General features: G+C 33.4%; 2 protein-coding genes across 2 annotated transcripts; one reads left to right on the forward strand and one right to left on the reverse strand.

Moving 5' to 3' along the window:
• Positions 1 to 1809: 1809 nt before the first annotated feature.
• On the reverse strand, positions 1810 to 26854 carry LOTGIDRAFT_121665 (hypothetical protein; the record flags this gene model as incomplete). Its single annotated transcript, XM_009059106.1, has 3 exons — positions 1810 to 2477; positions 11653 to 11917; positions 26546 to 26854. The coding sequence occupies 3 exons, from the start codon at positions 26852 to 26854 to the stop codon at positions 1810 to 1812; spliced, it is 1242 nt and encodes a 413-aa protein (XP_009057354.1).
• A 38052-nt stretch (positions 26855 to 64906) lies between these two features.
• On the forward strand, positions 64907 to 66425 carry LOTGIDRAFT_163057 (hypothetical protein; the record flags this gene model as incomplete). Its single annotated transcript, XM_009059107.1, has 3 exons — positions 64907 to 65045; positions 65101 to 66012; positions 66091 to 66425. 3 exons carry the CDS (start codon positions 64907 to 64909, stop codon positions 66423 to 66425), a joined length of 1386 nt encoding a protein of 461 aa, XP_009057355.1.
• Between the last annotated feature and the right edge of the window lie 5664 nt (positions 66426 to 72089).

The raw sequence follows: 72089 nt of genomic DNA on the forward strand, positions 1-72089 counted from the left end.
ATATTTTGCTCAGCATTTTTTTTTAGTGTGCTGACAATGGAAGAAATTCAAATTACAACATTTCTTAATAAAACAACAAGGAGCATGAAGCAATGCTTTACTTTAATGAAAACAAAGCAAGATAAAACCATTTCGTATCAAAACACTACATATACTCTGCAGCTATAGTAACAAATATTCAACATAAAAATTGTTTATACTCCATATAAAAAGAATGAAAACCATGGGATTTCAAATTTTATGTTCCCATCTCTTCATAAAACAACGCCATATTCATAAAAATAACCATCATTGAAATCGTTCCAGAACGTTACATTGATACAAACTTAAAGCTATCATGAATCTATATGTCAGTTTTAGATTGAAAATATTAGTATTGATATCGTCAATACTAGACTTTGTATTGATATCATATAGTGCTCATACCTTTGAAGACATATACAATTTTCTTCTTCATGTTAGCTTTAATTCGAATTATTATTTAATTCAATAGAATTTATTATGTTTCTTTACTTGTCGAATTAAAAAGTTATACGCACTTTTCCCCAAAGAGTCTTGTATTATAAGCAATATAGCTGAAAAATACTTTCACGATTTGAAGGAATTCTTCTTAAATGTAAATGCCATGGTCGGTCAAGTAATATTTTGCTAATGGCATATATTGTCTATGAGCCAGAAAAATGATATTTCAAGTCAAATCCCTATTGCTTTTCTGACTTCTTAAAATATATTATCGAAGTCCTTGCTATTGATGAACAATATAATAGCTATCATTACCAAAATAATTCACAAACATTCAAATATTACATGAATATTTAAAAGTAAAAAAAGTAAAACAAATTCGTTTCGTTTTAAATACCACGGTTATGTTTTTGAAAATATTAAAACGAAAAGAATAAATCATTCTGGGGCTATTTTGATAAGACACTTAAAGCAACTATTCTTCTTAAAAACGTATGTACATTGCATTGCTTTGATATTGAGTAAACGACTCTGCAGACGTACATATATAATGCATGGTTTTGTGCATGCGAATTTTGGATTTCTCGACATTTAGCACATATTCTTTAAGTTTTATTTGGAAAATTATCGTAACTTAATATGGCAAGAAAGAATATCATTAACAAACAAAGAATATGAGACATTAAGAAAAAGAGATAGACTTTAAAAATCAACGTCATGACCACGTCATGTATCTTGCAAAATTGGCGGGAAATTCAAATATTGTACAAATATGAAGCCATTTTCTAATAGCCTAGCAACTATATATACAAACTGAATAAATAAACATGAACAAATATCACAAACATTTTACATTTAAAACACAGTCTTTTTTCCATTTCTCCTTTCCAATTTCATTTTGATTGTTTAATAATTTCACTATTCGGTTCGGAATTCTATGATCTATTATGTTCGTTTCGAACACGTAAATCGTAAACGTTTTATAAGTTGCATTCGCTTTAATTTCATTTCATTTGGCATCCATCATCATTGAACAGTTTATTATGTAAGTCAACATTATGAAATAGAATCACACAATTCGAAATTCGAATTCAACAATCGAAATTGAAGTACATCTAACTTAATATAAAATAAACCACATAAATGCCTTTTCTCACATTCGAGAAATTTAGTTTTCATTCATGGCCTTTGGTTAGTACATTAAAGCTTTAACATGAGGTACGAAGTAAGGGGACATAACCCTCTTGTCCTAGGATTAGCCTACTTTTAACAGACGATACTGACTAGCTTTTTGCTTGAAACATTTTAAAGCTTGCTTAAAGCTCGAGGTTTTTTTCTCTCTGTTCTTCATGCAATATATAACGTTTTCTCATTTAGAAATGTAGAACCAATATTATACAACATTTTTGCGTACCAATGAACACCATTTTGAGGTGCATTTTCCTGTTGCGTCGAGTGTAGGAACCAAGGTACATATTGAGATAAATAATGTAGTCCTCTCATTGGTGCGAAAACAGCATGGGCTAAATTAGCGTCGGACACGACAGCATAACACGAAACTACAACTCCGTCAACGACAATATTACCGTTCACAGTTAATGGCGCGTAAACACCTTGTAATGTTTTTTCACTAATTGTCACAACCCTAGTGGGACTTATGGCCCCCTTTTCCGATGACGTTATTAACACGTGATCACCTTCCATAATGTCATCAGCATACACTACGTCATACGACTCGAAATTTGAACTGTTCGTACCTGACGCGTATATCAAATGCTTAGACGTTAACGTAATATCTGTGTCGTCTTCTGTATGAAGGGTGAGATATTTCTCAAACTCCAAGTCATTTCTGTCTATGAACGCTATAACAGGACTATATTCCAATTGTCCAGCACTATTTATACTCAACACTTTATCTCCGACTGTCAATTGGCCCATGGTTTTCCAGCCATGTAAAGTTTGTACACTTCCGGTTGGCGGGAAACATCCTCCAATTTTTATGGCAACAGACGAATCTGAAAATAAAAAAAAAATAAGTGATAAAAAATAATGTGCACCATTTTTGCTCATCCGATTTGAATGGACTAATGGTGGCTTTATAAAACAAAGGCTCGATAGTTATTTAATTGGAATCGTTTGATAAAAAATGGTTTCAACCGAAAACTAGGAGTTGACTAAGTTCTCGAAAAAGTTTTATGTTAAGTTTACAACACACTGTCTTGTATAATATATTATGATATGATTTTATGGTATTTTTACTAGGTCTTTATGAAGTCTGTTAGATCATAAACACTGTTCAGCTATTTATTGATATCCTGGGGATTTATCAGGTGAGGCACATGATAACACACTTCAGAAATTTCACACGTTTAACAGTGGTTAATATGTCTAGGGGGTGTAAGAGTCTGTGTGTGCATGGTTGTAAATCCAATTAAATTCTTCTTTCGTACTTAGAAGAGAATGGTCGAGGTGTGGTGTCCGGTGCGGGATTGGCGATTAAGTTAAAAAAAAAAGTGCAAATCCATAGCCATTACTGTATAGGCCAAATTCATGAGATACAATCAGATCAATTTATGCCTGATCAAACAAATCAACCAAGATACAAGAAACATATTTGTTACATTTATCCAAAAAACCATAAAATTTCCTATAAATGTTGAATTCTATGTGTCAAGTAACAATTTCAAAGTCAAAACTCGACCTGTGGCCAGAAAGTCTTCATAAATCGAGCAGCTGGCATAGCGGATGAGATATGAGATTGAGGGTATGTTACTACACATGGATGGAAAATTAACAATAGGAAAATTAAATCGGACACATTGATCGTGATTGATGACAATTTCGAGTAGCAAGTCCAAGTAGGACGAAGTAAGGGTCCGGATACAATTCGGACACGATTCGTTTATTGTACCATATCGAGCAGTTCAAAACGTACACCGTACATCTTCCATGAAAGACTGCCATGTTCAATATGTATTTCTCAATTTCTTTATTTAGGGGAGGTGGATGTTGTGACAATCTAATAAATTTCATCCAGTTTTGGAAGCTGTATTAAATATTTTCCAGCAGAACTATGTATGGGGCTTGATCTGTAGTTTAAATGCTCCAACCTTCGAAGACATTTTTTGGAACAATAATATGGGTATACAGAAGTATTTAACACGCCCATGACATCGTCAAAATGTATACAGTATTTCACTAAGAATTTCTCACGTTTCATCTTCCAGTCACCGCACTCGTGACTTTCAAAAACTTAACGGGTTCACACAAAATGTGGCTGGTAAAACACCGGTACTAATTACCCGAAACGAAAGTCAACTAAAGTATAGGCGATGTTGTCTACATCATTATTGACTGTCGAAAAGGTTTTCGTGACATATGCATGAAGATGAATTGAGCTTGAATTGACCGATTCAACTAGACCAGAGGTCAGGTCAAACAAAATGGCGGAATTTGGAAAAGATCAGAGTCGTCTGCTCAGGTAGAATGTAACTGGTAACTAATAGAGATTAACCCGAGCTCCTGGCACCCCCTCACTATGTTTGATTTGCTTTTTAAGAGCTCAAAGGTCGAGTTAACAGGTAGAAAGCTTTGGGTGAACATCGGATTATATCTTGGTGTTGAAATGCACCGAAATACGTTAAAGCGTCTTCAGTATATACGTTTCACATTTAAAGAACACGCTTTCTCGTTTTGGAGTTCTGCACCGTCTGACCTACTAAAGTAGGACTCATGGTGACAAATTTGTACCTCCTTCTTGTCAATTAGATTTTGAAGAGAACTTGAAGGTGACGACACATTCTCGTGATTTCAAGTTATTTAAATAAATCTGTGTGTCGTTTGGTGCGGGTTGCAGAGCTCCGATCATGTACACATTTTAAGATGTAACCGCACTGCCTGTGTCAGAGCTTTCATAGATGGCAATGTGTTATGCCTGTTTACTTCGTTTTATCAAGGGGATTTCGCTTCCAAATGAAGCACTTGGCATAGCAAGAACCACTATTGATTTCCAACCCTTCGAATCATGCTATTCCCAAAACTACAGAAATTACTATAGAAAATGGTGATTGGTTGCCAATCACAGCCGAGGCACTTCCACCTATAGAAAAGACATCTATAGAAGTATAGGAAAAGAATTTCCTAGTTTGAGATATTTTTGAAGGAATTGTGCAATTGTCGTACATTTCTAATACTTCTGAAGACTATTTACATATATTAAAGACTCACCAAACCCCAAATCCCCAAAATGGCACATAATGGCACACTGTCCCTTTAACAACGTTCCAAAAATCTAAACAATGTTGAAATTTGACAATGAAGTTTTATGTAAACAAAAAGAAGTTAAGTGCCCCTCCTAAACACTTCACGGACCTAAAGTTTTTCGAGGCAAAAACTCAAATAAACAGGGCAAAGACTAAAGTTGGGAATTGTTGATTGACCAAACAAACTAACACTTAACAAGTTAGTAGAAATATCATGTTGATTCAAGACACAATTGACAATTTCTCTCGCTCTCATTAAAATCTGTCGAGGTTTTCACCCAAAAACTAGCCTTCCAAGCGTTATCTTTGATTTTTTATCTTTTGTCATTCAGTGAGGTAGTCACACAATATTTTGTCCTTGATTCGGAGGGAGTCACGGTGAGATAGACTCTTGTTCGCTAACCTGAAGGCACAGGGTTCAATCCCGGCGTAAGTCGAGATAATACCTTCGGATTTTTCAACACGGTTTCCCCTGTCAGTTAAAGGGGTTGGCATGGAAAAAGCGTCTCGTCGTTCAGATGGGACAATAAACCGAGGTCCCGTGTGCTTCAGACTGCGGACGTTAAAGATCCATCGACAGTTGAAAATCGAAAAAGAGCAGGCTAATGCCGCTGTCCTGGCAAAATTTCCCCCCTGCATGGCGTTGACCGTCTCCATTAGCCCACATGGTGCAGAAAGGTAGCTACATTCATTTCATTTTTCTTGATCTATGTAAAAACAGATATTGGATATTATGCCCCTGTATGTCTTTTTGGTGTCTTTAATTGTAATTCTATCAAAAAAAATTAAAAATGTTTCTGGGGTTCATTTTCAGATTTGACGATTAGATCTTTACGCCAGCCAATTCATAATGTTACAGACCCACATGTCATGGTTTATTTTCTCGCATATACGAACGATATTACAATTTTTTTTTATAATTGGGTAGTGGTTTTTCAATAACATTACTATCAAGATTGGCCCGCACGGACATTTCTAGTCTTCCAGGCAATAAAGTGTATAAAAAGTTTCATCAAAACTTGATAAATGGATTTCTGAAAATTGTGATGTTTAAATTATCATGTGTTTTACGTGGAACTGCATACTAATAGTATGCTATTCAGACTAAACAATAGTTTTTTTTCTTTGAGCAAGCCATAAAACACATTCCAGCATTTGTACAACGCTATTGATCAATGTGGTTGTTACAAATCACGGAATGTGAGGACAATAAACCGAATATATAATTTTCTACAAATATGGCTGTTTCAAAGGCCTAAGACGTTTTTGACAAAAGTTTAAAAGTAAACCAGACATTGAAATATTGTTTAATCCAATCACAAAGGTTACAGTTGATTTAACAATGGCGGAATAGCTAGGATACATTCAAATTGGTAGTACAATGGAGTGACCCGGTCCGTTATTTTCATCGTTACCTAACTCTGTTAACATGTTTTCTAAACACAAAACGACACACAAATACCAATATTTCTTTCAATGTTTGAGATAAACTTTTTGTTATGTAATTTCTTTCCTGTGTAGAAAAGGCGATAATTGCAGACGAGAGCAAATAATTACCCGCCAATTTGAACGTGAACGTTGGCAGTTGGGGTCAGACGTGTCAAAGTTGTATTATCTTGACTGAAAAGGAAATGACGTGCATTATGATATGAAAGGCCAGTGATTATCACCTCTAATTGAATTAAATATAATAATTCACTAAAAGTTTCTATCTTATTATAGTGGATATTGATATGATGATTAAGGGCGATAAGAAGGCGCTAATTGATATTATATTAAATTCTATCAGATATCTTCCAAAAGAAAGACAGAGCGACCTTTAATAGAGATTAATGCTAAAGAAATATTGTTAGTTTTGTATTTTTCCATATAAGCTCTCTTAGTTGATAACCCTTAAACAATACAATACCTAAAGCTAGTGTTAAATGCCTAAAGTGAATTTCACTAATAATTTAGCAAGAAGTGATCCTTTCCGACCTAAATGTGTGCTTTGTGATAACGCCGAATGAACAAAATTTCGCTTTAAAAAAAAGGAAAATCCTCATGAAAGTTTTTACCGTATTAGGACGTTATGGTGAACATAACGGTTGTTCTGCAATTTGTGAGCTCTTAAGAATTTCATAGATTCTGTATAATGATGGATTATATATATTATTATATTGTGGCGTTGTCGTTTCTTTCTAGTATTTATCGGTCTAATCAAGAAACCATGATTTTCAGTTGTTGGTCTTTTAATCGATGAGAATTTTGTATCAAAAATATGCATAAACCGTTTCTCAATTTATTTTTCTACTGAAAGTGTCGTGTGATATTTTTGTGAAAGAATGGAACACAGAACAGTTTCGAAACAATTTTGAAAAATTGAACGCGGAGATAATATCACTTTTTTATGGTCCAACGTGGAAATAGAATCGCCGTGATTTGTAGAAATAACTGTCATAAAAGGGGCAATATTCAAATTTATTTCAGTGTCCTTTGAACAATAAATTGTGTTAATTGAAATCCAATATTTTAGGTGAAACGTGTTAAGTCTATTTCATAAAAAAAGAACATATTTTTAATGAAATCATTTCTGAAGATAAATTAAAAATTAAAATAAAAACTATTCTTGAAATAGAGGTGCTAAGTGGAACTATGTAAATTATATAGATATCTATGATAATTAAGCGTCTATTAGTACTAGTATAATAACTGTCTAGGAACTAATTATATTAAAGGCTTAATGTCTTGGAATATATTTGGATGTTTCTTTTCAAAAAACACATATGGTATAATATATCATTGTATCAGGTTTAATATGGTTTACTATTCTATAGAAGCACTGGCCTGGGTCATAAGTACAGACGGTATAAAAGTCAATTAAATGTAAACAGAAGTTATCGAAATTAATACTCCTGGAGATATTTACAAATAATTCAAATATCCACTGCAATTGCTTCAGTGAGTTCATGAAAGGGGATCTATTCTGCCATGGACAAGAATACATGTATATATCAATTACTTCAACAGTTATTCGTCTTCATTAGCCCTATGGATGCAGAAAAGTAGGACGTTTACTTACAGGAATGAAACGGATTTCTTCACGAAATTGTTTTGGGTGACAATTTGGCATCAGTCAGTTTACCGGTGTCGCGACCAGTCAGTTTACCGATGTCGCGGTCAGTCAGTTTACCGATGTCGCGATCAGTCAGTTTACCGATGTCGCGGTCAGTCAGTTTACTCGTGACGAGGCCAGTCAGTCTACTCGTGACGCAGCAAGTCTGTTTACCGATGCTGACATTTGGTATTGCAATGACATAGGCGCATAATATATTTTTTTAAAGATTTAAAGAGGGTTCTAGTTATATGCGTAAAATGGGAACCGTTGATACCGGACTCTAAATCTACAATACTCGATACAAATATAATAGACTAAAAAACTATTTTAACAAAATTTTGACTAATTTTGATCATAAGGAAATATTGGCAAACTTTGTTGGTTGAAACTCTGACTATTACCAGAAACAATACCTTTATTACAAATATTAATATATCTTGTATTTCCTCTACAATGGGTTGTTTTATTGTCACATGGCGTGATGTGAAATACAATATTGATTCTTCCTGAAAATGGTTCCAATATAATCGATTGGCATTATTCCTTTGAGAAAAATATGATTCTGTACTTAGGATCTATTGGATTCTTCTTGGTTAAAACTATATTCAGTATACATATCAGTGTATTGTTCTTATCCACACAAATACTTGCATGGGGCAATCTGTCCCAGAAATGGAAATTCAGCCGATTGGCTTGAAGAAGCAAATTCTTTTCGTATCATGGGTGCTGCGAGCTAGTAAGGGTGTAGATGGGAACACCATCCCCTTCGCGATACGACATCACATTAACGAACTTAATAAGTCATTAGGCTATCAATATCGCATTCAGGTACTCTTTGGTGGGTACTGCTAGCGATACAAGCCCCCTTCCCCACCACGTTCAAGGACACGAAATATTCAGAGACTGGCATAAAGCGAAACTCTGGTAGGCTGCTATTTTCGAAATTTGGTACTCGTGGATTCATGCATTTGATCTGTTCCCTCTTTTTCAAAAACACGACATCACGTTCAGAGATACCATCACATTAATAGCGTTACTGTGATATTATTTTCGCAGCAGGAACTTGTAAGTTCGTTATTCGGATTAAGTTTACCTAAGATGCGGTTTGGGGGGGGGTTTCCCGGTATTGATACAAAGATTAGATTAAGGTGTGTAGACTAATTAGTTTTATCTCCAACTTTTATTTCATATTATTTACCTTTATCTTATTCTGTTTTACTAATAAAAGATTCAAATTTCTGTCAACTTTGATGTTTCAATCAAACTTAAATACTGCACGACATTCGCGTGCTTTTGTTCTATATTTAGACCATCATAAACGCCAAATTATGGCATTTTCTCACTCACGAAAAAATTGTATCGCAAGTAGCGTGGGTATGATTTCCAGTCAATGAGTCTGACTTGAACTATTTGTGACCACATTACATTCCGAGCTTACATTTAAACGATCCATGATTACGATGATTGGAAAATGAAGCCGAACTGATAATCAACAAAGTGTTCGGTAAGTAAGAACGTCGGAATTTGAATCAAGTTAGCAATGGAACGGCGTGTCATATCCGTCTTTTAGTTTGCTGATTGAGCTTATGAGCATATCGTCATGCAGTGGGCAAAGAGGCAGTGTCCCCTCCCCCAAAATGTGGCCCCTGCTCGCCCCCTCACGCAACTGCAAGGTGGACATTTTTGTGGATTTTAACCAGGCACATGGTATCTAATTTATTACTCATCACCACCTGAATGGAACCCAAGGCTCATGAAACAAGAAAATAGATCAAAATCTCAATAGTTGATAAGCATCTGATTTTTCAAAATCATGCAAAAAGGTAGCATCAAATGACACTATGGACCAACATTCTCGATAATCCAAGCCGACTTGTTATTTCAAATCAAAGATGCATATTCATTCAAATTTAAGTATTTACTGTTATACGACCGGTTTACAATGTAAAACAGTACAAATCACGGTGAGTTTCTACACGAGCATAATCAAATAAATGTGAAATAGATGACATTTGGTTGGGTATTTAACACAAGCATGTTACAGCATTAGAATTGTTATGTACACCCGTCATTATGGCGACAATTTTAATTACACGCCATATTTTACATTATTCTACATTTTCTTCGTGTTTGTTAGTCGTAACATTTTTTCAAAACATTTCTAGGCAAGTTTCACTACATATGTCGAATGGGACAAATACCGCAGTTGTATTGTGTTGGACACGAGAAACTCATATACACTGTCTTTTGGTAAAGTTGTATATCCGTTCGACCAATCATACCTTAGTTTCAGAAACAGGAATTTGTAGCTTACATAATCAGTAATAGTGTTCATAGCTCATCGTCGAAATTTGAGCCTTCAAATCCATGTGTATCCATAATTATTCACGTTTGAAGGTTGAGCCAAATATAGAAAAGAGTTTGGGGTATATTTGAAGGGATTATGCGATTTTCGTGCGTTTTAGTATCTCTTAAGAAAGCACAATAAAGACCCAAATCGATCCCCGAAAATGCCGACTGTTCCCCTTTAATATGAACTGAAAAGCAGAGTCTTCGTTGTGTCCTTTAGTACATGTATTGTAAAATGCCAACGGTTTTATGGTACACAAAAACTATCTTAGGGCCGAACGTTACTTGCTTTTAGAAAATAAATTGATCAATGAACTCCATGGAGATCTAGCTAGAATCCGTTTGAATCCCGTTGAAGCAGTAAATGCACAAGTTTCATCGACTGGTTACGTTAGCAATAAGACGAAAATAGTATTTCCAGCGCATAAACATTCTGATATGAATATGAACATTCTGATGAGTTCATTTTTATGAAAATTAAAGGTTATAAAATTGTGATATTTTGTATAATATTCATTGTTTATTGGAATGGAAACCTCAGAATGACGGCGTGAGAAATCAATGGGCGGACGTCGGTAGGCGTAGAGCAGAACACCTTCTAAATCAGTCAAATAAGAAGATTTAATAGAGCAATGTTTACCGAGGACGAGAGGCGACGTGGGTCGAATTCAATAGAAATATAAAATATATTCTTTATTCTTCTTTTACTGTTTATATTTAACAGATATCGGATCTTAAACAAACTCAAGTCGACAGTACGAAATAAACACACCCCATCAAATATCTTTTGAATAATTCTTATTAGTCAAGTTGGGGTTTGAAATCTGATCTAGTCTGTCAATATACTAATTGTAGCGGAGGTCACCAGCCTGACCCGTACAGAAACTATCATAATGGCCGCCTAATCCCATGTTTAATAACATCCATTATCATCCAATCACCAAACAGTTTCTTATTCACTGCCGACAGTGGTGCTATCACGCGCTAAAGCGACATCTAACGAGTAGAGTTAGTGTTAAAGACACACCTGTGTCAAGCAGGTAAAATAGCGTCACATTTCCAGCACCGTTTGAACTTCACAGTTCTTACCTAAAACCACTCAGCATTCTGAACATTTTTGTCGCACAGGCTATAAATAGATCCACCTTTACAAAGATCAGACTCAGGAAGGTGCACTGAAGATCTTTGGCGATCGGAAGCTTGGTTACCAAACTACTATGAGAGTGGAGGAGATTGCTTCAAATTCACAAGGCTAAGTTAAATGGAATTTGATCATATTTTCTGTTAAGTAAAAGAACCGATCCAGTCTCAATTCACCTTAAAAACCACATAGTACGGGATCATTGGGTATATTTTAAGTTATGACCCAACAGAAATTCTACAAGAGTAAAATCTGTTACTGCACCATGGGGAAATTTGAAAAGACCAAAATTTATTAATCTAAAAGGGTAGATTTGTATTAAAATAAAATGTAGCTCTTACCTGATTTAACAGAACAATGGATATGACCACGTGATTCATAATACACCCAATCAAACCCAGCCTCGACAGCCAGCCTAGCTAACATACCATACTTGGATCTATCTCGATCCGAAGTTGTAATATCTACAGCTCTTCCTTCATAATGTAAGGAATCTTTAGCATGTGAGTTGGGCGAATCGTCCCAGGCTTCTGTAACACGTAATCGTACATCTTTCCAGTTATTCATCACGCTGACAGCCAGTGAGTTCAGTTTATCTTGACACCTCTGGAATATAGAACAATATTTTGTTTTAATTCTCGTTAGACAAAAAGGAAAGAAGAAGAACTATTAAATAATGAACAAAAAAAAAGTAACACCAATCACGGATAACAATTTTGAGATTTCTTGCAACTGATTAGTGGTAATGATCAATCTTGGCCCATGAGTGCCCAATGAGCAAAAGGACTTGTGCAAGGGCACAAGACGTGAGACCAGCATCTTTCGACCAGAAGCCCATAGGAGTATCATGGTCGAAATAGGTAAAATTCGGTCGTATTAATGTTATCAATTTAGCTAATAACGTTTGGTTGAAAAAAAAAGTCAAATTTATTAGTTCGACATCTTTTAAAGGGATTGTTAAGAGGTTTTCTAAATTTTTTATGTGTATCGGGGACACTGATAGTATCAATTTGCACCATTCCAATTGTCACTCCGACGTCTGTGGTTTTTGCAATTCCACTGAAACTAACGCGTTTTATTACGTCATGAGCAGCTACTATTATCTATGCAGTTACCATCTATCGAAGTAAAAAAATGCGTTAGTTAGATGCTATCAGTGTCCCCGATACACAAAAAAAGTTTAGAAAACCTCTTTACAATCCCTTTAAGATGACAAAGTGTATAAGTAGTCTTGATTCGGGTTGAGGCCAGAGGAAAATTAGAAGCTACTACATCTCTACCACTAGTTTCCCCTTCCCCCCTTATATTTTTACTCAAAAGAATCCAGATTCTTCATATAAAAACAACGCCATTGATATTCGTAGAGTACAACAGACAAGGACAGGTTTGATTCTAGAAAAGATGATCTAAATCCTGTAAACCACAGTCTAACCACAAGGTTACGTTGATCTGCTAAACGAGGCTGAAATAATAGGTCTAGACAGAATTATAACGCTTAATTTGATTGGTTCACTGATCTTTTTAACACGTTTTATGATTGGGTCAATGATCTTATGTAATAATTTGTGAATAAGAGGTCTGATTACGACAACCGAAAATCAATGAATTATTACACGAGTTGCCTTTCCTTGCTTTTTATTTGATTTACTGTCCGATTAGACTTGTTAACTTGATCAAGAAGATTTCATTCTTACAGTTTGTCTCGTCTCGATTGTTTTTAAATTCCTTCTTTCACTATCAATCATTAGAGTATACAGTGGTCTGGTTGCTGGAAATCCTAGGCCGCCGTGACCACAGAAACTCAATCCCAGTTCTCTATCAGATTTATGATCAACATCAAGCCAGTGGGCTTTTGTTTTTTAAATTAGTGAAGCATTTGCATACACCTTGTTTTCTATGTCTTTCTGTGCCCCAGACTTGGGCACGCTAAAGATCCCCAACAATATTTTTAGACTTCTGTCGGGAAAACAATGCCCCATATTTCAAAATACATCGTATTGCCAGCCATTAGTTGTCTCATAAAGCAAATCTGTTAGGGTACCCCATTTCCTGATATTTCGAAATATGTCATCAGAATCAACGTTGAGTCACATTGATAATGTCATCTTGGTAGTAGATAGACCCACGTCACAATTTGATACCACTTTCTTGTAGATTGGACAAACTTGGGCGCGGCATGATTGACACACTGTTTTGAGAACCAAGATTTCTAAAAGAAAGACTCTCAAGATCTCTCAGAGCTGAATAGGAATCGATAGTAGATGGAATCATTGGTGTTGATATAATGTTGAAATCCTATTACTAGTGTTAATATAAGACTGACCCAGGGTTATGATCTGTAACTACCGCGCTCTATCTTATAATTTGTTAGTGATATTAAAAATGTCTCGCCAGTATCATACTAAAACAAACACTTCATCGTATAATCATTATTCAATATCTCTTCTCTCTACAGTCTTTATAGCAGTTTTATTTAGACATCAATTCTCTTTAAATACGATGACTCAACTTATGGACTTTTAAAGGCACGTTACCTGCAATCCTTTTCAATATACAAAGATTGCCAAGTCACTGGTGGGTATAAAATCCCAACTGATCAACTAAAAGGTCAACCGGGAGTAAAATATTGCGCTATTACTTTTTTGTCGGTGCGGTTGGTTGGTATCTTTACCCACTCTCAAGTCACTGTCAAGCACTAGTAATTTTATAAAGCTGCTTTCTGGGGTAATGATTTTGTAAAAGTACAAATGAGCAGGTTGTTCGAAAGGTTTGCGAAAACAAATCAGGTCGTGTGACATTGGTTGAAGGGTCTTTGAGAAAACCAGAAAAAACCGTACCCATACTAGGATATCCTGTTATATTCTCAAGACTTTGTCTACAACTACTGGTAACAGCGGACATTTGATGGATTCGTCTATGAAAGTTTCGCTTTCTTCTCCAGAGTTAACACTTTTTCTGGAATTTCAGATGCAATCATTTTTGTAGACTGACATAAACTGGTGAAAGCGTTTCGTTAAAAATCAAATAATTACCAATGATGATTCGAGATTTCCTCTTTGAAAACAGTGAAAATGGAGAAACACTCGTATAGTTACATCTACGAGACAAAAAGATGTCGGGTAAATAAATCTTCCATTGCCTTTGGACACATATTTCACAAGGGGTAACAACTGCATCTATGACAAAACTGACGATAAAAAAAACCGTAGTCAGATAAAGATAGCTCTCTTCACTCTAATGTGCATATAATTTGAAAATATAACAAGCTGCATCAATTCCACTACCAAGAGGCGGATTAACCTATAAGGCAAACTAGGCAGTTGCCTTTCGGCCCATGGAAAATTTGGCCGATGACAAATTTTTAACAGTAAAAATTATCAAACAGTTAAGAAATTTCCTCAGGCCCATCGAAAATTGTTCAACTAGGAGCGTGATGTGTGAGAATCGACTAAATTGTTTGAGCCTAATGGTGATGAATGCCGATATCGTACATACGACTGATTCTGATGAGCTGATTGATCTGTTCCTGAAAAAAAAAATCGCAAACTTCCTGCCATAAAAATGTAATCACACCATGCACCCAACCTAAAATGAGAAATTAGGCCCTCTACCGTCCGTTTGCCTAGAGCCCAACAAGTCCAAAATCCGCCACTGCCATTACCAAGTTGAAAATTTGTGAGTAATTTGAAACAGAGTGGCGAGTAACTTTAAGAGAGTAACGTGAGTTCTATTTGGTATGTCAACAAGGAGTACGAGGGGTTATAGCAGTGTTACACTGGTCAGCGATATTATATAGCCCTGGATCTATAATACTCTACTTTCCCCAGTCAATATCATAACTTGATTAAACACACTTTAATCATAGGCTTGTCTTAGATACAAACTCTGGTTTAAGACGTCTATATAAATTTTACTAGGAATAAAAGTATCTGTATCAGAGATACTGATGCACTAACTTCGAAAATGTTTTTTTTCGGATTGCACATTTGTCTATGCTGCAGACCCGAAGAGAGGCTTGACTGCTGGAGGGGCAAGCAAGTAAGACGATTATCAATGTCAAGGCTCAAATGTGCATTGAATATTTGCACCACATTTTTGCAAGTACTGTGACGGGATGACATTTCTTTCCAGAACGATTTAAAAATCGTGGCAGTGCTTGTTAGATCATCCAGAGCAAAGAAAAGACTTTTTCCGCCAGTTAGTTCCGTTAGTGCCTCGAAATAATATACATTATAATAATATACATTATTAAAGGCTTCTCACAATTACTCAAGCATCAAGAGAATAATAAAGAACTAATATTCTTCAAGCCAGATACCTTCACTTTCTAGAATCGGTGGAATGTTGTTATATTTACCTCTATTCATTACGTGTTCATTATTATTTATCTGGGCAGGTAAACCACTTTACCTCAAGTGCCTGTGGGAAATATGATCTAGAAAAAGTCTACATAAACTGGGGGCGTGTCACATACACCTTTAATATACAATAGTTATAGCTTATAACTGACTTTGACCTAAGCTAATTATTCGGATACGTACCTTACGCTTATAATGCATATAAAAATAATACATCGCACCGAAAGCTCTAAATGTTTAAAATAACTATGCAGATTCCAGATGATTTTAGACATTTCTCTTATAGCTTTTTCAACAATTTACTTTTAATAACATCTATTAATCATGATCTTAACTTGCAATGAATCTACAATTTATAATCATACAATCTTAAATTGTCGTGGTGATCTTTCATTCTAACGTTGTGATTGTTATTGTAATCAGTCATTATGAAATTGCAGTTGTTGTTGTGACTGGTCATTCTTAAAATTGTCGTATAGTGGTCTGTCATTCTAATATATCGTTGAGTTCTATCATTCTAAAATTTTGTTGTGATGTTACATTCTAAAATTGCGGCTGTTGTTGTGGTCATAAATTCTAAAATTGTCGTGGACATTTATTCTAAATTTGCGGCTGTTGTTGTGATCAGTCATTCTTACAATTGTCGTTGAGTTCTGTCATTCTAAAATTTTGTTGTGATCCATAATTATTCATGTTTGAAAGTTAAAAATTCGACTCGAATTTTAGTGAAACTATAAATTATGTCATATATAAAAACACATTATATGGAAATAGACAGTGAAATTTCTAGTTTGAGGTATATTTGAAGGGATTATGCGATTTTTGTGCGTTTTAGTACTTCTTGAGACTATTAAAGCACATTCAAGACCACAAATCAATCCCCGAAAATGCCGACTGTTACCTTTTAAAGAAAGATATCAAATTATGACGACAAGCCAAATGGTATTGTGCGATAGTATATAGTATTATATGGCATTTCGAAAAAAATGCTTTTACCCTTAAATATAGTCTTTTTCGAAACATACAGGCCTATGTGTTGGTAATGAAAACGACGAACAAATAAAAATATGTCCCATTCTATATAAATGTATGAAATAAAGGGGAAAGTTTGACAGTCTAACAAGAAGAGTAAGGGGGTACTCGTCAATTTATTTACTTAACGGTAATTCTATCCAATAACACATACACGAATAATGATGAAAAATTTAAAGTTGATTTTAATTCGAGTGGTTTCAGCAAAGGGGAATAATTCAATAATTTGTTCAGCAGACGAGATTACGGGAATTAAATTACCAAAAGTCAATTCTGCCTCTATTTAAGTACAGACGAGCGACAAAGGGCCGTATTTGTTTTGTAAAAAAGGGCTATTATGTTGTAATAAAAACATGTCAATGAAGGTTGCCGATTTGGTTACCAAATAAAAACCAGTGTATTTTATTTCTTTGTCATTGAATAATGACTAACATTTTAGGCTATTTCATTTATTCTGAACTCAACCAAAATCAAAGCAATGCTTCCCTCCACAAAGATTGGCAAATACAGTAGTGCCTTTGAGTATGGCCCTTTTTGTGTAATATGATTGCATTTACACGCGAAAGTAGCTGCACAAATAAACCCTTACTACAATTTGAATGTTTGTTGATGTTTCCAAAGTCGAAATTTATAGTCAAATTTACCTCCTTGCGTAGAGAGCTTTATTCACTATTTCCGGTCAATTAACTCCTTAAATGCCGCCATGTTTATTTCTACGCCATTTTGTTTAAGTTAAGAGGTCAAGGGTGATTAAGAAAAGCCTTTACAGATTTGAATATGAAGCGGTTAATTAAAATTCATTAACAAGGGAACAATTATAGGGCGATATTAGCATGTTTATGTCTTGATCTTGAACTACATACACACGAATGAAAGTTTAGTAATTTATTGCCCCCTTAAGGTATTTCTAAGGAAGATGTGCTAGTATTAAGATAATTTGAAGGCATATTAATTTGGGGAATTTGCGTCTCAATTTCAAACTGCTGTTTACATCCTGTAACCAAATTTCGTCACTTTTTGCCATACACTGGATTTGTTTCAATGCCATTCCATCAACATATTATCCAATCTCATTTTCAATTGACTGACTGAACGTTTTTGCGATGGAGTGAACATCAACATGCCAGAGCATGTCTACAGTGTAAATAATTACAGTTGAAACGTTGGACAATTAGCACCTTCTTACCAAATCCTACAATATCAAAATGGCCGCGAGGTTAAAGACTAAATTTCATATCTGACAAAACTATGATATATTAAATAGATAGTTGTGAACAAAAGGCCACGGCTTTTGATATTTAGTCTTTTTGATTGGTTTCATTCGCAGAAACGTGTGAATCGACGTCAAGCAGAGCTGTCAATCAAATGACGTGTACGACTAAAAGAAAAATGGCGGTGCGTCAAGAACTTCCTCGACACTATAACCTCTGCAATATTTCAGTTGGCTGTAAAAAGACAAAACAAAACTTTAGTCTCAAATCAAGAATAGCAATTGTCATATTTTAACAGTCGGGAAATTTTCCTTGCTTTTTTTCTTTTTCCAAATATTTCTTACGACAAACAATCTGGAAATGTCTCAATATGCAGACAAGAAAAATAAGTACTTGGGAACTTCAGACACGGGCTCATATAATTCGCTAGAGTGGGCTGAAGTTCACACACCCCGAAAGTCTGAGTAATATACTTATTCAAGTTTTGTTGGAAAATTTCAAATGTTTCATTAAGTGACTGCAAAGAACAGATAGAATGGTGAGCAAAGACCACAGGGCAGTTCAGCATTAAGATTTAGGGTTCTATCGGAATTATCCTGGTCAGGAAGCGTGTGATGATATTTTCCACTTCCTTCGTGACAAACAAAGCAAATCTTGAAACCAATCATCACTCAGTTTGGGGAACACAAAGATAAAATCTTTATTATAAACGTAAGTATCCTCTGTTTATGACAAATTTCAGAGATAATAGAAAAGGATTGGTTCCGCAAACATGGTATTCATGACTGAAATTGCAATTTACCAGATACTTAAAACAATGACACATCAACTACGTCGTTGATTTAACAATAATCAAAGAAAGATATCTGATTCACAATTCACACATTCACAGAATCGTACTAGCATTGCCCCCGAGAGGAATATCAATGGAAAAATCGGAAAGGAACAACATGGCCTGTGCGGGGGAGAGAGTGACTCAGTTATTAAGCAAATCACGGACGTATGCGTGAACCGGTTCATTAGCATGTTGGCGCTAATTTTTGTGTTATTTTTAATGAAGGCATTTTCTTTTCGAAGACGAAGTTTCTTTCCCTCATATTTTGTCTTCTGTTGTCACATTAATTATGTACCTACAGTTTTGAGACATCCTGCCAAAAAAGGGCAAGTTGTCCTGCTTAGCTGAAAGATATCAGAAGCCAATTCAAAGGGAGTTGAACAGTTTTCAATCAGATTTTTTGCTGTTGGCATATTACACATGTAATAGTCAAAGCTGTCCTTAGACGAATTCTTTCCAGAAAAGCGCAATTAAAGCTATTCCTGATCATATCCAATTCGACCAGTAAACAATATTTAATTGAATGTAAAATAGATTGAAAGCGATGTAGGCGGTGATTAATCATATTGAACCCTATCAATATATGCCACTTTCTAGCCCTCTTGAGACTTGTGTACAAGACATAATGAATTTACACAATACAAGAGGTTACCCGAGGTGTCATGAACGAGAACTTTCCACGTTGCACAAGTCAATTTGACATTGTACTTACAAATTCATCGAGACCACTGAGATTTCTTTAGAAAGACAGTGGTTTGAAGAGATCATAATTTCTGAAAGAATGGTGTACTGAATATGACCCGACGATTATAAAAATTCTAATAAATCATTCATAATATAACTAAATCACAGTTCGTATAGCAAATATATGAAAACAAATATAGCATTGCAAATTCATAATGCAAGGAGCAGTCTGGTTTGCAAATAGAGCTGAGAAAATTAGATGCTCAAATGAGAAATGTGTACATAATCCAAACTTAAAATATCTTGCCACAAAAAAGTATTATATAAACTCTAAATAATCAAATTTTCCATACTGCCCTTCCATAATTGCATTATACCTAACATGGAAATTACAAAACTGAAAAATTGCAAATGATCTTGTTCAATACCATGATACAAAATGATAGGACGATGTACACGTTCCTATATGACAATATCAATATAATTCTATCTCAACCATATGTGTTCCTGCTGTATTCTGTTACATCACAGAAAAAAGCAGCGGTCTGCTTCTCTGCTTCTCTATACCTTTATGGCTTAAATCAGACTCGAATAAATGGGATATCTATGGATATTCTGATATATTTTAGCTCAAACGTATCCACTGCCACCTTAGCGTTCTTTCAAACAAATTAATATTCGTCGGAGATCTCAATAGCAAAACTAATCATATAGTAACATGCAAAATAGATCAAGAGGCTAATATGGGGAGGGGGAGGCGCATGAAAACTTCTTGTAAAATGAAGAAAAGAAGAACCGTGAATGTAAGAGCATTGTATTCACCATATAAAATATATATCTCAGCAGGGAAATGTTCAACATATTTTCAAACAGGTAAACGGAAAATTAAATTGGGTTTTTATAGGCAGCCTATACTGTACTCGGAGTACAATAAAAGCTATCAGATTAATGCAAATTAACAAGCAATTTAAAGACAATTAACCTAATAATTAAATCATGTGCGTCTTGAATACATTATACTTGAATTTCTAAATAGTTTTGTCATATTTCATTCATAGATCTCTGCTAAATGAGAAATTATGACCATGACGTCATTAGGAATCCGATATTACCATCTACAGAGATGTTATCTTAATGTTTCAAATTAGCAAGTCTTTATACGATTTAAAAGAAAATAATTATCTGAAACATGCTAATCCTATTGTAAAGTGGATCAAGTATTTTGTTCATATACAATTTAACACAAACCAACCAAGGCGTAAAGCAGGGTGTTCTTTTGAAACCTTTGTTATTTAACCACGGTGTGAATGAATGTTAGTAATGTGCTTGTAGAACATTTAACTCTAAATGATGACACAAATTGATTATTATCACCATGTTCTGAGCAAAACAGGTTTGTAAATTTTTGTCATTCTAGACTGACTCGGAAATTTTAAACGTAACGTTTGTGACAAAATTCAACTAAGTTTTTAAAACAAATATTCATTTAGACGGACCATTGAATGTCGGTTTGCAATTTGGAAAATCGAAGAAAAATATTACATCTTACTCAAGTAAAAATAGGAAAAAGTAAAATAAAATTTGAAACTTGAGATAAAATTCAGTTGACATTTCACAAACGAAATCAACTTTGAAATTTTAAACTGAGCAACACTCTCTCTCTCCCGAATCAACATGTTTTGGGCAGTAATCGACAATATTTCAGACTAAACACCAGGTTCTATAGCGAGAATAAGATTTTTTGAGGAAAGGTGTGGGGCGTTTGTGTGGAGCAGTGCTTCGATTAATTAAACCTGGAGTTCCTAGAAATCGCAAAGGAAATACTAAGAGTGTCTTACGACTTTAAAACAAACTTTAGATGTGATTATGTTATCTTAAAAACCTTACAGACAGCGGTAAAGAATTCAATACGACAGTTTATGGCTTTATAACGGCCCTACAGTCTGCTTTTTTAAAAAATAAATTATTCAATTTTTCATTACGTTTTTTATGACTGATATCACAAATATGTTAGAAAATTTTTATAGGAAATTTATTTGTTGCTTTTGAAATTGCGTGGTTTTAATTACCTTTTGAATAATGTAAAGTTTAATTTTTTAAACCTAATTCACACGTATTCTCTTTATTAAGTAATTGTCAAAAATATTAAGTTCTTTGTTTGAGATCCACACTAAATGCTATCTCTGCAGAAACATCTAAATTGGTCTTATAACCTTGAAAACATCCCGATTTCGGAATGTGTTGAACACGTAGAGAACAGTTTTGTTAACCAAAGAAATTGATGAATTCATTTGGTGTATATAGGTTATTTTAAACTAAGTTTTTTTCAACAAAGGTCTAAAAGTACTTTTCTTATGGTACATATTTTTGAGAAAAAGACAAAGTTTCCCTTAGAATTTTTCAAAATATTTCATTGACCAAGTTTTTTTTTTGGAAGAAATACTATTTATTTCAAAATTACATTATGATCATATCTTAATTTTCGTTCGTTAAGTATAGTATATTACGGCGTGTACTCTTATTTTATTCAAAACGAAACAAAATGCGGCAACTAGGTTAACGACATGATATAGTGACTTCCGGTACAACGATATCTCCTAAGTTATTATATTTATGTAGAAAAATGAGATTTCGACATCAACAATTTCATGCCGATCAATTCAACACATTGGACAATGATTTCAAATCGAAATTTTTATATGAATTCAAAGTATATCATTGATAGTCTTGAACCATTGAAGGTAAAGGGAAAGTAAATATTGTTATCAAATCGTGATATATCAATGGTTGATATTTACAGCTGGTCGTTATCGACAGGTTTATATAAAAATAAACAATTCATAAATCACACTAATATCATAAATCACCAACTTCAATTCTTATAAATGTCTATTCTTTATAACCAGCAAGATGAAAATTGTCATGAACAATATTGGCCCAAGCTAAATTCTGTAGAACGAATATAGCAAAAATCGTTCTTTAAAAAAAACATAACGAAGCAACACACATATAGTTTGGAGGTTTATTTATATAATCTGCACAAACGTGACCATGATTATTTTTCGAATACGATAAATTACGAAAATCAGTCCGAAAACGGCCTATTGTCCGATTCGAATGACCAGACGCTTTTCCAAGTCAGCCTTTCAGACTTTTATTACTAGCAAGGCTCAGGTCTAGTCGTCTACTCGACGAATCACACCGAAAATTTCAAACGAAAGAGTGCAGATATAAATTGTGATATTACACCCTACATATAAAACTTCCCCTTTTTCATCAAACATAAAATTTTATGTAGGGAAATTTAACATTGGAGTGTGACTTTCTATAAAATGGTAGCTTGGCTTCGTTATCTCGCTCGTGAAATGCGATATCCTTGGTAAATTTGTTACCGTTTTCGACTAATATTGTCCTTTTATATGCAATTAAATATTATATATCGACAGAACAAAGACTAGTAAGAAGGTATTGGCGTTTCATTTGTTTGTTCACAGCTCAATTAAAATCTTAATAAAATCTATATTTATTAATTAGCACGTGGTTCATAGGTCAAGGGTCAAAGAAACCTTTGATAAAATTTTTGATCATAAAGGTATCGTATTAGAAATCTACATGCAAGGATCATGAAAAAGATTAACTAGTTAAAAATTGTTAAACTATGATATTGTGATCATAAAATTAAAAAGTCGACTTCGATTCACTTTGCCAAAATTGGCGATCTGAATTTGCCTTTTTTTTCAAATTTTAGCAGGTTATTGTTTAATTGAATCTATCAAGATTTTCATTTCATACAGTTAATAATGTCTTTGATGACGAAGAATTAGGTCCTTCAATATTCGGAAAATCGGTATAAATGTAATTTATATTTCCCTTGGTTTTTCAATTTATAACTGAGAATAATATCACCACGTTGAAATAGCGTAAAATGATACCGATTGGACCTTTGTAACACCGAATTTCTCTTTTTCAAGTACGAAAGAGGGGTAAGACAAGGAGACGTCATTATGCCTTTGTTCTTCAATATAATTGTAAATAGTATTTAATCGATACATTTTTCATAATATTAATGTATAACTAAATGATATCATTGCATCTGGGTTTACGTTAACATTAAATTACTACGCTAGTCGCACGCTTCGTTAAATGCAAATTCAATGAATAAAGATCAAATTGATTTAATTTGCTGTTCATTTTGTCTATTCATTAGCATGTATTCATTGTCCTAGATAAAACGACGTATTATCAAGATTGAGGTGACGTAACGTCTCGGGCCGTGATTTGTTCAGTCACGTAACGCCTCAATTGAGCCTTAGAATTGTTACGTAATGACGTCAATAAGTGCCTGAATGAAGTTGTGACGATATTTGCCATGTTTTTGATAATCGGTGAAAGTTAAGGTCAACAGTCCAAGATAATTATATAGATTGAAATTATCTAAAGTAAACTGTAACACGAATATTGTATAATGACCCATAGGGGACAGATCATACATTCACTTTCTCGGAGATACAATATTTACTCTAAAAAAATCAATCACAGGGCCTCTGGTGTTTTGTCTCTGTCAGCAGCGGGAAAACTCAGTACATGTGCTGCTCAAACGGATCCCACATTAGCATTTTTGATATGTGCTTTTGTACACTTTTTAATAAAAATTTGGCTCATGTGTAATGCTTTTCAGCTCAGTTGACAATTTGTCTGCCGGTACTAATATCTTACAATTGGGCAGAAAAGAGTCAAACTATTACATACTATTGCATTTGAAAGCATTTCGCTAATTTGAGAAACAACTCACAAGGTTAAGCCAATACCTTGAAAGGTGCATAAAAGACCTACCAAAGGTACCAGGACATAATGTCGAGGTTTGGAACCAGGAAAATATAATCATGACAAAGGTACGTGATAAGTGTAAGCTTGATTTACGTAAATGCTTTAACGGCGGACAATCTGCAATCACGACATAGGTACTTGAAAAGTGTAAGCTAAGTCCACGCATACCTCCCTATCACACCCCGTCACAGTCACCCTACTACATGAGCTAAAAGACTCTATGATAAATGATATGTAATAAAATTCGACTGTCATAAAAGGAGTGAAATTTATCTTAAGTCAAGATAAGAAAGAAAATAAATTGGATGATTTATTATACAGGTATATCTCGAGATACGTTTCAGTTGAGATGGGGTTTTAAAATAGGGGTCAATACATATGGTCCCTACGTTTTTCTATCTTTTTTATGCCAAGTGGATGCATGGAAAAGCTGAGCCTTAGAAACTTTAAAAATACTTACTCAGAATCTTCGAAGTTAAGGTCGGAATATTTTGGGCGTAACTTGGTTTGGAATTCGATGTTCGGAAGAATTTGCTATATTCATGGAAAACGACTCATATGTTACAATTGTTTCAAAAATAAGTACTTAAGTTAAAATCCTTGCATAGATTTTACCAAAATAATTTACCATTGACATTTTCAAGTGAATTTTCTATTCCTTTTTTTGTCTATACGAATCGTTTTTCCATCAGTAAGACTCAATTGTGGAAAAGCTATTCGAAATAATTTTTGCATTCTTCAGAATATTTTTAGTCGAGGAGATCAATTTTCAGTCATTGGAAATCATTTTTTCAATCAGTAAAAATCATTTGTGCAGTAAGAATCATTTTTCAGGCACTTGAAAATATTTTTCCCCAGTAAGAATCGTTTATTGGGTTAGAAATTATTTTTCAGTTAAAAGAAATCATTTTTTTTTCATCAGTAGAATCGTTTGTTCAATCAGTCAGTCAGTTAAATAATACATGTGTTAGCAAATTTGTGCTCAGGTTATCATTTATTTCGGCAATTGAATAATACAAACACAAGATACGAATAGGAAAAATATTTAAATTCGGTCATGACAAGCATAATCTTGTTTTATTATAAATAAAAAGAAAAAAAATCGTAGATTAAACTGATAGTGAATAAAAATCCTTGAATAGAAAAAAAAATTATGAATGAATATTTTTTCAACAAAAAATATTATGATAAATTATCGTGAAGCAATTATAATGTAGTTTTTATCAGGTAATAAATTTCGGGAGAGTAATTGACATTGATAATGTCTTATTAGTCAAAACCTAATAGATTGAAATACCTGTATTACTTAGTAACTGACTGATATACTCAATATTTCTCATAAATATAACAATCAAAACATACGATTAGAAAGGACTAATGCAAATGACATGGTCTCAGACGTTGCCAAAGAATTCCGAAAAACCAGTGCCTAACAATGGATGGACCCAAGAAGATATATCTCTACTGAAAAATGAAATCAGAAAAGATGCATGAATTTGGACAAGATCGCTTGCGAAAGCATGTCCAAAACAAAAACCTTAATATCCGTGTAATTTATGTATGATTATCATCTCTATATTATATTCATATTGTACATACCAAATTTTTGTATTAGGAGAGGGGTTATATTGTCGAAAGCCTGCACCACGATCCATGTGAATAAAATATGGTTTAAAAAAGACTTTTAAGCCATCAAATTGGTCTTCCTTTACATATTAGATCCTAATATTTGATATGTCTCGTAGGTATATATTCCAAAAAATATTAGATAAGATACTGGTAAAAATTTGTGATATAACGGTTCAAGAATTACAGGGATACAACGACAATTCAGAATTCCCAGCACCAAAAAAGTCCAATTTTGTGTAAAAATCCTTTACATTACAACGGGCGGACACGAGACGACAGAGGTTTACCTTCGAAATAAGTCTTTTCTTAATACGCTCCAATGTTTCAAAATATCAAGATCCTTATAAAGAAAGATATTCAATAATTTCAGAGGAAATTCCACAAAAAGGGAAGAGAAAGTATGAAATATATTGAGTGATATGTCTGGAAAGCGCCGAATATTTCTGCAAGTTTCAAACCGAATATTGCCACATAGTGTTTAGAATCCATTATCCCCCAAAACGTTCCCTTCTGTAACTTCCCTGTCACTTTTGACAGTTCTGTAAATTTTATTTCATGATATACAGATGAATATTACCTGTCTGAAATAAAGATAGGCCAACAATATTGAATGAAAATGGGTGAAAATTCCACCAAAATATTTAAAAAATCTACTCACCCTTGACATTAAATAATCCGAACCATCGCCTTCTTCATTTTTAAAAACAATGTCAGGATTTTCATTTTTCACAAGATTTTTGAATTTTTCACTGTTTCTTCGTATTTTCCCATCACTTATACCACTAGCACCGAGGGTATTTTCCGAAACGTTTGGTACGTGTTGTTTGAAAACTAAAGGTGTGCGTTTCCGTGGACGTCTGCGACTACCAGAACCTCGTCCAGGTCCACAGGCGTGTGTCAGTGACGTAATGAAAAGGAAGATAAATGTCCAAGAACACACAGATTGGAAGGAAAAAAACAACTTCATTTTGATTTTTAAAAATGGAAGCACAATTTATTCCGTTTCGTTTTTTTTTTTTTTTTTTTAAGTTAATTGCAGAATTTTAGGTTTCACACTTCCACTTAAGATACCAATTAATGTATGGAATAACAAACCGACCATTCTGAAAGTATATAGTTACATAATTTACTTAGAAAATTATCAAAACTGCCTAATTCATTTAAATTACCGTCTAAAGAATGCCAAAAATCAAAATATATTGAAATTTGGTTTTCGTTCGACTATATCTACAATGTCTATGTCAATCTCAAATCTTCCGTTCTGATTGGATAAACACTTGTGACATTCTGGTCTCTGATTGGTTGAAATGTTTAAAGTATTAAATATGTTTAATAAATGGTACAATAGATAGATCACGTGACCAGATATCTAATTACCCAGGTACTATTCTTGGGATTGATTCAGTTTATATTGATATCGGAGACAGGTAAACTTATATACTACCCATATATTTGAATATTAGGGTCGGGCTGAACCTATAACGCATGCCCGTAGTATACTCCTATGCTGATTTGTGACACGCAAATGACGCCGTCATTGATGGAACCACATCATGCCGAGTTCGATATATACCTCGTCAGCCAATATAGATTGAGTTACATTGTACATAAAAGTATCATTCGCATGCCCAAAACCAAAGATCCGAAATTATATCAAATTTACATCATATATCAAGTTAAACATGTTATTTTTAGCTCAAAAGTGTCATTCTCTTTGAAGCCAAGGAATCAAAATATACGCGAGTATGCATTCAAAGAGATTAGGCGACATGGAATTTACTTCTGAAGCTTGAAAAAAGTTTAATGCCGAACTAAACAGATACTTTGAAAATTGGGTACGAATCTGATTTAGCCTAACAGTAAGGTTTTCTAGAAGAAGAGACTATGTGCTATGGGGGAGTCACTGGTTTAACAAAATAATGTCTTGCACAGCTCTATTAGGTCCATGTCAGATGAAAAAAGAATTTCCAATTTAACATAGATGAAATAAGAATTTCCAATTTAACATAATAACCTTATACGACGAGACTCGAATTCATGTGCTATGGGGTTGTCGCTGGTTTGACAAAGAAATATCTTGCACAGCTCTATTAGGTCCATGTTAGATGAAATAAGAATTTCCAATTTAACATATACTTAACATTGAACATTGCTTCATCCCTGTTAAAGTACCTTCTGTTGACTGGTACTTTGTTACCTTTCAACCTCCTTAACATTATTCAACCTATCAATATTCAGTCTTACCTTATACCTCATTATTTAATAAAAATCCATGGATAATAAGGATGCAGACTTCTATAAAAGTTGATGATCTATCGAATTATTGAAAACATTGCACCATAAAAATAACCTTTGACCAAACCATTTTACTTCCATACTTAAATTCTGTTAATTTGCCTTGTTGAGTTTTGATTTTGTTGTAAAGTATATGTAATATCTGAAAATATACAAAACAGAAATCGTGATTGACGGAGTAGGATTTCATGATATACTGGATTTCTTTCTGAAAGAGCATTTGAAACTATGACATAACCATCTTCAATGCTGTCATCTTTGGACGATGTACTAGCCTACTGCACGGACATTCTGGTTAAGGTCCATGTATAACTAAAGTTTTGATGACGAAATAAAGTAATGATTTTTGGTGAGAGTAGTTAGAAGAAAGCCAAACAGGTAACTTGCAAGGAAGGTGAATTTCCACTATAATTCATAAGTTAGAAATACCATTTACGACACGGCATAGCCCTTATAAACATTTGATATGGCAATCCCAAGCACATTGCTGTATCATTTTGATATTTGTGAAAGGCATCACAAGTAATAAAACACTCAATAATATATGATAACAAATAAACAATATTGCCAATTGACAAACCCAGACGCAGAGTGCTAACTGGCATATTCTTTTTCTGAAAATAAACGGAATGCACATGTACTTGCATGTTTTAGTATCACGCATCACGCCATTGTATCATCTGTGTAGCAAAAATGCTAACTTGATCAAATACAAACTATATTGCATTCGGGATAAGCATATAAAGCATGCTTTGTGACATGTAATACACTCACAAGAATTCCACATAATATATACATACCCATTGGGAAAGAATATCAAGTCATTTTCACAAGAACCACACAAAGATCCATAAAAAAAATCACACGTATAAAGCCTAACAACTGACAATATTGTTGAATAATGAAATGATTGAATCAATGTGTCTACTGACCGCTACTCCAGCCACAAACTGACCATTACAACTCAATCTATATTCAGTTCACTCAGACCAATTCAATAATGACCAGTGTAGACACGATAATAGGCAACTGTAAGGGATTAAAATCCAGAATGTCGCTAAAATTTTAGCTGGGCTTGAAAATATACAAGTCCGAGTCTCTATATTTGTCAAGAGATATGACTTGATAGAAGATTTATATCAAGGAAAAGACGTAATGGAGATTTACACCCCACTTTTCACTAGAAATTTTGTTAAATTCATTCCATGCCGAATTTCGGATTTTTCTTCCAATGATTACAACTTCAGTTTACGTGGATCCTGTCTATCAAGGTCCTTGTCCAAACCTCTTAGAAAATAACCTTAACCAGATTTTTCATATCCGTCTACAGCTGGATCGACTGGAATAATGAGGAAAGGTGACTTATTTAAAGTTACCAAACGTTCATATAAGCTGACCGAAACTAGAGTTAGTACTTGCAGATATGAACAACTTTACATAACATTCCATAAAAAATAGCAATATTTGCTATGGGGAAATTAAGACGGTAGTTTCCAGAAAAGTTTATCTTTCCAATTCTACAAAAATCTCTGGAGCTGAGACACACAGTCTCATAGTGACATCGGGTGTTCCGGAAGGGTAAGCATGTCCTATATCGTTGGCGAGACCTGTCACAGTACTAACTTAGTGGGGTTCATCCCAGTCGCAGAGCAGATTGGTATCAGGTGTTAATGATCGACGAAAGAAAAGACTAAATATCGCTAACCATTTACCGGCCTAGGTACTCCAAGAGAATAGCCGGATAGCAGACAGTTATTTCGGACTAGTCTAGGTAAAAGTTTCTATAACATACACTAACATGTTGACATTAGTTTATGTTCACTTTTGACTTTTAAAACTTATTTTTTTAACGTGTATTAACATACCTGATAGAAACTACCATGTTTTCACCTCGACTTCAATCAAAACACAGGTACATTGTAATTAGCACAGGTAACAACGTAAAAGGTGAACATCCACTAAATAGTCCAATGTGCAACGAAATTTTCACTAAGTCTAGAGCTCTAATCGAAGAGAATATTACTAACAATATCGCAATTGTATGCAATCCTTATTTTGAGCAGGTAAGAGGGCCTGGCATGGAAAAAGCGTTTAGTCGTTCGGATGGGGCAATAAACCTAGGCCCCGTATGTTACATGCTATGCACATTAAAGATCCCTCGACAGTTGGAAATCGGAAAATAGCTGACTGCTGTCGCTGTTCTGGCAAAATTTCCCTCATTGCACCCTACATGGCGTTGCCAGTCTTTATTAGTCCACATGGTGCAGGAAAGTAGGACGTAAAACTCCATGCATTTCATTTTAAATTAGATTTTTGATCTGATTACAGAGAGAATCTCAAACCATACATCCACGAACACCAAAGCTATTTTATAACTGAAAAGTGCACTGGATGTTGTTGTTTTCAAATTTTCATATATTGGGGCACAACCATTTGAGATATAGCGTAGCTTCCTGTAACGCTCTCTTGACCTGCTTGATTAGTGTCGAACCCCGCGACCATTTTATTATTATTACATTATTTTCTTAGAAATTTGAAAGCTAAAGAACTGTGCACTTGATTTGGATATCGACAACTGGGTCATCTGATATAACCATATAGGGTTATCAGAGACAAAATATATACACAATATTGACTTATTAGTATATGCTAATTATATTCAATTTTATACAGTTTCAGCACGTGCTGATAATCCACGTTAATCTCCAGCCAACAAGCAACTAGGTTATTGGGGTGATGAAAAAACTGTAACCAAAATAGCTCTACACCACTGTCTTCTTTGTATTGGTTCGGTTTAAACACACTTGGCTTTCCATGCCACTATTATATGGTATATGACATCCAGTACCTCAGCTATAGGTATAGTTCTGCAACTATTGGTACATGTATTAGTAACGAATAATGCAACAACCACAGTCAAAACTACAATAAAATCCAATGCATTGCACTGTGTGGGAATTTTATCAAGATAATGATACCGGTGAACTCAATGCGGTTGTAGAGTCCGAAATGGTAATCCCAAGCAAGCTGTCCATTACCAGATATCATCAACTTGTATGAGATTTGACAATCCGAAAACCCATCAGAGTAACTATATAGCTAACCTGAAGGTTTAACGTTCAATCCCGACATGGGTCGAAATCAAACATTTGGACTTTTCAGCCCGCTCGTCGTCTCGTCGTTCCAGAGTGCCAAAAACCGAGGCCTTCTGCTACAGACTGTGGATGTAAAGGATCCTTCGTCATAGAACTATTGTTGCTTTCTCAGGAAATGTTCCTCATCGCAGAAAAAGGTCCAGAAAAGTAGAACGTAAAACTCATGGCATTATGAAATAATGCGACAGTCGAATGATTCAATGGTAACATTCTCTGTCATCTTATCAAATACGTGAAATCAGTTTCCGGTGTGATAAGACAAACAATCCTTTCAAACTTTTACAACTGCATCATCGATATTGAATGTCTCTGTACACATGGGTGCCGCTCGATTGAAGAGTTCTGAATCTGCCCCTAATCTAACCACTCACCATTCGGGAAGCCCCCACGTGTAGTCGGTGTGGCGGAATAGACGGCTGTCCCGTTACGTCTTCGTCCCCGACATAATATGTTAAACCTTCAGATTTTGAAATCCGTTTCCCCTTATCAGTGATGAAATTATAAATGGAACATCATCGTTCTGCTACAATCCATGCAAGTAGTAGATCCTCAATGATAGGTAATGCTGGTGTCCCGGAGTCTTAGACATCAAATCAGGTGGAGAAAGGTAGTTCGCAAAATTCAGTTTTAAGGTATCGTGACGTCTTCAAAACCAAAATATTATAAGAAAGTTATCAAAGGAAATTGCATGGATTTGAAGTAATTGCACCTCGGAGTTACAATTTTTTGTTATTTATGTGAAAATTTACATGGGTGTCCCGATTTAAAATGTAGGTCCGAATTAAGATATCATTAATGAAATCCAATATCAATCAAACAATATTCGAAGTTGGGTGCAGAACGTTAAGAGTTTATTTTGCCATTCCTAAAACTGTTTATCATTGACTAAGGACTGACGAATGTACTTGACGGAAATATTGACTGCTGACTGATAGCGAAGGTGTTTCACTATTGCTCGTGTCAATAAGGTACGACTTAGCACATGAAAACGCGGAAGTATCCAATTTCCAGGTGAAACGTCTAATGGAATTCCTGGTGAAATAATTAGCAGTCCAATCCTGCAATTTGATATCAATGTGTCAATTTGAACTTTCGATTATAATGGCCACTTGAAATATCGGACAAACATACCAAAACTCGTAGTCTTTTATAGTCCAGTTTTAGTCCAACCCCTAAAATACACAGTGGCTCATCATTCAATATGCCGACATATATTCTACATTTAAGCTTTGTGTTCTCAAGATCTTTGTCCCTTAGATGAGTGCTTGTCCATACAGAGCTTCGGTGCCTACCTTTTCGAAAAGACCAAAACTGGAACGACCCTGAGACAATAAAATAACGATGTACCTTAGTTTACTCACGCCTATATGTGGCATTATTCAGTACTCAGTTATATATAGAACGACATTACTACGGACGTAATACAAATTGTCATTAGCAATCAAAAGTAGCCAAAATACATTGTGCAAGATCGACCAATTTGATTCATAACTGGTGTGGAACGAAGAAAGTCTCCATAACCATTTCAATGAATAAAAATTACATAATATAAGACGTGGACAAAAGAAAATCACATTGGCAAACGTGGCGTTGTCCTGTCTAAGTCCCATTGTAATTGATTTAATGAACAAAATCAGAAGGGGACTGTTCAGAATTGATGCATTAGATTTACGGGTATCCACGCCCTGCAGTCAAGAATCGAGAATTGTCTAACCTTCTGATTTCGATAACGCCCGAAACGAGAGCACTGGAAATTTGAAATTAGCGCTTCGGTGTCCATGTGGCAATTTCTTCCAGCAATTACTTGAATGGCAAATATAAATCATGAAACACAAAGACGCAATTTGTGTCAGAGGTGAGTTTATAAAGGTATTATTATTGACAAATATAACTGCAAAGTTATTTATTTAATATTGTATAATCCATGCTTCATCATGAATAAACTGAGCTATTAAGCTTTCAATAATTACTCGGTAAATAAAACTTTTGTTTCTGAATTAAATCTGTACAGTGAGTGTGAATACATTAATACCACAGACGAATTAAGATACAATGTACAGAAATTCTTTCAACTATTTCTAAAAATAACTGAAAATCTAATAGTAATAATAATGGTAATAATAATATTGGTAATAATGGTAATAGTAATAATTGTAATAGTAATAGTAATCGAAAACATAATTTAAACCATACTAATAAATAAATAAATGAATAAAGATGAAAATAAATAAATGAATAAAAATGAAAATAAATAAAATATAAATTAAATTAAATTAAATTAAATTAAATTAAATTAAATTAAATTAAATTAAATTAAATCAAATTAAATTAAATTAAATTAAATTAAATTAATAGATAAATTAAATTAAATAAATCAAATTAAATAAATAAATAAAATAAATAAAATAAATTAAATTTTAAAAAATAAAAATAAATGAATATTACCTTAACTTCCAAATTGTAAAACCTCAAACCGTTAATTTTTAACTTCACATATTTTTTTTTATCACGAGCAAAGATAAAATTTATTATGATACATCAAAATATCATTTAAAAGGTTATCTAATCGTGTTGACATTATTTGTTTAGATAATCCCTTTTATCTTACCGCGGATTAACGTTAATCCATAGTAAATGGTAATTTAAGTGAGAATATAAATAATATTTAATAGAAGATAAATCATATCCGTCTGTTTAGATAAATGAAATATTTAGCTTTAAGTGTTTCAATACGTCTTTGAGTAGAACTGTCTGCAACCATTTGAACAAGCGAAGAAAGCGCACTGTCGACGAGAAAAATAAGAAAATATACACTTTTTTCCATAAAATTTTCTTTGACATTTTCGTTGAAAGATACTTTTTCTGCAGAATAATTTTTTCCATAGTTTTTCAACAATAAAATTTTTGCCCTGTATTTCTATATTTCTTAAACAATAGAAGTTGTCACGACAATGACATATTAACGACAAAGACGTGTAGATACTCATTTTGAAAACTTAATACATGCCGTTTTATCTTTCAAGAATTTGAATAAATCAAAGTGCAGTGCGAAAAAGTATTATGTCCTTTTAGTCAAAAAGTTAAAAACGAAATCATCACGTTAAATTATTAGGAATGTTGCACAGAATGATAGAATACTAATCCCATTATCTATAGTCATCTTATTGTCCTTTCTTCATTATCATAATCAAAAATATAAATATCATCATCATTATCCAATTATCATTCGTTGAAATCAATTATCACTAGAAATATACTTTAAATAGAGAATAACAGCATAAGCAAAGTAAGAAAATTATTATTGATTCATATTATCTACATTTACTAGGCCATTATTACCAACACAAATATAAGTAACATCATCATTATTCAATTATCATCCGTTTATATCCATTATCACTAAAAATATACTTTATAGAAAATGAAATTTCAACTCACCACCTTGCGTTGTAAAGGATAAAAACAGAAAAAAGCATTTCGACATCGCAGAAGTTAAAATAAATAAATAAATACCCTAAAAAAGATGAAGGATAGGCCAAGATAGTGGAATAAATTGAGATAAAAGTATATTGTGTCTATATGCGTGTATTTGTATATTTACTATAAATTATTAGTGTAAATACACGTGTTTCTAGGATCACGTGATGTTTGTTTATTGTCGGTGCTATGCCTCGTTAATAATCAACCAATTAAAACGAAGCTTACAAGATGGTAAAGTCATCATTATCGACCACACAAATAGCGCCATACATTCTAGCTAATAGAAGTGAGAGAAAACTTGTTGAGATTAGAATTTTGCATAAGATAAAAAAAAACAGAGTTATGCTACCGAGATCACGCAACAAGTATCCTAATTACCGAGTGGCTTACAATACAACGTGTCTGGTTATTCAACCCTCTGTTCCTAGGCAGTGACATTGGCCTATTTAAGATACCTTCTTGGTCCTCATCACCCTCGTGAGGACATCATCACTACACAACCTCCAATTGCATTCCATAAAGCTTGAATTATTAACGTCTGCTACTGAACATGCCATTTTGTTTTTTTTTTTTTTTTTGCTTTTGGGGGTTTTGCTTTAGTAATTAAATTTTAATTTAGATTGTCACGAGTTCTTATTCTTGCCATATTTCATGATGCCCTGTACTCACTAGTTCATTTTAAAGACAGTTCTCCTTTCAAATAGGAACCGAGGTGGCTCACTTAACAGAGGCCCAACCGCGTGGCTACAGTCTTGAACGTTAAAGATCCCTCGGCAGTTGGAATCGAAAGATCGGACTAGACTAATGTCTTGCGTTGTATTGCATTGCGTGGTACGTTCTCATCAGCCCATTTAGGTGCAGAAGAGTAAAAAGATTTTATTCCATTCATTTCATTTCCCCCTTCATAACAGAAAACGATATCGGCCTCTACAGGAAAGGTTACCGACATGTAACAAATTGGCACCAGTCATAATATCATTTAATTTCAGTTCGTTATAAAATATCCAAAATTGATATAAGATGTATGTATTATTGATGTTTATATTAAAAACAGTCGGTGATAAAGATTGAAAACTGATTTAACACTTAATTGCACCAAAGTACCTTTTCCCACTCCAGCGTACTGGATCCAAAAGGGTCCACCTCAGAATGCTTTTTACCAATTTATTTTCTCGCCACTGTTCTGAACTTCTAAAGGGGATATGAAGACGAACTACAGAAGAAGAACTCTGCAGAGGAAGAATTACAAAAGAAGAATAAAGTATCAAGACACAGACAGTTCATTGACAGATCTGAGACTAAGGCATGTTCAACATGCTCCCACTGGTGCCATTATGCAACTGGGCGTATCAACTCAAGCATCCCAACTACAACCCAAACACACAGCAAAGTTCTCTTATAGAAATTGAAAATAGCTTAACTTGGCTGTATTCGCTGGCATACAATCCAATCAAGTCGCTGCATACCGTGATACAAGAAATGTGGCTATTGCAGTCAGTGTGTAAGACAAAGTTCGTAATAGCTTGACATTGTGAAGATGCCAACTGTTAAATGAAAAGAACAATCCCACCAATAGAAGTATATTTTACTAAGCATCTGATATTTAACTGTTTATATCATGCTATCTCATCCCAATAAATATCATTCAAACTTCAAAACCTTCTGTATTATAGATACCAAGTGGTTTTACTGATTAATAATAACATATTGTTCGTTAAATACGTAGCCGAAACTTGAAATGATTAGTCGTTCGTCTTGTCATTCCACACTTCCAAGCTCAGATACATATTGTATGCACAGGTGTGCTTTTGAAATATATTCAAGCTCAAAACGTTTGTGCACACTTCTATATCCTAAGTTGGGTGAATTCTTCTCACAGAAAGGGAAAATGTACAAAATAAGTTTAAAAATACATCTAAGTCTGAGAGGTGAAAGCTACATTTTTGGTTGCGGTGCGGGAACACGAATAGTCTTGGTCGGAGACTATTGTCACCGATTAGAGTCTTGCACCTAGTTTCAACGACTGGCACAGACACGCAGAGACAAAATTCTCCAGTCGGTCGTTATCAACCTTGCGGATAATCATGCGCGGAGCAAAGGACAATGAATCTGATTGGATGATGACGGACTGTCTTGCAGACAATAAAACTATCGAAGACAATTATCAAACTTGTTAGATATGATAAATCCTGTCGGCGACACGATAATCTTGTCGTGCAACAACGGTAACACGCAAGATTTTACTCAAGATTTGAATCGGCGACATAAATCACCGACCAAGACAGTTCGTGTGCCCACACCTTTAGGCTGCACGACTTTCTTGTACGCAATAAACGTTATAGTTACGTTTAAGCAAAACATAAAACTGATTACGATTCTGTTTCTAAAACAGTTTCCTCTTCCAGGGAAATACAAAATATAGTGTGGTCTGACATTTTACTCTTTTGTATTGATTGGCCAATGAAGAGGAACCCAGCAGTGTAGGCTACAGTGATTAAAGTTGCCAGGGTCAGCAAAAGCGAAAAGACTTATTAAAAGAGGCCACTAGCATAAACATCGCTTCTGAAATCCCCGATTGCTTAGAAAATAAAAATGAAATGAAATGAATGGAGATTTATGTCCTACTTTTCTGCACCACGCGGGCTAATGAAGACGGGCATGGTCATGCAATGTACAATGAGGGAAATATTTCCAGGGCAGTGGCATTAGCCTGCTCTCTTTCGCTTTCCAACTGTCGAGGGATCTTTAACGTTCACAGCCTGCAGCACACAGGGCCTCGGTGAAAAATTCGCTACCATGCAAACTCAATACTGTATACCGACAACCAAATCAACTAACAGATTTAAGTAAGTATAAAACCACCTGTCATCAGACAATAAAACTCGAGTATTAAGTGTTAGTGTTTTATTAGAGTGTTTATTATAGTTTTAAACACAATTTAGTGATTCTTACTAATAGTCTCGTATCCATTTTCATTCCAGTCAAAATACAATCTTACTATCAGATCCTGGGACTATGCCAGGCAAACCAATCCTTCTTACACCAGATAAACGAAATGAATACAATAGGAACAGTTGTGAGAAAGTTAATCTGCTCTATGTAACATTCATTGGTGGTGCCATTTGGGGTACAAAGGCGGGGGTGGGGAGGTGACCAGATAAAGAGCTCGCTTCCCCCAAAGGGAGACTTGGTGGCCCCACTGGTACACTTGTTTTGCTTACTATATACTATTTATTTCTAGTACTATTGGAATTTATGCTGAAACATTCCAGGAAATTAAGTATGTAAAGAAATTCTAAAGACTTAGATAACGTAAACCACTATGGAGGGGGATCGTTGCCAGAAGTATTCACAAAGTCAAACTTGAAAACAAGGCCTCGACTTTACAAAGTTATATTTCAACATTACACAATTACAAAATAAACCTTCCTAAAATCAAAAAGTCAATGTACTTATTACAAAGTAGAGATATTGATAGTTTACTTTTCAAACTTTATTTCACATCAGACACCATTCAAACTTCTTTTACGAAAATGAATTCTTAACTTTGCATTATTGACATTATCAACTATGTCTTCTAGACTTTGCATTCGTTAAAGATGTAAGTTCGACCACTGTATTCTTGAGAGTTGTAAAGTCAACTTCTGCATTCTTGAACGTTTACCATATAAAATAACATGACCTACTTCACTTACATAATCCGGAAATTCACGGAAACTAACGGAAATATAAATCAATAATTGCTCCTTGTCAAAGGGATTTAACTCTAAATAAGCCTCAAAACCGGATGTTCAAATGCGGCATTGGTGAATTGACACTTCGTCATTACTTCAGTGGCCGGCCAATTTTTGTGGCCGATGGATACACTAATTTTTTGGATTGATTGTAATTGTTGTAATTAAATCAAAAAACGAAAACTTTTCTTATTCTGGCCAGTGACAGAGTTAGGCATAAAAATACCATTATGTTGGAATTTTAGGGATATTCACAGGTCTGAAGGCACTATGTGATTGAGTTTGTGCCAATTCCATCCAAAAATCTGCCCCACCCCCATTACTATGGACTGCGCAAAAATTGGCCATATAGGGGCTTTGTCTTTGACTGGCCAGTCCGCCATATTGGATATTCGTCAATGGCCATATTTTAGCGGTTATAGGATAAAAAGCATTTCTCCCCACTGTACACCTTAATATGTTAGATTGGCATCTCAGGACCTCAATGGCACCAACAATTGCATTCATAATTCCAATGGAGACCATTGGAAAAAATAGGCCATTTTTCAATATCCATATTGGATATCCGTCACTGGCCAAAGAAATGTTGATAACTATGTAATGATTCTATTCATTACACGACTTTTTAGAGGTTTCATTTGAATAAGAAATGAATTACAAATTTTTCGTTTTTTGATTTAATTACAACAATTACAATACAAGTAATGACGAAGTGTCAACTGACCAATGCCGCTTTTGAACAGAGTTAAATCCCTTTGACAAGGAGCAATTATTGATTTATATTTCCGTTAGTTTCCGTGAATTTCCGGATTATGTAAGTGAAGTAGGTCATGTTACTTTATATGGTAAACGTTCAAGAATGCAGAAGTTGACTTTACAACTTTCAAGAATACAGTGGCCAAACTTACATCTTTAACGAATGCAAAGTCAAGAAGACATAGTTGATAATGTCAATAATGCAAAGTTAAGAATTCATTTTCGTAAAGGAAAGTTTGAATGGTGTCTGATGTGAAATAAAGTTTGAAAAGTAAACTATCAATATCTCTACTTTGTAATAAGTACATTGACTTTTTGATTTTAGGAAGGTTTATTTTGTAATTGTGTAATGTTGAAATATAACTTTGTAAAGTCGAGGCCTTGTTTTCAAGTTTGACTTTGTGAATACTTTTGGCAACGATCCCCCTCTATAAACCACTAGCTTTCGTTTCACATCGATTTGAGTTTTCGGAAAGATATATGAATAATATAACAAAATAATGTGTAATTGGAAAATATTGAGTGTTGGGTGTTATAGAAGATACTCTCCTATAGAAACACTGGCCAAGATCACAAGAAGAGAATATACTTCTTACACATCAATTATTAATTTGAGTAATAAAGATTAAATTGAAATGGTACTATAATAAATGTTCCTCGCTGCGTGCAAAGAGAAATTACAACAATATAAATTCTGAAAAGACTGTTACATCATTTATGTGGTCAAATCGATGTAACTTTTGAAATGTCATATTGTCGCCGGATACACTGATAATGATTTTCCTCGCCTCAGTATAAAGTTAGTGGATTTAAAATTACACCACCTTCCCAAGAATTCCAAAACCAGAAATACAGCCATTAGTAAAACCTTGTTAAAAACTGTCCGATTGCTGGCAGGAATGCTAGCAGAACAGTAAACACAGACACATTTCAACATTATTTCAGCCGGTAGATATAAACACTCTATAAACAATATTAGTTAGAATTAACAAACTAGTAATTAAACTCGGTCATAGAGGACAAGTCACGCATATTTATCTCCCCTTTATAACTCTTCAGACAAAAAGATCAATAAACACCATCAAAGCTAATGACGCATGAAATGACGAAACGTCAAAATGGCGGCCAAATTCTACGCCAATGTGATATGATGTAACGTAAATCTGTATTTAATTAGATTCTTGACAATATTTTCACAATTGTAACTGCAAATATTTCAGTGAAAACAAAACTTGTTGGCTTAAATACCGACAAAAATTCAAACAGTACATTGTGTAAAAATGTTAACGGTAATTGAAAGTGCGAACAGTCATTTTAAAATCGTTTTTCTAAATAAAAGAAAATTAGGTGCAAAATTGATTGAAATGTTTTTGAATTGTGTTAGATGTAGGCTACTCTATGTAGTATGTGTTCCCAGGGAATAAAATTTGTAAACCATATAAAGTCATTTAAGCCAACCATAACGGTCTGTGACCTTATGGCATCGTTTCTTTGGTTTTTTTTTCTGAGCAAAGGGTCAGAAAGTCTGTTCTCATTCCTCAATACTTAAGAAACACGTTATAACCATTTGAAAGATCGCATTCTTGAAGCGGTTGTCGAATGAAACTGGATCGTGACGCTTCAAGAGAAACCAGAAAAAGACAGTAAGAAAATACTTCAAGGACACATTGTGGTGAACCTTTTTTTTAATCCGCCTTCAGATATCAATCGGCGACTGCTCTATTACAAACTCTATTACGAGCAGTCGTAGATGTCATAAAAAAGTCCATAACAAGTCGGTATCAGATAACAGGCGTAAAACATTGAAAGAAAAGAAATTTACGACTTTTTAAAACTGTTCAATCGGTGAATTTTAATCCCACACCCAACAATCTAACAAGAACGCGTCATAATCTGATATAAAAGGGATTTTCAAGTTATTGTATGATTTATTTGGTTATAAATATTATCTTGTAGATCTTGGCCCCTCAATAAAAAGGATTTAAATACGGGTTAAGTAATAATTAATGTGGTACGGTTATTGCAGTAACTGTCGACCTAGCGATTTTCTTGGTTGTGAATAATCATTTTCCATAGACAACTTCCAAAAGAAATTGTGGTCCAAACATTGTGCCTAATCATCACTCCAGGTCAAATTTAAAGCTGGAAATCGAAAAGCCCCTTTTCTGAACATGGCGTACAGACAGCCAGATATTTTGTGTTGGCATACATACATACATACATGGAGCAAATTCACTATCTAGATTTGAAACTGAAGAGGATCCTGAACGTACAAAATCTGTATCTTAGAGATCTCTTATTTGGTCCCATCCGACCGACCAGAAAAGGTCTTAAATGAAATGAAAATGTGACAATAAACCCAACTTAACTCAAGAAAGATTCACGAGAATCCTTTCTACCAGCAAACCTCGTTGCATTGATCTTTCCCGTCATATTTACAGATGGGTCGACTGGAATATTGAGAAAATGTGGCTTTATCAACGACAACAGATTTTTACACGCCGACAGAGATTAGAACCCACGACATCCATGGCTTGGTTTGGTGATGGATCTTTTTGAATCAAAGCAACCGTCGTTGTATGTACCGCATCAAAAAAAGAAGGATTGTAACTTGTCTAGGATCTAGGTAATAGTGGTTTTTGATAGTATATGATGTGTACATGGTCTGTCGCGTTTACGATACGTTGTGGACTTTTAAAGGCACGGTGGTCTATATTTAGCTCGATCTGATCTGGTCTAGATAGAGTATGTTAATCCATAATTCATTTCGACATCGGCATATTAATCCTCTAGTATTGTAACAAGTCGTAAACCGCCTATTGATTCTTTTAATGAAAATACAAGAAGGGAGTTAAAAGGCGGATTAACACATATACGTAATGTGTGATAAAGCTAATGTTGTAAATAGTCCCCAAGTTCTCACTGTTGGGTAAATTACTGTCTATACGGTACAGATTGCACAAGAATTACACATTGATTACTTATACTTGATAATGTGCAAATTTGACCCTGTACAAATCTCCTAGTTATATAAGAATGATGCATGTTGGGTCCAACGGAAGTGACTGAGTTATACATAGCCTGAATCGTTCAGTCTCGAAATTCACCGACATCGGTGTTATATGCGTTTGTTCTTTTCTAGCGTCTTTAAAAATTTGAATCAGTCCCTTCTAAGAGCCAAGCTTTACATGTACAACGACTATCATCGACATATATACGAACCATGCCTTCAGATTTCAGAGCGAATTTTACACAATACAAATTTATGAAGCTGGAATAGTAAATAGGAACTCATTTGGTATTCTCAAACCACGGATGATGCAACGTCGAATATTTGAAAGAATAGAATATTAGAATATGAGAACGGAATCAGAGAAGACGACAGAGATGCCTAGTTGATTGTTGCCTATAACAATTCGGCAACAGCAGCGTCGTCGTGCACTTGAATCATACCCTATATGATTTGTCAAAATCTCAATTGTATGGCACGTGACAACCAAAAAAGACATCTGTTCAAAGAAAGAATTTGGTGTATCAGAAAACGAAAGATCATACCTCATCACTTCAAGGCGGAGAAAATAACACTTGAGTTTTCATTAAAATAACACGAGAAGTGATCGTCCCTTGATATATTTCTTTTTTATATTTTTAATATAAATCAGTAACATGTCTTATGTGTGTTATTGTAGGATCTAAAATATGCTTTTGATTGTAGTTCCCATGAAAATATATTTAATATTGGTATAATTAGATTCATATCACGCTCAGATTGGCGTAAAATACGTTCTGATCGCCATTCATCAGGCTTACTTAAAAATATCAGCCGTAATAAAAAACGAAAAGAAGTATTTTAATAGGTGAAACGAACATATTTTATTAAAAGTGATACAATAAAATTTGACAAAAGCCGATACTTCATCCTAATCGGTCAACAAACACCCGCCATTTTCTTTTAAACAACGAGGTTTTTATTGTGGTAGTTTTCAAAGGGAGGTAAATCAGTCAATAAAAAAAGAGTGTTAGTTCTGGCTCGGGTATCATGCTATAGTTATTTTGTTAATTTCATGAAACATCCCACCGTCTCTCGTCGTTTTCTGTGTTATTATAAGGTAGATATTGAATTAAACCACTCCAAACATCTTAATGGGTTTATTTAGACAGAAAATACCAACTTCACGCCATTGCCAGCATCAACCTGATCTTAGTATGTTCAACAAGAAAACGAATATTATGTACATGTACAACATAAATTTTAGAAAATGTAAACGAAATCCGACGAAAACAATATGCAGTCCTCGTTGTCTTACATCTTAGACACTAAGCCTATATATCCTGGAGAATCTTGACTGTTAAAGTTAGCTGTCATAGAGAAAACCATTATAATGAACAATATCAAAATCTATAAGCTGACAATAAATGTGGTAGAATCATTTGATGTCTTTGATGGTGCCTAATATAAAATATTTACAATCTCATTATCTCAATGTACCTCATGGCCTTGGCACAAGGTAAGAGGACGTTGTATATTTTGATAAATAATTTTTTGAAATCATATTGTTTGGATGATACATATTCGTTTATGGGTATAACTGTATACTAGCGCAATTTAGCTGCATCACGCTTTCCGAGGGGCTATGGATCTGAAATTGAACAGAATGGCACAAGTCTAGTGATCGCCCTTTTTAGTTTTACATATTCGCAGCAAATTTCAAGCAATTCTTTCTCTTCCTTCCATCTAGAATTTGTTTTTCAAAGCTTTAAAACAACAATCGCACTTCTGTGAGCAAATAAAATACAATTAGCTATAATTCATACCACGCCAATAATTATTATTATTAAAGCTTGTACAGATTTTTATACCGTAAACCCATTATAATTGTGTCACTAAGTGGTCATTTAACAGAGTACTCTCCCTTTATAAAGATTTCAGACCACAATTATATTTTTGAAATCTAATAAAATGAAAGTAGATCGAAAGGTAAAAGAGATCGTCTGGAAAATTTGCTTTAAAATATTAAAAATAATATTCTCAACTCTTTCAATCCTTCTACCACTGAGGATTCGACCTTGATAGAATTTGAAGCATTTCGATGGTCGCTTCAAGGCCTAAGTATCCAAGTAGGGTACGTTGTCGTTGACCCAATTTTCGTGTCCGAATTTCACAGCAAGAGTTCATTAAGTAAACAAAAGCTTCTTACCTTGTCACAGTATAAAATTATTCCAAAATACTTTTAGGTCAACTTAGGATCTTAAAAATAGATCTCCGGAGCTAATAACACTTTCAAAATATAGAAAATCACAATATAAAAGTCCACGTTTTCATTCTAGGCATCCATTCACAAATAATAAGTACAAAATGGCGGATTGTCGTAAACCATCCAAAATTACGACATTCAAACTAAACAATATTAAAATGGAAACGTGGGCATATTGAATTCTCAATTTGAAGGAAAGTGTCGGAAGTTGAAATTAAATTATTGAGATCTTTGTAACATTTTAGAATAACGACATTAACGTTACAAATTCATGAGAGTTCGTCACATGAGATTTTTTGAAAAAATGAAATGATTTGAATAGAGTTTTACGCCCTAAGGAGATTTTTCCAAGGTAGTTAATTTAACAGAAAAATGTGCACATAGTTTCGTTGACTTACATGTTTTTGCAGTACATCAAATTAAAGAATATGAAAAACAATATGTAAATTTAAAATTTCTGCATACCGTTAATTAAGACATAGATCAAAGCACCAAATGAATTGTTTCAAAAATTCTTTTAGTTTTTTTGCGTCAAGAATACTAAACTAAATTTTTGAGAAAATTAGGCCTATATCAGTAATGTCTCAAAGCTTATAAAGATAACGTTAATTTTTCTTTACAGACGAATTTGATGACGAAAATAGAAATGGAAATAGACGACATTATAGGTCTACGGTGTCCAGTGATACGTATACGATACGTGATTATCCATGCAGTAGAAAATAGAATATTCGCTTCTCCTATTTCCCACTGTCCGAAATCCCACATAGTACAACGCACCGGACACCATACCTCGTCTATTCACACCTTTTAATTACGAAATCCAAATGGAATTTTTGGTGAATCACATGTTTCAATAAGGCCTCATTGTTCCATGCACTATATTACAATGGGCTGTTGTCGTCAACGTAACGTAACTACGACATAAAATAAAAAATTTGACGAATTAGAATAACAAAATAAAATTGAGGATTACCGTAAACATTTTAAATTTGAAATTTTTAACGAAATGTTCCACACAGTTATAAAAATGCCTCAAATTAAAAGAAAGTTTCATGTATTAAAAGAAAGGAAACGAACTAATGATGTCATTATTTTACTAATTGTTGATTGGTTTAAATGATAAGCTATAAAAACAGGTGCCCATGGTATAAAATGTAGACTAATTATAAGCTAATATAAACATCAATATTAACTTAACAGTCTTCACTTAACAAATAAATTACTCTTAGTTTTAGAACAATACATTCTTTTCAAAATTAGACAGCATCTTTTTTTTTCTATGTGTTTCTTCTCTGTTTTAATTTTAGTTTGGAAGGTTGTAGAGTGTATTTTTGAGATTATATGTCAGATCTATTGTTTTGTTCAGACCTATTGTTTTGTTTAAGCAATCGTCTTGGTCATGTCTATTGTTTTGTTTAAGCAATCGTCTTGGTCAGGTCTATTGTTTTGTTTTAGCAATTGTCTTGGTCAGGTCTATTGTTTTGTTTAAGCAATTGTCTTGGTCAGCTCTATTGTTTTGTTTAAGCAATTGTGTTGGTCAGCCCTATTGTTTTATTTAAGCAATTGTCTTGGTCAGCTCTATTGTTTTGTTTAGCAATTGTCTTGGTCAGATCTATTGTTTTGTTTAAGCAATTGTGTTGGTCAGCCCTATTGTTTTATTTAAGCAATTGTCTTAGTTAGATCTATTGTTTTGTTTAAGCAATTGTCTTAGTCAAATTTATTGTATTGTTTGCCTTGATCACATTTATTGTTTTGTTTAAGCAATTTTCTTCGTCAGATTTATTGTTTTGTTTCAGAAATTGTCTTGGTCAGATCTATTGTTTTGACCAGATCTATTGTTTTGTTTAAGCATTTGATCTACCACCACACCCTTACCAGATCTGAGTCCAATCTAACCAGATCTAAATCCAATCTTAAAAGATCTTAATCCACCCGAAACTAACCTGGAGTGGCCCTTTTAGATCTAAATCCAGTCTTACTGGATCTAAATTCAGTCTTGATGGATCTTAATCAGGTATTTCTGGATCTAAATAAAGTCTAACTGGATCTAAATGAAGTATAACTGGATCTAAATAACTATAGATCTAAATAAAGTATAACTGGATTTAAATTAAGTCTAACTGGATCTAAATCTTAATCCACTTTAACACCATAGGAATAGTGCCAATGACGCAAACGTTTTTTTTTTAGCGATTATGAATCGCCCTACCCTCCTAAGGATTAAATCAATGACAGAAAAATTCCACACATTTTATTTTATTATAGGCCTGTCACTACAAGCTGTCATTTGGCTACTTTCAATTTTCATTTAATGAGGTGATAATGACCTGGTTAAACGAGGCTAAACGTGACCAATCATAATGTGTATAACAATAGATGTCTGGATAATACTATATCAATATGCAGGAACATGATACCTTTGTAAACTTATTGGCATAAATGCTATACAATACAATTAAATATATATCGAATTAGAAGAATGAAAAGGCTAAAACTCAGTCAAAATATTTTCCTTTCAGTGTTGGTATGTGAAAAGTTGTGTAGGAAGCAATCAATACGACATTGCTCAAACTTAATACACATTGGTGAGGGTTCAGTTTATGCTTTCTGTCATCAAAACAATTGACACATACATTTTGATGGGCCAATAATTTTCGGAAAAAAAGAATTCAAGGTCGCAAGACTTTTCAAGCGTACTACAAAATGGATTCAGCCTTCCCTAAAGTTTTGAAAACTGACTATATAGTAAAAAAAAAAAGACCAATCGAACCTTAGTCTCAGAAACGGGATTTTTTTTAGCTCAGTTAATCAGTAATATTGTTAGCAGCCCACCGTAGAAATTTAGAAATTAATTCCTCAAATCCATGCGTGTCCAGAAATATCCGCGTTTGAAAGTTAAAATGACGACTCGCCTTTTCTTAGGACTTTAGTTTGTTGTACTTTTAAGGAATTATGCGATTTTCGTACATTTCTAGTATTCAAGAACCAAATCAACCCCCAAAATGGTGAACATGTTCCTTTAATGTTCTGCAGCGAGAATTATCTTTAAGAATTGTCACAAAGTCGTGATACTCAATATCCGTTGCTTCGTTTATGATAGTATAAGGGGTGTTGGGGAGAACGTCTACAAGTAGGAATAACAGGAGTCCAAAAACGCTTTGAAGATATAAATATTAAACAGTATTAGCTATAATGTAGACACTCCGAAAATGACGCCGAATGGACAAACCAAGAACGCTTCCCACCAAAACGACATCGCATTTCAAGTGAACAATATTCGTTCTACAAAATAATGTATCATCTAAAATGTAACGTTATCAAATAAGAAAAGTTTTAAAATGAAAAAATAATATGATTTATATGTTTGACATCAACTGATGAAGTCTTCTGATGAGTGGATCGGGTTACCGCCATCTTTGATCTGGTCTCAGTAGGGGGTAGAATTATTAATAATTATAGTGAGACATATAGCAGCCTGTATTCAATTGAAATTATCCACATATGAAATGGATCTTGGTACCAACAAGATGAAAGCGTGATAAAAACAAGCCGGTACAGTTGTAACGAAATGGATGTAACTGCTCTGACAGAAAGCCTTGCAATGAACTAAATATGAAATGGAATGGGATTTTCCGTTCCGTCTTCTTACTCCTAATCGGAAAATGAAGAAGCGCAGCCCTATATCCACCGTGTAAGAAATTTGCCAATTATTTCCAATTTTCTGGAGATATCATCATGCACAGAAATTCACACCATCGATTGCCTAAGAAACTTGCACATTTGAAATAATGCTCTTAATTTCTCGCATAGCGCATGGACGATGAGGTAATAAACGACAGAGCAACAATGATCTAAAAAACCGTTTTAACCCCTACCCCCTTACATTCTGATCAGAGTTATTGAAGATTAAGAAATTTGATGAGGTATAAAGTTACCAAAAATTCACCCCTTCACCGCGGGATGAAAATTTTATAAAACACTCTCGGAGACACCAGAGATTTTCACGAGTCGACGAGAAAAATGACACTTGGGCCTCGAGTGATGAAAGCGATGTCAAGCATTGTCCGGAATCAGACCCCGTTTTATGATCGTTTAGGGTCTGCTACCTTTAAATACTAAAGGTTGAAACCCGTCGTCAGCTGGTTAAATAGAAAAGTTTTTATCTGAAATACGATTTACAAACCCTTTAAATCCAGAATAGATTGAAATCTACGATGAACTAAAGGAAAGAATTGACAGAGAATTGAGAAAAGTTTATCTATAATCCCGGTGGATTAAATAACATTAGATTAAGGTGCTATTTGTGCTTATCATAGGTGTGTTTATCTCTAAAACTGATTAAAACTCGACAATCTAAGGTCAGGAGACAAAATACTAAATGACCTTAAATTTAAATCAACGCCACACATTGCGGATTTCGTTTAATTTAAAATTTTTACAGAGTAACTCTCAGATAGGGGACTTATTTGTCTAGATCTTTGGATTATAGTCTTCATATATTGGAGAAAAATCTTTTCGACCTACTAAAAATCATTATGCACCTTTAAACATCAGGATCAAGTAACCAAAGCCACATAATATTACATATCATATATTATATAGGGCTTTGTATGTAACCAGACGTAAAACTCCATTTATTTCATTGCATTTATATGTAACCAAAGCCATATAAATGGAGCTTTGTATATGTATGTAACCAAATAATGACGTCACTATAAATGAACATTTATTTTACCGGTATTTCAGATACTGACGACGCTTTTACAAAAATTTTTGTGGAATTTCAGGAACCACGGACATCGGACGAGATATCTAAATGGTGTAAGCCCATGATACAAATACAAATTGCTCAACATATTTTGATTGTCTTTCAATCAAGTTAATCATAGAACTCGCAGCGCAAGATGTTCAGTAGTTTAGTTAAAGACGAACTGTGGCCTTTCTGTACTCATCTGTATCCCCAATGGACTGGGTTTCATGAGAAATATTCAATTAGTGGAAGACTCATTAGTGCAAGGGAGAAAACTCTCTTTTCGTATTTCAAAATGATTTCGAATTTCGCGGAATCAAATTTTCAGAAATGTCTATATGTACATACCTGTAAGTCTTGAATCAAAAATCGAATATAATTACAGGATCACTTTGTAGTTTAAAAACTGTGTCCTTACTCGAATCTTGAGCGTTCACAAAAATCACAATCCAAATTAAACTTCATGCTCCACCCTTTGCGCCAATCACATATGAATGAATGAAATCAGAAGCCAGTTGACATGCATTTTAAAATCGAATTCCAAATTGTGTAGGAGGGAATAGTCGACCGATTTTTAAATTTTGTACTCATTGATGTTAAAGGGATGTAGCCGTCTAAATATTTAAAGGGGTATGGTCATCTAGATATTTACTTCACCTGCTCATCTATATTTCATTAACTAGAATTAAAATCCGCCTACGATTAGTTATAGGCGGAAGTGACGACAGGAGTCTATATCATCGATATCATGTCGGCAATAGGCTAATAACGACGGAAGTGACGACAGCGATATACTACTGATATAGAATCATTTATGATATCTACTTTTCATCAAATTGTAGACGGACTGTCGGTGGAATTTTCTTCCTGAAAAGTGATACGAATGGCTGAAAATAGTCGCGGATATTAACAAATTTGTCTTAATTGATCTCATACCGTAACAATTATTAATAAAAAGAATAATTTGATACTGTTCATGCTATGCTGATATTTTGTTTATCAGATTTAAATATGTGATTCAATTTGAAAGAATTTGTGGGAAAGTGGGCGGGAAATGGAGCCGGTTGGAGCCAGGAATGGTTACCAAGGTCACAGAAAGGCATTTTTGAAACCGTTCTTCAAAACAACAACAATAGTCATCGCGTCTCGATATACATATAATTCAATGAGATTTCAACCTTGAAATTCTGCTTATTATCTGGTCATTTCATATTTTGCTTTTCTCTATGAAATAATGGAAAAATTCGATAGAATTTTTGTCAGTTAAGAAATTGATCCTTGCATAATAGTTATGCTTATTTAATAATCTATCAAACGAAATCAAGTTTTAAGAGTCTTTAGGAGAGGTAAACGTTTTTTGATTGATTGCCCACTGACAAAGCAGAAATTTTTTTGGTGAGTCCATATAGCTAATGACATCTTGAGCACTACATTTTTGACAGTTTTAAAGTCCAACATGTTTCAGTTTCTGTCTTGATATTTCTATTTCTTTATTTCTATTTACTGATATTATTCGTATCACAGTGAAGAATAATTAACAGAGACCGTTCCTTTATTTTAATGAACTCGCTGGGGTATGTTACATGTTTATTATGAATGCAATAAATCACATGATAAAAAACTAATATCAATATTATTCAGTTATAATTATGTTGAAAGCTAGTTAATTAGCAGAAAATAAACACCCCTATCACCTTGGTCATTTTACTAGACTTTACTCAACCCCATTCCAAGCTGTGTCTAGACTAAACATTCGATCATAAGTGATCGATGTGGCGGTAATGACCAGGTAAAAAACGTTCTGTGACCCTAGAAATTGTAAAAAATTGAAAAAGTAAAACATCGAATAGATGTCAATTTGACATTCAAACTCGATGTCAACTTGGTTTTGACATAGTCAATTTTTTAATCAGGTTCGGCATATTATTTTATTTATCCTATCTTCCGTTTAATTTTAATCCTGACATTGCATTTTCACTGTGAATTACCTCATGGCTATAAAGATAGAAAAGGTTTCGTTAACGTCCATTTGATAATGTTACTTGTCGCCACATTAATATCATAGCTTGACGATATTCTAACTTGACGCCAATTAGGTTTTCTAACTTGACGTCACGTTGGTATTATAACTTGGCGTCACATTGGTTTTCTAGCTTGACGTCAAGTTGATATTCTAACTTGGCGTCATTTTGATATTATCTTGAAGTCTCGTTGGTATTCTGTATATATAGACACAGCTTTATGGAACAACAATCACTGGATAAAGTTTTATGCAACGTTTCGACGTGTTTCCCCCGTCGTTCTCGGGCACATAATGATCATTATCACTGATGAAACACGTCGAAACGTTGCATTAAACTTTAACCAGTGATTGTTGTTCCATAAAGCTGTGTGTATATATCGTACTCACAATTGCTAAATGCCATTCAAAGACTTTATTCTCATAATATAATTATTTTATGATATCATGGTAGTATTTTAACTTGATATGACGCCACACTGATATTCCTACTGAACATCACACTGATATTCTTACTGGACGTCACACTGATTTTCTTACTGGACGTCACGCTGATATTCTTACTGGACGTCACATTTATATTCTAGCTTGACGTCACACTGATATTCTAACTTGACGCCACACTGATATTCTAACTTGACGTCACACTGATATTCATACTGAACGTCACACTGATATTCTTACTGGACGTCACACTGATATTCTTACTGGACGTCACACTGATATTCTCACTTGACATCACGTTGATATTTTAATTTGACATCATGTTGAAAATGACATTCTAACTTTGCATTATTTTAGTGAAATGAACACAATTACAAGTTAAAGAAGACTACGTTATATGTATGTATATCATGTTTACGTTAACATTTATTTCATATTATTGTGGTATATCTATTACCTACTCTCCCCTATCGTCTGACCCTTTAACAAACTACGTGAATCTGGGCTAAATACACGACGTAATCTGATGACTTTTTAAACCCTAATTACAGGATTAAGGATGTAAGCAGACGACTACGTTGTATATTATGGTGCACACGATATCTATAACGACCAATCAGAGTGCAGAATCATTAAATCGAGAATATAATCTGCACTACGTTTACAACTTCAGTGATTCCTTGAGGTTTTATCAAACAAAATAACAAGTTCATATTATTTAGTAGCTAAACTACGGGATATTGTCAGAGGGTTTGCCGAGAAACAATTGAACCTCATCAGGACCCCAGCAGGTTGTTCCTCTTCAAATGATAGCAATATGACTAGGTGATATCAGTAATTGTAGGTGTTGAGATAGAGGGTCCGATGAGGATATTCACCCCTATTGAATCCATTACCTTTTTGTACCCATGATACACAACACGTGAAAATATATGCAATATGCAAATTTTCTGGCGCTCTTTTCCTCAAAGTATCACGGAGATTGTTTTTTAAAGACTGCGCCGTCTACAAACAATCTTCAGTACTACGAAGGTTAAAACGAAAATAAAACAATTACAACATGTCCTTCATGTAGAATGAGGATCAATTTGTTCTTGTAAGAAATGTTCAGGTCAACATACGATTCAAAGCAATCGACGTGAGCGAAATGTGCTTATCGAACAATGTTACTGGCATCTTTGGAATCTAAATCTTGCTTGAATACTAGTGATTGAAGCGACTTCCATGATGTCGCCGGTTTCTGTCTTCAATGGTTAAAGATGCGATAGCTTCCATATTCTGCAGCTACCAAGATCTACCCGAGACTCTTTTTACGCTAATTTTATAAGTGTATACGCAACAAATGACAGGAAGAAAACATGATCTTGAATGTTACGTTAAACAGTTCTCTAGACCGGAATATCCAAACTGAGCTTTCATAGGTTTAAAATCTCACCATCCAATTGACTCTTTGTATTTGCCTACTGAGTTAAGATTCTATCTGATTAACACTGATTGGTGATAATTGGTCTAATCATGCGGCACATTCAGCACCCAACAGTTACGGTTTGTTCGGAATTACTCGTATCTAACTGAAGAAAAATTAACGATTTTGTGAAAAAATATTTACATTTAGAAGTCTAGATTTTTTGGACATTTTTTTAATATGATTGTTTGTCTGCTTGCAAAAATCTGGACGTCAAAGACATTTGGTTTGCAATTTATGAGCTAAAATGTTGTATAAGGCTTCCCAGCTGTGTGAAAGTAAACATTTGTACCAATGTGTTCGGAAAGTCACCATTGCTTCGATCAACAAGACCATAGCTTGGGTTGTAAGTAGTTGTAATCTTTATCATCCAGACTTAAATCTTCTTGATAATTGACCACCGTCAACATCAAATTCATGTTCGCAACTTTGTTTGTTCTTTACATCTCGGGCTCATTGAAGTGGGAAGCTCAATGCCCTGATTGAGGCATGAGGATCCAGACCTCCACAAAAACTGTAAATAGTATAGTCAAAATTGATATCTGAAATCACACAATGATTACATGCATTAGATTTTAACACTACTTTTTTGCTATTCTGAAAGAGAGTGTAGTAGGCTACCCCTGTGGTGTCCACTATGATAGGCTATCCCTGTGGTGTTCAATTGTTGGCTTCACCTGAGGTATATTATTGTATCCACGGTCCTGTTTCTCAAAAAACATAACTTGGGGTGAATTTAGTTCTGATTACTGTATATCCTAAAATTTGGATTTTGCTTGGTTAATTTTTTTTTGTTAAACCACACCTTGACCAATAGGCTAACATTCTACAATTTCATGATACAAATTAAATTCACATTTGAGTACAGTGACGGCAATGGATGTCAGCTTCCGAACAACAGGAAATATTGACTGACTCTTTTCTCCAAGTGTGAATTTTAACTCCCATGAAACCCCTGCATTGGCGCCACCACTGTAATCTATACTTTGTGAATAGTACTGTGCTTTCTATTAAACGACCAAAAAAGACTGGGATGTTTCACTTGACACATCTAAATTGCATTCATAATCTCACGAATATAAACCTCTTCATCAAACCATAGACAAACCAACTGACAGACATCGTTTTAGTTTGGTATTTAACCAATCTAGGATACTGTCAATAACTTTATATTAAAACTTCACATATCATTGTTCTTTTGATAAATATTTTCCTTAATACAAAATATTTATGCAAAATATACTAGACTTCCAGACGCCTTAAGATAACATTTGACGTTGATGTAAGTCTTAGGCAAAGATAATTTTTATCAGTTGGTTTTTCGGAACTTTCATTTATAGAACTTCATATAGATGTATCGGATTCTTATATTGCTATAACTTGACATCACCATGTATCAAAAAATCCAAAAATGTTATTACTTGAAGTTATTATTTAGATAGAATCTAATATTGTTATTACTTGATATCATCATTTAGATTTTATAGAATCTAATATTGTTATTACTTGACATCATCATTTAGATTGTATAGAATCTAATATTGTTATTACTTGACATCATCATTTAGATTTTATAGAATCTAATTTTGCCATTACTTGACATCATCATTTAGATTATATAAAATCTAATATTGTTATTACTTGACATCATCATTTAGATTTTATAGAATCTAATTTTGCCATTACTTGACATCATTATCTAAATTATAAAGAATCTAATATAGTTATTACTTGGCATCATTATCTAAATTATATAGAATCTAATATAGTTATACTTGACATCATCATTTATATAAAATCTAATATTTTTATTACTTCACATCACCATTTATATAGAATCTAATTCTGTTATTACTTCACATCATCATCAGATTATATAAAATCAAATATTGTTATTACTTGACATCACAATTTAGACTGTATAGAACCTAATATTGTTATTACTTGACATCATCATTAAGATTGTATAGCATCTAATATTGTTATTACTTGACATCATCATTTAGATTGTACAGAATCTAATTTTGCCATTACTTGACATCATTATCTAAATCATATAGAATCTAATATTGCCATTACTTGACATCATTATCTAAATTATAAAGAATTTAATATAGTTATTACTTGGCATCATTATCTAAATTGTATAGAATCTAATATAGTTATACTTGACATCATCATTTATATAAAATCTAATATTTTTATTACTTCACTTCATCATTTATATAGAATCTAATTCTGTTATTACTTCACATCATCATCAGATTATATAAAATCAAATATTGTTATTACTTGACATCACCATTTAGACTGTATAGAACCTAATATTGTTATTACTTGACATCTTATTTAGATTGTATAGAACCTAATATTGTTATTACTTGACATCATCATTTAGATTAGATACAATCTAATATTGTTATTACTTCACATCATCATTTAGATTATATAAAATCTAATATTGTTATTACTTGACATCATCATTTAGATTATATCAAAATCTAATATTGTTATTACTTGACATCATCATTTAGATTATATAAAATCTAATATTGTTATTATTTGACATCATCATTTAGATTATATAAAATCTAATATTGTTATTACTTGACATCATCATTTAGATTGTATAGAATCTAATATTGTTATTTCTTGACATCATCATTTAGATTGTATAGAATCTAATATTGTTATTAATTGACATCATCATTTAGATTGTATAGAATCTAATATTGTTATCACTTGACATCATTATCTAAATTATATAGAATCTAATATTGTTATTACTTGACATCATCATTTAGATTGTATAGCATCTAATATTGTTATTACTTGATAGCATCATTTAGATTGTATAGAATCTAATATTGTTATTACTTGATAGCATCATTTATATTGTATAGAATCTAATATTGTTATTACTTGACATCATCATTTAGATTGTATAGCATCTAATATTGTTATTATTGGATAGCATCATTTAGATTATATGGAATCTAAAATTGTTATTACTTGATATCATCATTTAGACTGTATAGAACCTAATATTGTTATTACTTGACATCATCATTTAGATTGTATAGCATCTAATATTGTTATTATTGGATAGCATCATTTAGATTATATGGAATCTAAAATTGCTATTACTTGATATCATCATTTAGATTATATAAAATCTAATATTGTTATTATTGGATAGCATCATTTAGATTATATGGAATCTAAAATTATTATTACTTGATATCATCATTTAGATTGTATAGAATCTAATATTGTTATTACTTGGCATCATCATTTAGATTGTATAGAATCTAATATTGTTATTATTGGATAGGAAAATTTAGATTATATGGAATCTAAAATTGTTATTGCTTGATATCATCATTAAAATTAAATACAATCTAATATTGCTAATAATTGGCATCAACATTTAGATTGTAATATTGTTATAATTTGACATCATTCTTTAGATGAAACTTAATATTGTTATTACTTGACATCATCTTATATTGTTATACCTTGACATCATCATTAAGATTATAATATTGATAGTACCTGACAGCATCAGTCAGATTGTTTGGATTCTAGTATTTTCACTACTTGATATCATCATCAATGTGGATCTGATACTGGTTTTAATCATCATTAAGATATAGATTTTGATATATATCGATATCATCATTTAGATTTAGATTCTAATAACCAGTCTCATTACTCTCAAAGTTATTGGAGCATATAATAATATACTTATTTGAAAATGTATTTCAATTAAACGTTAATTTATGTTTTTAATGTGTGACTGAATGCACCTCTCACGTGGGGTTTATCACTTTAATCCATAAAACCACTATACTCATGCAATCGGAAAGAAAACAACAACATCGTCATAGGCCTCCTACCTAGAAATATGGTGAATGAACGACATCGTTAGATATAAAATTAAACTTACCAAGATCGGATTAATACATCGTTTAGTGATCGTAATCCAAGTTAATTCCCAAATAATCCACGGTTTTGTCTACTTTATAAAATGCCTTGATAGCTGTGTAATGAATCGATATATGAACTCTTTTTTACGCTATATATTAATCGTATTAAAAACCCATTTTTAATACATTTTTTTTATTTAGTCACTTGTCGAAGTGCCTGTTATCTTGTCTGCATATACATGTACATAGCATTAGTTTCGCACCTCCTTGTTTATCTTCCACAATGGCTATAGAAAATTGTGCTTCTTTTACATGGGTCCAAGAGTTGCGTTCGAAGCGTTACGGCGTTGTCACTGACTACATCGTCGATCACTGATTAGTTTTTCCTGCCTCAGCTATTGGGCACCGCCTACTTCACTGGGCAAAAAGGTATTTGAAATGATTTCGTTACCTTCTCCAAACGTATTCTAAACTTTTTGCATCGCAGCAAGAACTGGCAATAATCTTTCTCACGATCGCCGCAGAGTGTGTTGGTCTGTCAGAAATTCTTAGAGTGGCACTACAGGAAAACAAACCCCGATTCTTAGACGATCACTTTGTTCACAGACCAATTTGTGTTCATTATATAATGACTTGTGCTGTGTATTTATAGTTATAATATTCCGGTGACGACACTGTCTCAGATTACAGTTAAGATAAGTTCTTTTGATTTTTAATCTCAAACTTGAGTTAAAAGGACGGGGAAAACATTGTCTCTTGTTCTTATCATTAAAATGTCGATTGATATTAATAAAGCTATAACTGTCGCTCGATAAGAAGTTTTTTCACACACGTTAACACGATTTTTATATTTGAGTTTATTTTGTGTATTCCTTGAGTCTTTTTTCCGTAAGCAGAAAAGACAAAGTTCAAATTCGCTAAGTAAGTCCATAAATTCCCGGAACTTGCAATGCTCGAGAGCAATTTAATCGAAACGTTGTAATTCAAGCAATAATCAATATTGTTTTGCTATGCATAAACTGCTTTCCAATTGCTTTGTACAACGGTTACTTTCCAGAAATTGTTTTCGAGTATTTCTAATTCTTGTATACGTTCATCCATAAGCCACCGACATTTACTTTCACTGTTCCAAATGAATTAGAATATTTGCACTAAAACTTATCCAAAAATATCAAAAGCAATGAAGTTTACATCGACACCAAATTCTTTTTTATTCACGAAACAGCAATTTTCGAGTAAATTTTTCGCTATATTTAAATCACTACCGTTTCTTCAAGCAGTTGATATATCAATGAACACCATGAAATATCAGATGAAAAGTTGAACATGATACCGTTATCTTTCGACCGTCTTTAACCCAGCCCCTTTTTATATTAAATGCACCTCAATAAAACTGTAATGAGCTGTCACGCAAGGTATTAAAATTTACGATTGTCAAATACGGACTATTTACATATACCACAAACTTTGTTATTCCCGTTGTACTTAAGATTTCAGCCCTGCCCCATGCGAAGTCTATGGAAATAAATTGTGGTTCAACCTTCTGGAACATACGGCATCAAACCCAAGTCCGAACTGAAAGTCTACAAAAGTTGTTCGACCTTCTGGAACACCAAGCACCAAACACACAAGAAAATTTATATTGATGATTTAGTGGACAACTGACGACAGAGAGCAGATATTTTACACGGTCAATGATGTCCTCATTGTGCTAAAATAATAGTTCCCTGCCATTCAGCGTCTTACGTCTTTTTGAGGAACACCAGACCTTCAAACACAAATCAAAACAGGTCAAAACTGAAGATGATTTTATTGACCAGCAGCCCTTTTTTCTTTTACACAGGCGATGTTACTACTTACTTACTTACTAACTAAAATAATAGTCATATATATGATTTAATGTCTATGAAAAAATGATTGTGGTTCCAGCACACTTGGCATCAATATATACACAGCTCAATTGGAACTTGATCTAAACTTCTGTATTTCAAACGGATAAAATCCTAATATTTGCCTTACCACTTAACAGACTCTCAAATCAAAATTTAAGTCACTTTTGGGAATAAAAATCCGACTCCTGGTTCGTCTGCAATGAAGGAAAACGTACCGGCATACACATTGTATTGAAATTCTCCAATGCAGTTATTACTGATATTATGACCCATCGATAACGGCCCGGGTAACCTAACCTGTCACCTCCACTGGTATGTTTCCTATCATTGCCGACTGTAAGAAATGTGGATTGAGCTCTCACAGTAGGTAACGAAGGATATCATTAAAGATCTAATAATTCCTTTGAAAACCTTCCAAAGTCACATTAATTAAGTTTAATAACTCTTATGATATAGGAAAGTTGTTGAAAAATCGATTTTTAAAACTATACAAATTCCAATTGCACTTCGTATCATATACCACTATACCATTTAAAATCCAATAACCAAGCTTTTTATTTGTTCTAAGTTCCATTACATCATTATCTTCACATTCATAGCGGTGTCAGATTATCAAACACTAACAGAATCTTAGGATAAGGAAGTCATTTAGCTTACACTTCGTGTCATAATATTTAGTTAAAATTCCAATAACGAAAATTTATTACTTAAAAGTCTCAGAATAGATAGTAGTTGTTGTATTCCTTTGGAACTCTGATATAGGACCAAGGAGGTTTAATTAAAGCTCCTTGGGTAGGACATAGGCTTACCTTCTGCATCGCATAACATAATCTCTGTAGATACATCAAAACACAAAATAGCAATTTCATAACAGATATATAGTATAGTTTAATCCCATCAAAATAACTGACTGAAAATGTACTCGCAGTAATTTTTTTCCATATAAGACGTTGTTTACAGTTATTATTATTGCTTTATCAAAAACATACGGAACGGTATCATTTTAGGAACATCACTTTTCTATAAGATACATATAACTTAATATTCCAAAGGAAAATAGAAACTTTATCCATTAAACATCTGTAGCCTTCATAAGTGCACATTCAAACTAGAACCTAACCATTTTCACATCGAATATAATGTTGGAAAGCTCCTCGAAAAATTTATCTAAAGACAATTGACAAGTTGACAATTCTTGTTCGAATTGTTGCAACTTGATATCATAATGTACTTTAATAAAAATGAATAAAAATTAAAGACACGACACTTTCTACATAGTAGTCAAACTTGAACTTGTTAAAGCCTCTTATAACAATTTTTAATGGTAATCTTTGTGATATCGATATAGAACTTGAAATAATTATTGTTAATAACTTGATCATATTGACATTGAACTTGATCTTGTAATTAGGACTAAAATTGATGGTATTAATATTTAACTTGATTATTTATGTATTTATCTTGATCATAATGATATTTTACTAGACCATATTGATATCTAACTTAATCATATTGATATTTTACTTGATTATTATATCGATATTCATATAGACATTTAACTTCATCATGTAATTAGGACTCAAATTGATGGTATTAATAGTTAACATGATTATTTATATATTTATCATGATCATATTGATATTTAACTTAATCATATTGCTATTTAACTTGATTATATTGATATTTAACTTGATTATATCGATATTCATATTGATATTTAAGTTGATGATAGCGCTATCTAACTTGGTGATATTAACATTCAACATGATATTAATATTCAACTTGATGATATTAAAATTCAATATGGTATTAATATTCAACAACTCGATGATATTAAAATTCAACTTGATGATATTAAAATTCAACTTGATGATATTAATATTCAACGTGATGATATTAATATTCAACTTGATGAAATTGATATTTAAGACGATCCAGTATTTATTTTTAACATTATTATATTAACATTTAACTTGATCATATTGATATCTAACTTCATTTAATAATTGATATTTTATTGTGATTTTTATTTGATGTTTTTCCCAATTCCCTGTTTAAACGATTAAAATTTAAGTCCTAACAAAGTTGGATTTTTTTCACAAATTCTCGTATAAAATCGTAATCAAGTTGATGTATTTTTTAAAGTAGAGTATATCAGGTTGTATGTTGAAGTAGTTAAAGAGAAGTGATAGGTTTACAATACTAGGGTCAACCTTTAACATAAACTTTATTTCAAGTACCTGTCACACTACGTCATCAATGTCAGATAAAATATTGCAATTGCATTCAAATAGACAGGCCTTTTCTAGAGAGGAATGTTTAAAGCTATGTTCACTGTTTACAATTTATTTGAAGTAACTTGGTGAAAAATGTGACAAATAAAGCTAATAACATGGATCATAATGGCGTTAACATGGATCATAATGGTGTTATCATAGATCATAATGCCAATATCATGGATCATAATGCTAATATCATAGATCATAATGCTAATATCATGGATCATAATGCCAATATCATGGATCATAATGCTAATATCATAGATCATAATGCTAATATCATGGATCATAATGCCAATATCATGGATCATAATGCTAACATCATGAATCCTAATGCTAACATCATGGATCATGGATTTCGTACGGACACAAAAAAATGGCAAAAATATTGAGTATCGAGATATTTCTGCGCTGAACCGTTAAGGTGCGGGCACAAGAGCAGTCTTGGTCGAAGACTTTTGTCGCAGATTAGAGTCTTGTCTTGAGTTTCAACGACTGGCACGGGCACACGATGAGACAAAAATCTCCAGTCGGTCGTTTTTCACCTTGTCGATAATCACGTGCGAAGTATGCAATTGAAAGAAACAAGAATCTGATTGGACGATGACCGTCTGTTTTACAGACGATAAAACTATCGGAGACAATTATCAAAATTGTAAGATTATAAATCGTGCCGGCGACATTACAATCTTGTCGTGGAAGCACGGGCACATGTGAGATTTAACTTAAGATTCGAGTCGCTCGTGTGCCCGCACCTTTATATGCCCAAACCTTTGTCCGGCTACAGCGAAAAATGCACTGCAGTATTACATATATCACGATCACGTTTAAAATGGACCTAAATTTTTCAAAGTTTTATTATAATGAGAAACTGACATTACAAATAAATTCAGATGAAATTCATTGGAGAATATTTTCACACCAAAGTAACATGTTATAATATGGGGTATAATTTCAGCACTTGAGACGATATATCAATGAAAGAATGAGATTAAAGTTAAAATTTATAATCTCTCCTCATTCTTATCTTATCACCAAATGATCAATGGATTTTAACTCGAACAAAAGATGTTTTGTTGTCGAGTATACGTTTCGATAAATGCTGTTATTGTCTCGTGATTTAAAGACGGCATTCAAACACTTAGAAAATTATTCAACATTGGACAGCGTTGATACCCTGTTTTAAACCCTTCGTTTAAATTGCTTTTTTAAAAATAGTTCGACTGTTTTTAAAAATAACTTTGTGGGAAACAATCTGTTACGAAGTAATTGGAAAATTTTGGTAGCTCTTATTTGGATTGTTCAAAATGGAGAAACAGTTGCCAGTCAACACTTGCAAGATACAGTGATCGTTGCACACTTACATTGGATATAGCATTCAAAGAAGTAGATGGGTACTCAAATATAAAGGGTATCCTTTGACATTTTTGTAACATAGTCATTATGAAGAGTTTAAATGGGATATAAGGCCAATGGCGCTAGCCACCCTTTCCTTCAATCTCCTTCGATATCTCTATTTCATAATAGTAGCTAATAATGCCATCAATGGTTCAGCATAACATATTCAATCCGGTTTCCCCCTGTCAGTGACGCAGGCAAGAGGGACTGACATGGAAAAAGGGTCTAGTCGTTCGTATGGGACAATAAACCGAGGCCCTGTGTTTTACAGGCTATGCCCGTTAAAGATCCCTCGAAAGTTGGAAATCGAAAAAGAGCAGGCTAATGCCGCTTTCATTGTAAAATTTCCCCGAATGGCGTTACCCGTCTTCATTAGCCCATATGGACGTAAAACTCCATTCTTTTCATTTCATTTCGAATGCATCAGTCTATAGTACATGTCCAAAACTATCAAATTAAGCAAATTGAATTCAAACCAGAAGCCGAATTGTTATTCTGAAAGGTATAAGACTCTTGTGGGTAAAGAAGTCTACATTTTGACGACTATACATTGAACAGAGACTAATGACAATTGATTTTCCTAATGGACAAAAAAAAAATTGTNCATTTATCTTCTTAATTCCCATTTATGTTTTCTAAACGCAAATTTGATCCCAAAATTACACGAAACTTAAGGGCAAAATATGATTTTAATCTGTTTTTTTGCGAGAATTTTAATTTTTTTAGACAGAAATTTAATAACTTTCGCTAATCCCCTTTAAATAGTGTTAATATAAGACTTAATTCATATTTAGTTCATTGGATTAACAGTTAAGTTTTTGGGACAAAAAAATCAACGATTTCACAAGTTAGTGAGAAATGGAGTTTTATTACATTTTCGAATATTTAATGAAGTTAGGAAATGCGAGAACTATGAAAAAGCAATAAATTCATTATACGATAAACTAAAGTGACTGAAAATTTGTGGCAAAATCTACTTACAATCGCTCTATTTTTTTTTTAGATCCACTAAGAGGGAAATGGATCACAATGCTATGTAGTACATCTTTGACGTAAAACCCCTTAGCACCGTTTTTGGACTGATACGGAAAAGGCGTTAAGTCGGATTTAACCGAAAACCTGTATTCTACAGGCTGTTTACGTTAAAGATCCCACGACAGTGTTGTAAATCGTGGAAAAAAGCTTAATATACCACTGTCTAGACAAAATTCCCCTCAAGTTACACTGCATGGCGTTGACCGCTTTCATTATCCCCATGATGTGCCAAAAGTAGGTTGTAAAGCTGCTAGCTCTATCCTGACAAGAGCAAAAATTGTGTGATTGTTTGTTTACCAAATCGTGAGAGAGCTGCCGAGTATCTCTTTCGAATTATTGTCCATAGAAGAAAACAAGAATGGGAGATCCACGACCATCGCCTCGAAAAATAAGAAGAATCATGAATTTGGTTAAGCTCAAATATTATCTGGTCATTAAACTAATTCAATTGCAGATGGAATCAAATGGAGTCATATTCACTCTTCCAGAACACTTGATAAATCTCTGCGACTTTTTTTTATCGACTCGAACAATCTTTCAGTGATATCATATTGTTCTAGATAAATCTGTATGTAACTAGTATCTTTAAGAAGTGATAACAATCTAAACGGATATGTTCTATGTATGCAGTAAGTGTTGTTTAAGTAGATATTAAGTATTAGTGGGAGGACAGTCTCGTATTTTATTAGAATTTCATTGAAAAAAAAATCACGGTTACCAACAATAGAAAATTCTTTCTACTATTATAGAATGTTCTTACGGAAGACATACAATCTGGTGCAATATGCTAAGGTTACATTGCAGATTTTTCTGTGATTCCCATTGTAAAACTGAGAGACATACTAAAGGCGTTTGAAACACCGATCCTTTAAAGTATCGGAAGTCAATCTGAAACCTTCTCCCTGTTCTAACCAAAAGTCAAAATTAGGTCTGGGTCAACGAATTCAACTCGAGAGCTACCCATGATGTACAGATCAATTTAACAAAAATAATCAGAAATAACGGCGCGTTAATTGATAATGACCTGGATAAAATTCTAATAACATGGATCATAATGCTATAATATCAAGAATACAATTCTTTTATCATTGATAATAATGCAAATTTCATTGGTCATAATGGTAATATCATGGATCATAATTGTGTTATCATGGATCATAATGCCAACATCATGGATCATAATGCCAATATCATGGATCATAATGGTAATATCATAGATCATAATGCTAATATCATAGATCATAATGCTAACATCATAGATCATAATGGTAATATCATAGATCATTAAGGCTAATATCATAGATCATAATGGTAATATCATAGATCATAATGCTAACGTCATAGATCATAATGCTAATGTCATAGATCATTATTCTAATATCATGGATCATAATGGTGTTATCATGGATCCTAAGGCTAATATCATGGATCATAATGGTAATATCATAGATCATAATGCTAACATCATAGACCATAATGGTAATATCATGGATCATTATTCTAATATCATGGATCATAATGGTAATATCATAGATCATAATGCTAATATCATAGATCATTATTCTAATATCATGGATCATAATGGTAATATCATAGATCATAATGCTAACATCATAGATCATAATGCTAACATCATAGATCATAATGCTAACATCATAGATCATAATGGTAATATCATAGATCATAATGCTAACATCATAGACCATAATGGTAATATCATGGATCATAATGCTAATATCATAGATCATAATGCTAATATCATGGATCATAATGCTAACATCATAGATCATAATGCTAACATCATAGATCATAATGCTAACATCATAGACCATAATGGTAATATCATGGATCATAATGGTGTTATCATGGATCATAATGCTAACATCATAGATCATAATGCTAACATCATAGATCATAATGGTAACATCATAGATCATAATGCTAACATCATAGATCATAATGCTAACATCATAGATCATAATGCTAACATCATAGATCATAATGCTAACATCATAGATCATAATGGTAATATCATAGATCATAATGCCAACATCATAGATCATAATGCTAACATCATAGATCATAATGCTAACATCATAGATCATAATGGTAATATCATAGATCATAATGCTAACATCATAGATCATAATGCTAATATCATAGATCATAATGCTAATATCATGGATCATAATGCTAACATCATAGATCATAATGCTAACATCATAGATCATAATGGTAATATCATGGTAATGCTATCATGGATCATAATGCTAACATCATAATAATGCTAACATCATAATGCTAACATCATAGATCATAATGCTAACATCATAGATCATAATGCTAATATCATGGATCATAATGCTAATATCATAGATCATAATGCTAATGTCATAGATCCTTATTCTAATATCATGGATCATCATCGTAATATCATAGATCATCATCGTAATATCATAGATCATCATCGTATGATCATGGATCATTATTCCAATATCAAGACTCATACTGCTAATATCATGGATCATAATGATAAAATAATGGATTATACTGCTTATATTACGGGTATTAATTTTTATATAGTGGATCATAATGATAACATCTTGGCCATAATGATAATATCATTGGTCCAAGATTTATTTGTATAAAGCAAGGAAATTAATATGCTAAAATGAACGCCGCGTGTCAATTAGAAGAGACCTGTACACCATTCCATAATACACCTCTTTGAGATCCAGAATATCTTAAAATCTTTTATTATAAGTTGACAGTTTTGAGATCATGCAAACTTGTCATTTTCTTTGTGAGTCTTTCAACTTCTAAAGCTCAAAATGAAATATAAGCCTTATTTTACAGCGTCTTAATCCGAAAACTATTAAAGTTGCTAATGAAAGTTTCATTGGTATCATAGTCAAAGCCTATAATAATTGTCTTAAACTGAAGTTTCGAATTACATCTATTATTAGATCTAAATCTTGGGGGTTAAAAAGCAACAAAGGGGTGGGGTTTAATAAAGGTGTAACGGGGGACCGGAACGATAATTTAGTTATATGAGGATAGCCGTAAGGTAACGAAATGTCGTATTATTTCATAGTTTTGTACTCTGATGTACATTGCAAGAATGAGAATAAGCGGTAACAGAACTATACAGCAAAACGTTCCCAATATGCGAGAGTTGATATTTTAAGAAAATTGTTTTGTAATTGTTATGTAATGGGCAAAAATCAATATAAATAAGTAAAATCCATGAAAAAATCTTGAAAACGCGTTATATGAATTTTTCTGATTCTTGTCAAACTGGCGAATATAATGCTTGCATTGAACCACCGCAAAATATTCCTTGTCAATATACATTGTACTTTGAAATGAATCTAATAACGTTTGGAATATCAAAGATCAAGCATGCACTGTCAAGATGCTTCGGATTTGCATCGATACCCCTAAAAGTATGTACACACGTACGATAGTCAAGTGACACTATTGTTTCAATTATGACCTTTGTAACAATTGATATTATAAATTATGGGTTAGGTCTACTAGGGTTAATATTATGACCGGATATTGTCGAATATTTAACACTATACATGTCCACCTTTCAATTAAAATACACTATAATTATAACAATAGTTTCAATATTTGTACGTGTGTTGAATTCTTCTCTACATTGCACTTTTAAATAGATGCTGTGATTGACGGAGATAAAGGCCGAGAGCGGTGGGAGTTGTTCGTTAATTTGTCGCAGAAAATTGTTCACAGATAATTTAGTCTCAATTTGGACAGTAGTATTAGTAAATTGATCACAATAACATGGTCATAGTAAATATGTCACAGTAACATGGCAATAATATATCGGTCACAATATTATGCAACATAATACGATCATAGTACATTTGACTCCATAACACGGTCATAGTAAAATGGTCACAATGCCATGGCCATAGTAAATTGGTCACACTAACATGGTCGTAGTAAATAGGTCACATACCATAACCATATTAAATTATTCACTTTACCATGATCATTGTAAATTTTTCACAATAACATAACCATGGTAAATTGGTCACGTTAACAAAGTCATAGTAAATTAGTCAAACTAACATAGTCGTAGTAAATTAGTCAAAATAACATAGTCATAGTAAATTGGTCAAATTTATATGGCCATGGTAAATTGATCACAATAACATAGCCATAGTAACATTGGTTACAAAAACATAGTCATAGTAAATTGGCTACAATAACATGACCATAATAAATTGGTCACAGTAAAACGACCATATCAAATTGGTTACAGTAAAATGACCATAGTAAATTGGTCACAATAACATCATCATAGTGAATTGGTCACAATAACATGACTATAGTAAATTTTTCACAATGAAACAGCCATATTCAATTGATAATTATAACATTGTCATAGTAAATTGGTCACAATAACATCATCATAGTGAATTGGTCACAATAACATGACTATAGTAAATTTGTCACAATGAAACAGCCATATTCAATTGGTAATTATAACATTGCCATAGTAAATTGGTCACAATAACATTGCCATAGCAAAATTGGTCTGTAATAAAACGACCATACCATCCCATATTACATGGTGATAGTAAATCGGTCACAATAAAACAACCATATAAAAATGGTCACAATAACATGACCACGGAAAAATGATCACAATAACATGGCCATAGCAAACTGGTCACAATAACATGGTCATAGTAAACTGGTCACAATAATATGGCCATAGTATATGGGTCACAATACCATGACCTCAGTTAATTGGTCACATTAACACAGTCGTAGTAAATTGGAAACAATAACATAGCCATAGTAACAATGGTCACAAAAACATAGTCATGGTAAATTGGTCACAAAAATAATCATAGTAAATTGGCTACAATAACATGAACATAAGAAATCGGTCAAAATAAAACGACCAAATCAAATTGGTTAAAATAAAATGTCCATAGTAAATAGGTCACAATAACCTGGTCATAATAAGTTGGTCACAATAAAATGGCCAAAGTTATTGGTCAAAGACAATTGGTCATGATAACATGACCATAGTTAATTGGTCACAACACCATGGCCATATTAAACTGGTCACAATAACGTGGCAATAGTAAACTGGTCACAATAACATGGCAATAGTAAACTGGTCACAATAACATGGTCATAGTAAATTGGTCACAATAAAATAGTCATAGGAAATTGGTCAAAATGACATAGAGTAAATTGGTCAAAATAACATAGACAGAGTAAATTGGTCAAAATAACATAGTCAGAGTAACATGACCCTAGTAAATTGGTCTCAGTAATATTGTCCCAGTAATTTAGTAACGATAGTTTTATCATGGTATTTTAGTAATGATGGTATTGGCCGACGGAGATACCAAGTTCATTATGCTGTGATCAAATTATCGTGACATATGACCAAAATGAAGAGATCAGTATTCTCATAAACCAATTAAATGTAGCTTCATTCGACCATCACCAAGGTTCGTCTTGCACCTGCTAATTTCCTTACAAAAACGTATGCTCGTGTCGTTTTAGCCAATTTTATTCAAATCGGCAATATTCAGATTATGTCGTGCGCATACAACTCTTAAACCTATGACCCGGAAACAGTTTAGGTCAATTATATGACATGCGCTCTCATGTATATTCATCTCTCATTTCACAAGGTTACACTCTTCTTTTGATTTTATTACAAGAAGTCATATTTGATTTCGTTTAAGATGGATTATGAAAAATCACACTATAAAACAACGTTCTGTTCAAAGCAAATTAGGCGAACGTAATGCGTCTGGTTTCAGATGCGATGATATGGGATACCGGATGATCGTCGACAAAACGACTTCTGTCTTCAGAGGTTGGAGGCAGTAAACTTATCTGTAAAGACATGCATTTTTTACCACTACTTGTGTATTTTTTGCAAAGAAGTCAAAATAAGGTGGACTTTTGAAACAATGCATCTTTGTCGTATGCATTTAAAGCTGCGAAATGTGATATTTCAGAGATATAGTTCGCCTTGAATTTAATTTCAGGCTGACCCCAATTGTCAAAGCGGATAACATGGGCAAAGCATCGATATAAACCGGAGAAATTCGTTTACAAAAAGTTAAACGGTACATTACAGTATATATTGGTCGCAAAATGGGAGTAATGCTATATGGTTTATGTTTGGCTCAGAGGACATCACACTAATGCTACTACCTAGCGGTTGGTGTCATAAACCAATACGAGATAGCCGCAATAAGCGCCCTTACGGAGTATTCGATGTCATGGTATGACTTTCGATGTAAATACAGTACGATTTAGGGACAAGGCAAACATGCGAATTGCGAGATCATAAAAAGGTAAAACAAAAAGGGAACTACGATTGAGCCATAAGTACCGGCTACAATAAGCTTCCGTAAGGCCGGTGGTAACGCTACCATGTTAACCTGGCTTTAAGACTATGTTGAAGCGTTGTCTACAGATAATGTTGTACATAAGAGATTAGAATGACCTATTGTGATAAAAGGCTGTATAAAATGTGAAGAAAATGGAAGAAACGTGATAAAATTATCAAGTAAATTAACTTATATCTGTCTGTAGTTAAAAATCAATACAATTCAAACTTGAGACGGTTCCCATACTTGTTGTTTTCCTGAATTGTACAAGAATGAATTGCATCTAACGAGGAATTTGGCTAGGCGGATATCCCTTCCTTTTGTATGCGTTATTATGCTTAAATGTCGCATTTTATAAATTGCAAATGGTCCAATGACTGAAGAACGTCGGTGAAATTACCGAACAATAGAATTCAATTGATCATCGACTTATGTAATTCCAATTTTATGATAAACATAATATTCATATCAGCTGATTTCAAGCACACATCTGCATTGAAGAACGAAGTTTCAAATGGATCTTTGCGAACGAAATTTGATAGATAAGCAATGTCACTTTTATATTACATGTACAAATTTTGTATTTCGTCAGCCAATTTCTGATTGCCTCACCAATACTTTGTCCCGTCTAACTAATTTTCTACTCAAGGGATATCGACGCCAATATAGACTTACAATTACATGTATACAGAAATATCATGTGTGTCGAAAGAAACTGACAGTAATCTCCTCAAGAGACACTGGTTATTACAAGATCGGACGTAACGAAAATAAGCATTCTATCAGAGCTACTCAAACACTGCTAACTTAAAGTAGACAGATGCGCCATTTTATGTGAGGGTTTATTTGAGTTTTAAACTTAAATATATGTAAATAGTCTTCAGACGTGTACGAAAATCGCTTCATTCCTTCAAAAATATATCGAACTAGGAATTTCTTTTCTTATTTCTTTTGATGTCTTTTCTATGTATAGCAGTTTCTCAAGAATAGACGACTCGTCTTTTTAACTATCAAACTATAGTTCTGAACACACATGGATTTCAAGGTTCAAATTTCGACGGTGAGTTGTGAACACTATTACTGATTGACTTAGCTACAAAAAACGATTGGTCAAATGCAAATTGACCAAATAACGCATCTCCCCCTTTAATTCTTTGAGTAAAATGACACTTCTGCCCTTGAAAACAGAACTCAACCATTGTCAATGAATACCCACACTAAAATAATTCTTACAAATTTTTATAACCAACTTCTCATTTTGGTGCATTTAATTCCTAATAACATTTTGAAAAGTGGGTTATTATGCAATAATGAGTGCAGTAACTATCACACAATTTAGGTCAAATTTCGTTTAAAATGCGCGTGCATTTCCGGTCATTTTCTTGTTTTGTCGGCTAATTGTTGTTTATGGTCTCGATGTCGAAATCTATCTCTTTTGCGAATCCATTTTTTGTAGAAAAGTGGCATCATATTTTAACATTTGCTGATTGAGAATCATTTTTATAAAAAAAGAATACAGTAAAGATGAGTCTTACCTTGTTTAATCTTAGATGTCGGCCTTCAGCACAGTTTAAGTTTCAAAGCAATTACGTTATCTTATGCCATAAATGTCCTTCTATTTTCAATTTCCACGTTAAATTCAAAAGTTGCAGGTGTCCAGGTAACAGAATCAAACTTAAACATCTCAAGAAATGTGATCGTCTGCTAAATTCCTTGTTCTTATCGGGGTCTGAGAAAGAATTAAAATGTTTCGTAACAGACATTGTAGATCTCTGGAAAACTTCGATCCGTGAATTTTATATCCCCGTCGATTCTCATAAAAAGTAAATTGTATCGTCGACGAAATGTCATTCCGACATTTTTGACACCAAGGTCGTCAAGGTTGGAGGGTTATCAAGTACAGCAGACGTTACG

This window comes from Lottia gigantea, assembly GCF_000327385.1.
Source record: "Lottia gigantea unplaced genomic scaffold LOTGIsca_37, whole genome shotgun sequence".
In the NCBI taxonomy this organism is placed as follows: Eukaryota; Metazoa; Mollusca; class Gastropoda; family Lottiidae; genus Lottia; species Lottia gigantea.